General features: G+C 45.1%; 3 protein-coding genes across 3 annotated transcripts in view; 2 read left to right on the plus strand and 1 right to left on the minus strand.

Annotated features, from left to right (window-relative positions):
• The window catches only part of dact1 (dishevelled-binding antagonist of beta-catenin 1), a gene marked incomplete at both ends in the record, with an annotated part of 6,300 nt that extends 4,212 nt beyond the window's left edge, over positions 1-2,088 (minus strand). The window contains 3 exon segments of the mRNA XM_079225828.1: positions 415-522; positions 672-798; positions 1,906-2,088. Coding sequence (XP_079081954.1) covers positions 415-522; positions 672-798; positions 1,906-2,088 — 418 coding nt within the window.
• A 31,673-nt stretch (positions 2,089-33,761) lies between these two features.
• Positions 33,762-60,076, plus strand: kiaa0586 (KIAA0586 ortholog; the record flags this gene model as incomplete). The annotated part of the gene is made up of 29 exons (XM_079225939.1): positions 33,762-33,966; positions 34,151-34,188; positions 34,376-34,442; positions 34,740-34,809; positions 35,756-35,891; positions 36,017-36,116; positions 36,453-36,561; positions 43,384-43,471; positions 43,629-44,239; positions 44,527-44,599; positions 44,854-45,000; positions 45,070-45,247; positions 45,317-45,469; positions 45,555-45,676; positions 45,756-45,884; positions 46,246-46,430; positions 46,588-46,712; positions 46,870-47,057; positions 47,133-47,286; positions 47,794-47,953; positions 48,030-48,253; positions 48,413-48,456; positions 50,303-50,383; positions 50,571-50,700; positions 52,880-52,968; positions 57,291-57,988; positions 58,138-58,199; positions 58,573-59,014; positions 59,890-60,076. The coding sequence occupies 29 exons, from the start codon at positions 33,762-33,764 to the stop codon at positions 60,074-60,076; spliced, it is 4,995 nt and encodes a 1,664-aa protein (XP_079082065.1).
• Positions 39,800-41,428, plus strand: irf2bpl (interferon regulatory factor 2 binding protein-like; the record flags this gene model as incomplete). The annotated part of the gene is made up of 1 exon (XM_079221265.1): positions 39,800-41,428. One exon carries the CDS (start codon positions 39,800-39,802, stop codon positions 41,426-41,428), a length of 1,629 nt encoding a protein of 542 aa, XP_079077391.1.
• Positions 60,077-60,948: the final 872 nt, after the last annotated feature.

Consider the following 60,948-nt stretch of genomic DNA (forward strand, 5'->3'; position numbering starts at 1 on the left):
TGGGCAGGTAGAAAATCTCTGTGTTTTTAGGATAATTAAATTAAGCAGCCTACTGAATATAAATTCACACCTAATGGCGCTGCCTGCATGACAGGAAAAAAACTCATGGTTCCTTTACCTACTGTTGTTCCTGGTCAGGAGAGGACACGGAAAGTTGCCTGTTATTCATTTATTTATTAAATTTGATAATTTGAGATAGTTTGTTAACAAAAATAAATATATAAGTTGAAAATATCCTATGTTTTTTATTTATATTTATTATTTTTAATTTCATAAATAATTTTGGCGATGGGTGCCTTTTTTGGAGGGTTTGAGCACCTGCTCCCCAAAATGTCTGTGCACATGCCTGCGCAGTCGTGTAGCAGTCGTGTAGTAGTCGTATAGTAGTCGTGTCGTAGTCGTGTAGTTGTGTACCTGCAGACCGAAGACGTCCATCAGCTTCAGCCGTGGAACAGAAACATTCACTGAAGACGGAGTTTGATGAGTTGGAGAGAGAGACACCGTCACTCAACTCATAGAAACCTGAAAGAGACAGACAGGAGGAGAGACAGACAAGAGGAGAGACAGACGGGAGGAGACACAGACGGGAGGAGAGACAAATATCTGTCTGTGTGCAGATGAAACACTGAAGAAGATCTTCTCTCTTTGATCAAGTCCCACCCCTCTGCTACCTGAACTGGGTCGACTGTCCGTCTCCAGCTGGTCATGTTCCGCCTCGCTGTCCAATCGCAGGTCACTAATCTGCCGGTTGAGCTCCTGAAACTGACTGAGTCCAGCGTCTCTCCTCCTCAGACAGTTCTGATGGACACAGTGAGACACCATGAGAGTCCTGATCCCAGAGGGGACTAGAACACGTCCGATCAATAGCTGATCAGTTTCAGATTGATCTCAGTAGGTCTTCCCACTGAGGAAGGTCTGCATGAGAACGCTGACATTTCTAAAAGAATAAAAGAACTGCTGTTCTTGACGATGGGATTTAAAAATAGGTTTGTGCAGGAATCACTGTTACCCTAGTGACAGGTCTCTCTGACCAATCAGATGTTTGCAGTGTTTTAACTCCTCCTTCTAGTATCAGTGTGAACCTCGACCGAGGTGGGAGCAAAAGATCTTTTACTAATGGAAAAGAACCAATCGAGTTGAGTCGAACCTCGCAGAGAAATGAGGCTTAAAAGATACTCAATTCGAACCTCAGAGCATTTCTATTGCCTCCACACAACTCTCATCGTGTAACTAATGATGCTAACAGTGCTCACAACAGTAACAGTGCTAAAAGCTCTGTGTTTGGTCTCCTGGTTCTGTCTTCTAGCTCTGTGTTTGGTCTCCTGGTTCTTTCTTCTAGCTCTGTGTTTGCTCTCCACCTCCTGGTTTCAGATGCTTGGTCTCAGAGCTGAAAGTGGATCTGCAGAGTTGCCAGCTCACAGGAATCTGCATGTGTTACTGCTGACAGAGGGGTGGGGGGGGGTCAGTGGGACGGACAGAGTCCAGAAACAGGATCCTGAAAACAGGACCGTGTCCTCACAGGAGATCAGCTGTCTGCACAAACATGTGAAACAACAGCCGGAGTCCAAATACGTCTCCAATAAAAACACGGGGAAAGAAGGACAGAAGGCCTAAAGGACAGAAGGACAGAAGGACAAAAGGACAAAAGGACAAAAGGACAGAAGGACAGAAGGACAAAGGGACAAAGGGACAAAGGGACAGAGGGACAGAGGGACAGAGGGACAAAGGGACAAAGGGACAAAGGGACAGAGGGACAGAGGGACAGAATATATTGACTAGTAATTGTCTCATATTATTCAGGCTGCTAAAAGTCAAAATAAAAGATGGCTGACCTCTGTCCTCACTGCTTACACCTGAGTCTTTCAGAGAGGTCAGAGGTCACGAGGTAGGCGGGTCAGAACCTACCAGCTGGTTCCTGAGCAGCAGGACGTTCTCCTCCAGGAGCTTCTCTTTGGAGCTCCGCTGCTCCTCCTCCTCCTCCTCCTGGAGCTCCAGCACGGCCTGGACCAGCACCTCCTGTCGCATGCGCAGGTAGTCCAGCTCCCCGAGCCCGGACACGGTGGCCTGCAGCCGCTCCCTGGAGGACATGACCTCAGGGTCTCTGCAGCATCAGGGTCTAGAGGGTCTCTGCAGGATCATTTGGTCCAGTAAAAAGTGGATCCAGACCCAGACCATCAGACTGGTCTCTGATGCTCCCGGTCCTCCTGCGGACGCACAGGGGAAATGAACTCGGTGAATCAGTCCCGGTCCAGCCGGGTCCTGGTCCAGGTGAGTCCCAGCATGCCCTGCGGCAGCAGCGGGGAGTGTGTCCGTCACAAAGGAGCAGAGCGTCGGCTTGAGCTGCTGCTGCTGCTGCTGCTGCCACTCCTCCCGCTGCTCCTCAGGACTGACCACCGAGGCCCCGCCCCCTCCACGCTGTCTGACAGGGCAAGCCGTGTGACGTCAGCGACAATGAGCACGTGCACTTCCTGTAGACACCTTCAAAATAAAATCTCCGGTTACTCTATTATTAGATACAATAAACTAATAAATGATGTGTAAAGGCTGCCACAGAAAGTTGGCTGATCTAGCTTATTTATTATAGATTATATAAAGTGAACATGTTAATGCATCAATAATTATAATAGTATAATATAATATATTATATTCTGCTGCAGTGAAATATAGTAAAAGAAAAGTACTTAAACTGTAATATAATAACGTATGTGTTCAAATTATTCTATAAATATGATACATCAAAAATATTGTATGATGAGTGATGATGAGCGAAAAATATGACGTCAAAAATATGACGTCATAAATATGACGTAAATGATACCACCGGCATAAAGATACAACTCACCATTACGCCGAATTAGTGGGAGCCCTGAGCTTGTTTCTCTGCTAGAGCCGGTCCCATCTCGGGATGGCGGGAGAAAAAGACCGACCCCCGACGTGTGTTTATGTCTAGTCTACTGACTCTACTCCTTAACTTAAACCTGTATGTGCACTCTGTAACTTCATTAAAACCCGCTTCACAAAGACAGGATGTTGAAATGGAGTCAGGGTTTCAGAGCTTTTTTGGCGATCTCAGTCTACTCTGCCTTGATTTTAATCCAGAACACCGAGTTGAAACGGACTTTCAAGTTTCATTTTTGGGGTAACGTATCACAGAACCTCCTGACATGTGTCAGCTACGCACAGACGGATGTATCCGGTCATTTTTCGAAATATCTTTTTTTTTTCGATTTGCCCGGTACCAAGGGACCCACGGACCGGTACCAGGCTGCGGTTGGGGGCCGCTGTGTTAAATGACACTTTCATGTGTTTCTATGTATTTATATTAAATACACTGCGGAATATAATATTTGTACACAGTTTTTTTATTTTTTATTCTCCAAAGCTGAATACACAGTTATACATTGCACATGCCATTTTTCACTTTCTCCCCCCAACCCCTCAACATTCCCCCAACACAGAACAAATCGCACTGCTTCAATTGTGTCAAAAATCACATTACAATATGAATAGCTCAAGTATACACAAAGGTAAAAATGGTGTAGGAGGGTATTCCAGACAAACAGAAACCAGTAATGAGTTATTGTAAGTTATTGCTATTAATTCCTACAACAGCATCAAGATAACGAAATAAAAAAATTAAATAAAACAGTCCAAGGCCACAGAAATGGTTTATGAATCTAATGAGAGAGTCTTCAATCAATCAAAGTATTGTATGATCGGACCCCAAGTAGATTCAAATTTCTCAGGCTGTCGCCGCAGCAAGAACTTGATTTTCTGCAATTTCAAAAAGAACACCAGGTCCTTTAACCACATGGAGGAACTGGGAGGGCGAGGTGACTTCCAGTCCAATAGGATTCTCCTTCGTGCCAAGAGGGTTGAGAAAGCAATTATGTGTTTGTGTTTCTTCATTAAAGTCTGACCTCCACTCCCCTGAACACCAAAGATGCACATCCAGGCATTGGGTAAAATATTTAGATTAAGGGTATAATTGACCCATGCCAAGATATTTGAATTCAGACTCACACTTGTGGAAAGGCAGTTGCATTCCTGGAGTCTTTATTGTCAAATTGTTTAAAGGGAAGCATTCACTTTTGGAGAAATTAAATTTATATCTTGAGAATGTCCCAAATTGCTTCAGGATTTCAATTAGTGCGGGGACAGGTTCCACTGGGTCCGAAATATAAACTAATAAATCATCAGCATATAGCGAGACTCTGTGCTCAGTGCTCCATCTGTGAATACCTTTAATGTTAGGAGATGCTTTAAGAGTAATGGATAATGGTTCGATAGCTAAGGCAAATAACAAGGGACTCAAGGGGCAGCCTTGGTGGGTACCTCGGTATAAATGGAAATATTCAGAGTTTGCTCTATTGGTGACGACAGAAGCGTTAGGTGAGGAGTAGAGCAGTTTTACCCATGCCACAAATTTAGGACCAACACCAAACTTTTCCAAAATCCTGAAGAGATATGGCCATTCCATTCTATCAAATGCCTTTTCTGCATCTAGAGAGATAACCATCTCTGGGATCTCACCAGACACAGGGGAGTAGATAACATTGAAAAGGCGGCGGATATTACTGCAAGAATGGTGATTCCTTATGAAGCCAGTTTGGTCTTCAGAAATTACTAAATTACTATGAATTGTTGTTTCCAGACGCATAGCTAGTGCTTTCGCCAGAATCTTATAATCTGCATTAAGGAGAGAAATTGGTCGGTAGGATCCACATTCATTTGCATCTTTCCCAGGTTTTAACAACAGAGTAATCGATGCATTTGTCAGGGTTTGTGGCAGAGTACCTCGGGTTAAAGAGTCGTTGAACATATCAAGCAAAAGAGGTAGTAGTTTATCTGAGAATTCCTTAAAAAATTCAATGGGGAAACCATCTGGCCCAGGTGCTTTGCCGCTTTGTATAGCTTTAATTGATCCCAGTATTTCGCTTGTATTCAATGATTGGTGTAGTTTCTTTTCTTGGTCGTTATCAATATTCGGGAATATAAGACCCTCAAGGAACTTTTCCATGTCTGTGTTGTTGGGTGGGCTTTCTGATGTATATAAATTAGAGTAATAATCCCTGAAGGCATCATTAATTTCAGATGGAATTACTGTCACATCATCAGATCCGTTTTTTAATTTGTGATATTTGCTAAGAGGTAGATTTAACTTTAAGTTGCTGCGCTAGTTATCTTCCTGCTTTCTCACCATGTTCGTATTGAAATCCACAAGCCTGTAGTAGTTGTTTTTCTACTTTGCCTGTCGACAGTAAGTCATACTCCTTTTGTAAATGAAATCTTTGTTTTGAAAGTTCAGGGGATGGTGTTGTTGAGTTTTGTAAATCTAGGTCCCTGATTGATTTGATGAGTTGATCTTGTTTCTCTCTACGCAATTTATTTTGCAACAATGAAAAGGCTATGATTTCCCCCCTAATGATCGCTTTAAGAGTCTCACACAGAAGAGAAGGGGATACGCCGTCTTTTTGGTTGTTCATAATAAACTCATCAATGACCCTGTTTATCAATTCACAAAATATCTTATCCCCAAGCAGAAGAGAGTTAAACCTCCATACAGGATGGGGTTTCTGTAAGAGATTAAATGATATATCTAGAATTACTGGTGCATGGTCAGACTCTACTATTGCAGAGTATTCTGTATTAGCCACTGATGGGCGGAGGGTTTTATCAATATAAAAATAATCTTTTCGGGAATAGGACTGGTGGGTATGTGAGTAGAAAGAAAAAGTCTTATCTGTGGGGTTCCGGACCCTCCAGGGATCCACACATCCAACCTGATCCATAAAAGACAACAAGGTTTTTGACATTTTTGAAGGTGGTTTTAAAGTAGGGTTTGATCTGTCCAGACTGGGATTGATTAAGCAGTTTAGATCTCCTCCGAATATTAAATTATAAGAATTTAGGGTAGGAATACTGGAGATAATTTTCTTTATGACGTCTTCATCATCCCAGTTAGGAACATATACATTAACAAGTACCACTGGTGTGTGGAAGAGTGAACCTGAAATTATAATATAACGGCCAGATATTGTTATCCTCTTCTTTATTAGTTGGAATGCTTCAGCAGTCCAACTATTGTTATCCTCTTCTTTATTAGTTGGACTGCTTAAGCAGTCCAACTACTGTTATCTACTTCATTATTAGTTGGAATGCTTCAGCAGTCCAACTATTGTTATCTACTTCTTTATTCAACTTATTATTGGTTGGAATGCTTCAACAATGAAGCATTCCAACTAATAAGTGGAATGAATGAATGAACGTCGCACAGGAGACGCTTTCTCCTGTGCGACGAAGTATCATGATAAGTGGGCGGAGTTTACCCAACATCCAGTTTGCTGATGTAATATTATAAATTCGAAACCATGATTGAACATTTGTACCCGGTCAGGTAAGTAGCGCCCCCTGCGCTCTGTAATGGAAGATTTTCCTGTATCATATCTGTTAAAAAGGAATGAAGTTTCTGAATCAAAGTTGTCTTAAGTCTGTTTATTCCTGCAGGAAGGAAAAGTCTGTCACAGCTACTGTAACACAGAATTCCAAGAAGCAACTGTCATCAGCCCATTTTATAACACCATGAGGTCTCCGCCTCCAAACCCCCCAATGACAGGAGACCAGAGTAGCTGAGTCTGTTCGAGAAACGTGAGCCCCCTCAATTCTCGTCAACAGAATTTACATTCCCTTTGTCCTGACGATCAACACCATATCTGTTTACGACCCCTCCATATACAAGTGAAGGCAGGTCACTAAGCCTCTGACCCCAGTACTTTTCCATCTCCTGCATCGGCCATTTGGTCCCTCACCTCTGAGGGTCATCTAAGGTTCAATTTAGACTCTATTAAACCCACCACATTACAACACTATATTTTCCCATTACAGCTCTCAGCTGTAATCTGTGAAAATTAAATGATTCTCTCTTTCAAGAGTGATTGCACCATGGATGTGAGTGTATGACAAATGCATACCTCCATTCCCCTTGGTCATAAGTCCCTCCATGTTAGTTTCTTAACATGTTACCAACCCAACATCTCTCTCTCTCTCTCTCTCTCTCTCTCTCTCTGTAGCCCTCTCCCTCTAACAACTCACTTATTCTCTGTCTGTCTCTCTTTCTCTCCATCCATCCCTCTCTCTCTCTGTCTTTCTCACTCTCTCCTGCTCTGTCTCTCCCCTCTCTCTCATTCTATGTCCTGTCTCTCTCCCCCCTCTGTCTCTCTCATCCCTCCCTCTCTCTTTCTTTCTTTCTCTCTCCCACTCTGTCTCTCCCCCTCTCTCTCGCTCTTTCTTTCCCCCCTCTCCCCCTCTTTTGTCTTTCTTTCTCTCTCTTCTGTTTCACTCTCTCCCGCTCTCTTTCTATACCTCTCGATCACTTTATATATCTTCTATTTCTTCCGTACACATTTTGAATCTCTTCTCCTCCTTCATATATTCAGCTACAGAAACTACTCAGCTATTACAATGTTCAGCTCCTTAAGGACACAATGGCAATTACCTTTTCATATTTATTGAATTATTAAGCTTTTCTCTGTAGCCCTCTCCCTCTAACAACTCACTTATTCTCTGTCTGTCTCTCTTTCTCTCCATCCGTCCCTCTCTCTCTCTGTCTTTCTCACTCTCTCCTGCTCTGTCTCTCCCCTCTCTCTCATTCTATGTCCTGTCTCTCTCCCCCCTCTGTCTCTCTCATCCCTCCCTCTCTCTCTCTTTCTGAAAATTAAAATGAATGTGATCCAATGGAGGAAACCTTCAAATCCTCTTCAACTTCAAAAGTTTACAGGATCTGCATACCTTCAGCTACAGACACATTTTAAACGTTCAAATGTTGACAAAACCTTCAGCTATTATTCTATAATTTCATATTTTTTATATGGCAAATGTTCTCTTTCAAGAGTGATTGCACCATGGATGTGAGTGTATGACAAATTCAAGTCCCTCCATGTTAGTTTCTTAACATGCTACCAACTCAACATCTCTCTCTCTCTCTCTCTCTCTGTTGCCCTCTCCCTCTAACAACTCACTTATTCTCTGTCTGTCTCTCTTTCTCTCCATCCATCCCTCTCTCTCTCTCTCTGTCTCTCCTTCTATGCCCTGTCTCTCTCCCCCCTCTGTGTCTCTCCATCCCTCTCTCTCTCTCTCTTTCTTTCTCTCTGCCGCTCTGTCTCTCCCCTCTCTCTCTCGCCCTTTCTTTCCCCCCTCTCTCTCTATCCTCCCTCTCTGTCTGTCTGTCTCTCTTTCCCTCCTTCTCTCCCTCTCTTTCTATACCTCTCTCGTTCTTGGTACAAAACTAACTTTTACCATTACAACTTTGTTTTGCTACAAGAAGTTTCTTTTATTTGAGTTTTAACATAGATGTAAAATAAACAAGATACTATCATATATAGTATATAGTTTTTGAACTATATGTAACTATAGTTTAAACTATATTTAACTATAGTTTAAACTATATGTAACTTTAAAGGACAATAAATGTGATCGTATTTGCAGAAAAATAACAATGTAATTACAGTGTCACTTTTGTGTTATAACATTGTTTTATTGTTATTGTTAATAAGACAGTCCAGATGGATTTGAGCCAGAGCGTCCTGCTCCTCCTCCTTCTCCTCCTGCTGCTCATCTTCCTTCTCCTCCTGCTGCTCCTCCGGCTTCTCCTCCGGCTTCTCCTCCTCATCCTCCTGTCGCTGCTGCTGGTCCTGCCGCTGCTGCTGGTCCCTCCAGACCACCCTCAGGTATGTGCATGACCAAAGTTGGATTTCATTTCTTTAATATGATTATAATTGATGCATTCATGGTATGTATTTCACAATGACAAATATGAACTATCTTTCAAATATCTTTGCAAGCTATTGTAGTGATGGAATGCAATAGTTTCATAAAATATGGTGTTTCCATTTCATACAGGAAGAAGAAGGGCCCAAAAAAGGCCCGCAACAACATTGGCCAGTGAGCGGGAGAGGGAGATCGAGGAGCGGCTCCTCGAAGCCATTTAAAGAAGCGACTGTGCCTCTCTCAGAGGAGGCACTTTTCATGAGAAGCCTGGTTCCTTCCCTGGAAAGATTGCCACCCCAGCAAAGAAATTACGTAAAATTTCAGATGCATAAATTGCTCTATGAAGCCAGCACTGTGATGCTGAATTTGGAAAATTTGGAAACATTGGAATGAAGGTCTGGGGGACAATCTTTCCAGGGAACGAACCAGCTTCAAACCTGTTCGGTTTCACTTCTTTGTTTGTTTTGTCCGTTTGACATGATTGCACCTTTTTTTCATATACTATATTATATTATATATCTATATCTATATCTATATTATTATTATATATCTATATTATTATTTATATATCTATATAGTATTATATATATCTATATTATTATTATATATCTATATTATTATTTATATATCTATATCTATATCTAATATATATATATATATCTATATTATATATATATATATATGTTCATATGTTATTATATATATTATTGTATATATGTTTATATATTATATTATATATATTATTATTAATGTTAATATTGTTGTTAATTGTGTTGAAATAAATGTATTCAATGTTACTTATTCCATGTTCTTTATTTCATTTACAAGAAAACTCTTAAACAAAGGAACCTTTCTTTAGTAATGTGTGGTTGGCTCTTAAAAGAGCCGTTTTGGGTGTGTTTGGGCACGGTGTTACACGGTGTCTTGCCATGGGATGGTTCCTTCAGCAGAGAAGAAGGATGTGAAGGCCTCCCTCACCCTGATGGCCTCTCTTGCTGAGTTATTGGCAGCAATTCTTCCCAGATCTGGCAGTGGCTCCACCTCTCCAACCGGTATGGTCGCTGCAGTTCGGGCTGTCCTCCGCAGGAAGTTATGCAGGACACATGTAGCCTTCACACACTTCTCCGCAACTTCTGGTTGGAGCTCAATGGCACGCTTGTACATCGTCCACTGGGAGGAAAGGATCCCAAAGGCATTCTCCACAACCAGCTGAGCACGGGAGAGACGGTAGTTGAAGATCCGGCGTTCCCTTGCAAGGTTGCGGCCGGGGTAGGGCCTCATGAGGTTCTTCCTCAGTGGAAAGGCTTCGTCAGCAACAAAGACATGTGGCTGAAGTCCTCGGTGACTAGCTCCTGGTGGTGGCATGTCAGCAGGCAGTTGGAGGGTGCCAGATTGCAGTGCTTGGCCAAAAGCTGAGTTGGCCAGACTCCCACCATCACTGGTTCTGCCGTAGCCCCCAAAATCGATCAGCCGGAAACAATACTGCGCATCAACGACTGCCAGGAGGACCATTGAGAAGGCTCCCTTATAATTAAAGAACTGGGATCCTGAATTGGCAGGGGCTCTGAGGACCACGTGCTTTCCATCCAATGCTCCACAGCAGAGAGGAAAATTCCATCGCTCCTCAAACCCCACAGCGATTGACCTCCAGTCCTCTGTGGTGGGCACAGCCATGAACTCCTCCACAAGGCAGTCCCAAATAGCTGTGGCAACATCTGGGACAATGCTAGAGACCGTGGAGACTCCAACACGGAAGCTGTAGGCGATGGTCCTAAATGAGTCCCCAGTAGCAAGATATCTGCAGCAAAAGAAAACATTGCATTTAATGTTATTAATGATTCTGTTATAATGTTATTAATGATACTACAGGTGCTAATAGTAGTTTTTGATTGATATGGCTTCAGATGCTATCATGAATGATAAACATAAATGCTGGTGAGTTCACATAAGTTATATAGTATGTAGATACATATGTACATAAACAAACATATGGCTGCCATATCTGTATATAATATGGATTGCGTTAATTTGAGTATTGTTGGAGACCAGATTGATGGATCCAAACTTCATTAAGAACACACAAAATTAAAAAGGGGCTTTCTTAACGTCGTGTGGACGGACCAGACAAAGCATGAATATATTTTATGAAACTGCCACTCACCGAAGACAGATGGACAGGCGCTCCGCAGCCGAGATTGAGCGCCTGTAGTTGGTGTCCAACCGAGAGATCCTGACACCGATCCGAGCCAACAGGTCATCAAACTGGCTAACGTTTAGCCTGAAGTAGCCCTGAAAGCGGCGGTCATCCAGACGCAGTTCCTGGAGGAGTCGATGAAATTCACCGAGCTGTGTACGTTTACGGATGGTGTTGTGAACCCAAACACAACGGGGTTTGGGGTTCCGACGTTTGTGGTCTTTCCACAACAAGTACAACGCAGCAACAGTTTTTACTCCTTCCATGGTCGATAACGGAAATGAAGAAGGATATTCGCGGCGGAAAGGGAAGCCCCGCCCCCTTTCCGCCGCGATGGTTGCGAAAAACGAAACCACACCTGCGGCGCGATAAAGGCGAAAAAGCGTTGCGAATTTTCGCAACTGTTTTGGTGTGAACACGGCATAAGAGATGCCCTTTATTGAACATTGAAAATAAAGTGATGAAAGGGCCATCATGTTTGTCCATGTATCTTTGCGGTTAATTTGGATATTTGCTTAAAAAAATGGAAAGTAAAGTAAAAAGTAGTGAAGTTACTTTTCAAATACAGTAACTAGTAAAGTAATCTAGTTACAATTTTCAGAAGTAACTAGTAACTTGTAACTAGTTACTTTTTCTGAGTAACTACCCCAACACTGGACACGATGGCAATGACCTTTTCATATTTCTGACTTTTCCAATTTTTGAATTATTAAGCTTTTTATGAAAATGAATGGGATCCAATGGAGGACATCTTCAAATCCTCTTAAACTTCAAAAGCTTACAGGTTCTGCATACATTCACTACAGACACCTTTTAAAAAGCTATTATTCTGTAATTTCATATTTTTTATATTCAGCTATATTTTCAAATATTTAAGCTTCAGCTTTTTGCATTCCAACGCATTTTCAGCAGGAAATGCAATTTCTAGTTACATTTGACATGGGTCTACCTTGTGCTTACAGTTAAAGGTTAGTTTTGACATGGGGGCAGTGCGCTTGCCGTACAACTTTGAACTATCTATTACACTAAAACCACAACATCTTGAACATAAAACACCATTCCTATGCTGGACTCCCTTATCTTGGTACTTTCAGTAAGGCATTCCTTAATTTATCCTAACTGGGAGATTCTCCCAACACATTAAATTAGTGTGCAAGACCAACTTTGTGACATCACAATAAGGAATAATAAAGTATAATTACCCACAACAAGTATATGTTGAAACATATCAGACCTTAAGCTTGTACTAGGGGGTGGTGCGTATTTTAGAAAGCAAAAGAAGAGTGGCTCTCACCTAAACAATAACAGTAGCGGGGATACAGTAACCATATCACCAACCGGTGAGTCACTGAAAAATAGAAATAAAATAAAATAGTCCGCATATCAGGAGGAGAGCCACATACATATAACCACCCCCATGTACCTGTTTATATGACCGTGATCATGACTTCATTAGCCGGCTACTCGCCAGTCGTAGAAGGCTTTTGCTTCTGCCGTGGTGTCGAAGTAGACGGTTTCTCCGTCAAAGGTTTTGGCAAGAGAAGCGCTCATGTCCTGGTACACTCTCAAAATCACATTGCGGAACTTTAATTTGTGTTTCATGACCCATCTTAATATGTTGTCCTTATCAGAGTAGTTGTGAAAGCACACAATAAAAGACCTGGACTTGTTGGACCCTCGTTCTGGTACCAGTCCAGTGTTACCGATTAACTGGTTTTTGAATTAACTGGTTTATGTTTGCGTGCGTGAGGCAGATGTGTCGTAGGAGTGGCCTCTCAGGACCCATGTTGACTAAGTAGGAAATGCACATTTCGACTGCATAGCCTCTCTGTCACATTCTTCTTAGTGTATCTTTTTAAAGACTATAAACGGAACAGTTTACTGTAAAATGCCCTACCTGTCCGTGAGGCTGTGCGCGGACAAGAGTGAACGAAACAGTGACTCTGTTGATGCCTGTTCAATATGCTACTAACGTCAATAAAAACTAGATAAAACGCTCTTGTTGTCCGTCTAATATGTAAGTCATACATCGTTATCAGACGTCAAGTCGATATGAGACGAGTTTACTCTTCATGCAGTGTGTAAGTGAAACGTGCAGACGTGTTTCCACCCAGATATATCGCTACTGTCAGCTGTGGGAAACTGTGATCTGCTCAGATTAACTTGTGACAACACTGTGTGCTGTCTCACATCATGTGCTGTCTCACATCAGATCTCACGAGACGTTGTCTCTCGTTAGATATCGTGAGAACACAAAAGCATTAAGCACTATTAGGATTAAATTGCCTAATTTGTAAAAGTTCAGGTTTTATTATTGTGAAGTATTTTCTAATGCGAACATGATATCCTTTGGACGTTTACACAGTACCAACTCACGATAGCTCAGTGGCAGTTCAGGGGACACTAAGGGGGTAAGGGATGTACACGTTCAGTGGTTCAATTCTTGCCTGGAATCGCAACATTGTTTTTATTTTATTTTTGTCGACAGTCAACAAGTGATATTTTCGTAATGAAGATGGATACCGTTTCGTGTCAATGCTGTCGTAAATCCTAAAGGAATGCGTTAGCAAACCGCTCCATCATAATGTTTCAAGAAACACGCTAACTCCTGTGTGTAGTGTTCTATGTCCGCTATCCTTATCGTAAAACAATGAGTTAACAGTCATGTTTAATCTGGATGAATGCTGCTGCACAGGGTATGATACTGTTATGGTGATAGCGGTGCATGTTGAAAGGAATCCTACTCGCCAGGATATTCCTCGAGTGTTCAAGAATTGACCGAACAGGTTATATTACAGTTAAGGTTATTTATTTAGCAATTACACACATACATGAAATGCATACCTAATACAAGGCCTTGGACTCTGCTCCCCTGCTGTCTACCGTTAATCGGTCAGCATGTCTCAGGATGAGTGAGCCTCGAACTCTGAGAGCAAAGGGTATTTATCCTCTTTCTGTCTAACTTCCTTCTTATCCGACTCCAAAGATTTTACAAATACGTTAAAGGGGGAGCGGTCCATAAGTACATTGGCCAATGAAATGTCACCAGGATGAGTTGCTCTGTCTGTAACCATGGTAACCGTCATAACAAAGAAGCAGAAAGCGGAACCCCGTTCATCAGGCAGGAACCAGATAAGGTGCCACGTATAAGGCCGTTAAGGCTAAAAGCAAGCTTATAGGGTTCAACTCAGGCAACATGTACATATAAGGCAGCATCGGCCTCTGTCTGACTGGGTCGGGAAAGGTCAAGTGCCATTGGTCTGTCTGTGGAACCGAAACCACAGAGTGGGAAGTTGGAGTTGTGCGGTTTCTCAGCCCAGACACATACACTCTTTTGCATGAAGCAAGCTTATCTCATAGACGGATTATTCAGTTAAACTATATAAATCATTAAATTCTCTTCAATGTCCGTAGTCTTTAATATAAAACATTAGCGATGTGAGACAGCACACAGTGTTGTCACAAGTTAATCTGAGCAGATCACAGTTTCCCACAGCTGACAGTAGCGATATATCTGGGTGGAAACACGTCTGCACATTTCACTTACACACTGCATGAAGAGTAAACTCGTCTCATATCGACTTGACGTCTGATAACGATGTATGACTTACATATTAGACGGGCAACAAGAGCGTTTTATCTAGTTTTTGGTCCGTGTACGTTTTGTTCGTTTGTTTTTTCGTTCATTCGAATATACGGAATTACGGAAATACCATGGTTTCTTCGTTTTCTGTTTCAAACCAAAAACGGGAAAACGGAAAAACCACTTCCGTTTTTTCGTTTCTGGCGTCTGAATCCAAAAACGAGAAAACGAGAAAACCAAACTCGGAATACAAGCCGATTCTTTACATGTCAAAATAAAAGCCTGTATAAAATATTCTTATTTACTGTCTTCTATGGTGCAAATACGTAGAAGGGTAATGTTAGAAGAACATTAATGTTAGAAGAACATTAATTAATTAATATAAATAAATAAACCTGGACATGTTAGCAACAGTAGTGACCACAGGCAGTTTCATATGCATGTATATATTATGTACACACCACGAATCAACTTTTCAATTAATCGTTGCATTGTTTAATGCAACACAGTTCGTCATATAGTTTAATCAAAATAATGTATGCGTGTGTAGAGTTGTTGCTGTAAGCATCATATCTATATTTCCACCTCATTGTGCCGTTTCTTGAGTGAACACAGAGCAGAGCCTCTGAGGAAACCAGAGTCCAGGTTCACCTTTCTACCAGTAGATGGCATTATACGTGTATTTCAGGTATTTACTTGTTATATTTGTGTAATTTTAGAACCAAACATTCCTACATGGAAAAGTGAGCATGTGTTGACCACGAGGCAATGAATAATGACAGTTGTAAAATAAAGAGACAGTTGGTTTATTCTTATTAAACGGACCCTGTCGCCGGAGACAAGAAGTAACATGCAAACAGGATGCAAGACTAAGATGACTAACACCTCGAATATTACACCATCGAAAGAAAGAAACACAGCGGGGAGCTTGTCTGTGGGGGAGGGGTGGAAGTGAGCAGATCATTGAGAAACATGATGAAAACTCAAATACATGTTTTACTTTTTACACCGTGTTTTAAGCCTTTATAACATATAATAATGACAAATACTTGCCAGATTTTGAAAGTTATTTCTCCTGAAAAGGAGCAAAATAATTTTGCCAAAAGGACATTTTTTTACATGTTTATTGATAAATAAGACAAAAAGGACCAGGCGGACTGTCATCATTACAGATCTAAAAGGGTTGCAGCCTTCAGTGGACCTCTCTTGCACCAGCTGTGCTTCACATTTGACCTTCATTACTACATCATCACTGTTACTGTCATCAACATCAAACCTGTCATTCATTGTATGTGTACACACTTAAAGCTGATTCTTATTCTATAAATAACAATATATTAATTGAGGTAGTTTGCTGTTCCTGTAAAACTGAGCAACAGGGCCATTGGGTTCCCCAGGTTACATGTCGGTCACTAACACATTTACATCATCAGGTCATGACCTTGTGTAGCTCAGAGCAGCAGGTCATGACCTTGTTTAGCTCAAAGCAGCAGTTCACATGTACTTCTATCTGATCCAATGACATCTGCTGTCACGCCGGAGCACTAATGAAAGAACCCAAATGCACGACCCGAGGCAGAGAGTAAAGTTCACAAGAATTCCTTTATTGATAAAGGTAATATTGCAACAGGATAGAGTCTCTGGAGAAGGACCGCCGAAGGTTCTCCCGATGTAACTGGGGAGGGACTGAGGCCGGTCGGCAAGGCTCTGACCCGCTGTGGTGAGAGCAGCTGTCTCACTCAGGGGTGAGTAGAATCGCCAACGTAAACAGTCCAGGGTCATTCACAGGAAGGCAGTCAAACTCGGCAGAGGTACAGGCAGGGATCGGGCTTACTCGGAAACGAAGGGACGTCGGAATCAGAACAGGATATCAGGCAGGAAAAACGCTGGTAAGTTGACTCACAGGTGAAGAAAAACGAACTGGCAACGAGACAAGTGAAGCACAGAGTATATATACACACTGGGAGGGGAGTTAACGAGACACAGGTGAAACACATCAGGGCAGGGAGAGGTAATCACACATGAGGAAGTAAAGACAGCAGACATGACACAGGAGGATGATTTCAAAGTAAAACAGGAAGTGACAAGACAACAAAATAAAAGCACTACCGTCTAGTGACGGTTGTGACAGTACCCCTCCCCTTACGGCCGGCACCTGACGGCCCAGGGCCATCAGGATGGGACTGGTTGAATTCGTGGATGAGGGAAGGGTCAAGGATGTGCGAGGCGGGCACCCAGGAACGTTCCTCAGGTCCATAACCTTCCCAGTCCACCAGGTATTGAAACCCGCGGCCACGTCGGCGAGAGGACAGGAGCTTGCGGACGGTATAAACAGGACCCCCATCCACAAGTCGGGGGGGAGGCGGGGGCTGGGCAGTGGGCACCAACGAGCTCTCCTTAGCGGGTTTGATCTGGCTGACGTGGAAAGCTGGGTGCACTCTCATGGTCCTGGGGAGTTTCAGATGCACAGTGACAGGATTAATGATTTTAGAGATGGGAAAAGGACCAACGAACCTGGGTGCCAGTTTTCTGCTCTCCATATGTAGGGGAAGGTTGCGGGTGGACAGCCAGACACGTTGGCCGTTCTGGTACTCTGGAGCAGGAGTGCGGCGGCGATCAGCGGCCTTCTTGTAACGCTCCGAACTGATGAGAAGGGAGCGCCTGGCCCGACTCCAGGTGCGTTTGCACCGCTGAATAAGGGCTAGAGCAGAGGGGACAGCAACCTCCTTTTCCAAGGACGGGAAGGCGGGGGGCTGGTACCCGAACACCACATGAAACGGAGATAAACCAGAAGATGAGCAGGGTAAAGAATTGTGTGCATACTCCACCCACACTGGCTGCTGACTCCAGGCGGCGGGGTTCTGGGTGACCAGACAGCGTAGTGTGGTCTCCATCTCCTGGTTGAGGCGTTCAGTCTGTCCATTGGACTGCGGATGGAAGCCGGAGGACAGGGAGACGGAGGCACCGATGAGGGAGCAGAAGGCCTTCCAGAATAGAGCAGTGAACTGGGGACCTCGATCAGAAACCACATCAACAGGGAAACCATGAATGCGGAAAACATTAGACAGGAGTGCCTCAGCAGTCTCCTTAGCAGACGGAAGCTTAGGCAAAGCAATGAAGTGAACCATTTTGGAGAACCTGTCTACCACCGTTAAGACGGTGGTGTTACCTGCAGAGGGAGGCAGTCCAGTGACGAAGTCCAGGGAGATGTGTGACCAGGGTCTCAGGGGGACCGGCAGAGGGTGAAGCTGACCCACAGGAGGCTTGTGGGACTCCATGGCGGGCCACCAGAAACGCTGTTGGGACATAAATAAGGTCCGTCGGACCACGGGTGACATGCCAATCGTGAAGCGTGGGCCCACTGGATGACTTGAGAGTGGAGGTGAGGTGGAACAAACAACCGATTGGGAGGGACGCCGTCCGGCGGTTGACAGGTCTGAAGAGCCTGGATGACCTGTTCCTCCACCCTCCACTTGAAAGCCCCAACCACACAGGCTGCAGGCAGGATAGGTTCAGGCACGGCAACAGGACCCTCTGAGGACGGAACTCGGGACAGAGCATCAGGCTTGCCATTCTTCGACCCTGGTCTATAGGAGAGAGCAAAGTCAAAACGGGTAAAGAACAGGGCCCACCTTGCCTGCCGGGAATTCAGCCTCTTTGCGGTCCGAAGATACTCCAGATTCTTGTGGTCGGTCCAGACAAGAAAAGGTAGCTCCGCCCCCTCCAGCCATTGACGCCATTCCTCCAGAGCCACCTTGATGGCCAACAACTCCCGGTTCCCGATGTCGTAATTCTGTTCCGCCGCAGAAAGTTTCCTCGATAGGAAAGCGCAGGGGTGCAGCTTATCGTCGGTAGAGGACCGTTGGGACAGAACGGCCCCAACCCCGACATCCGAGGCGTCCACCTCAACTATGAACTGGAGCGTAGGATCAGGAACAGAGAGAATGGGAGCGGTGGTGAAGGACACTTTAAGGCGTTGGAAGGCCCCTTCAGCCTTATCACACCACCTGAAGGGGAACTTAGGAGAGGTGAGGTTATGCAGGGGTGAAGCGACAGCACTGAAGTTACGGATGAACTTGCGGTAGAAATTGGCGAACCCTAAAAACCGCTGCACCTCCTTGCGGGAGTTAGGGGTAGGCCAACTTCTGACGGCACTGACCTTGTCGGGGTCCATCTGAATGTTGTCCTCCGAAATGATGAAGCCCAGGAAGGAAACCGAAGGCTGGTGAAACTCACATTTCTCTGCTTTGACAAACAGCTGATTCTCCAGGAGGCACTGAAGTACCTGACGGACATGCTGAATGTGGGAGGACTCATCAGGAGAAAAGATGAGGATATCGTCCAGATACACAAAAACAAAACTGTTCAGCATGTCACGTAACACATCGTTGACGAGAGCCTGAAACACAGCAGGGGCATTGGTTAATCCAAACGGCATTACTAAGTACTCGTAATGTCCACTGGGGGTGTTGAAGGCAGTCTTCCACTCATCTCCCTCCCTGATCCTCACGAGATGATATGCGTTGCGGAGATCCAGCTTGGAGAAAACCTTGGCACCATGAATCAGCTCGAAGGCAGAGGACATGAGAGGAAGAGGGTACCTATTGCGGACCGTGATGTCGTTGAGACCCCTGTAGTCGATGCAAGGGCGGAGGGATTTATCTTTCTTTTCTACAAAGAAAAATCCAGCGCCAGCAGGAGAGGAGGACGGGCGGATGAGACCGGCAGCCAGGGATTCCTCCACATAGCTCCTCATGGCAGCAGTTTCTGGAACAGACAGTGAAAATAGTCTCCCCCGGGGAGGATGGGTGCCGGGACGGAGCTCAATCGCACAGTCATATTGTCTATGAGGAGGAAGTGCAGAGGCACGGGCTTTGTTAAAAACTTGCTTTAGGTCGTGATAACAAAGAGGTACTTTGTCCAGTGCGGGGAAGGTGTCCAGAGAGCCGGATAGCTGGGAGGTGCAGACCGGAGCTAGGCAGAGATCAGGAGGTCCTGGAGCCGAAATGGGTGCCACCCTGGCCCCACAGGAACGTGCACATCGGGGACCCCAGGCGAGGATTCTCCCAGTACTCCAGTCCACATGCGGGTTGTGCAGCTTAAGCCATGGGAGACCTAGGAGCAGGGGATGCGAGGGTGAGTAAAACAGGTGAAAAGATAGTGTTTCAGTGTGCTTGTCCGGGAACAGGAGGGTGACCGGTTGGGACCGGTGAGTGACCCTGCAAATGAGGCGGCCATCCAAGGCACGAGCCTCCAGGGGGCGTTGAAGACGGAAGGCCGAGTCTCTTGGCGAGAGCATAGTCCATGAGATCCGCATCGGAACCGGAGTCCACCAGAACCGGTTGCTGGAGCGAGGCAGAGGAAGAGCGAAGAAGAACCAGGGGTTGTAGGCGAGCGGGATTGGACAGGGTGCGGCTCACCAGTGCCCTCTCCTTCACTGGTGAGCCCTGGCTTTTACTGGGCAGGAGGAGATGATATGTCCCTGCTGACCACAGTAGAGGCAGAGACCCTCCGTCATGCGCCGCCGGCGTTCTTCCGGGGTGAGTTTGGTGCGACCAATCTGCATGGGTTCCTCTCCCTCCGTGGCTCGGGCATCGACATGGTGAGTAACAGCTCTGGGGAACTCTACAGGTGGTGCAGAAAAGCGAACAGCTGAGTCTTCCGGATTCCACTGCGGCATCTGGTCGGAGATCCTGATGGCAGAGGCAATGGCTCCATCCAGCGACTGCTGCTCCTCCCGTAGGGCGATCTCCCTGCCGATGGACCGATTGAGTCCGCTCTGGAAGGCGGTAAGTAGAGCCAGGTCATTCCAGCCGGAGTCCACAGCTAGGGAGCGGAACTCGCTGGCAAATTCCCTTACTGACTTCTTCCCCTGCCGGAGCTTAAGCAATCGTTGACCCGCCTGTTGTCCCCGGATGGGATGGTCATAAATCCTCCTTAATTCTGTGGCAAACAGTTCAAAAGAGAGGACCGGCGGAGCTTGCTGCTCATATAGGGCATTAAAGTAACTTAAAGGAGGACCATCCAACAGGTTAGCTATGTAAGCTATCTTGGCTGACTCATCACGGAACCGGGAAGGCTGGGCCAGAAACACCAGACGTACCTGGGTAATGAAATTTCGGCAAGTGTCTGGGTTACCGCTGTACTTGGTGGGTGAGGGGATGTGAGGCTCGGAGGTGGATCCACCCGGCAGCGCCGGGGAAGCAGCAACAGGCGGGGGAGCTGGCAGAGAAGCGCCGCGACTTAGCTCAGCGAGCTGTGTCGAAATCTGGGCCACGTTGTCGATGAGATAATTTCAACATGTGTTCGTGGCTGCCCAAACACTGAGCCTGGCCGGAGATCTCCTCCTTCATGCGGTCGAGGTCGGCTGGGTTCATGATAGGCCAGTTCGTCCTGTCACGCCAGAGCACTAATGAAAGAACCCAAATGCACGACCCGAGGCAGAGAGTAAAGTTCACAAGAATTCCTTTATTGATAAAGGTAATATTGCAACAGGATAGAGTCTCTGGAGAAGGACCGCCGAAGGTTCTCCCGATGTAACTGGGGAGGGACTGAGGCCGGTCGGCAAGGCTCTGACCCGCTGTGGTGAGAGCAGCTGTCTCACTCAGGGGTGAGTAGAATCGCCAACGTAAACAGTCCAGGGTCATTCACAGGAAGGCAGTCAAACTCGGCAGAGGTACAGGCAGGGATCGGGCTTACTCGGAAACGAAGGGACGTCGGAATCAGAACAGGATAGCAGGCAGGAAAAACGCTGGTAAGTTGACTCACAGGTGAAGAAAAACGAACTGGCAACGAGACAAGTGAAGCACAGAGTATATATACACACTGGGAGGGGAGTTAACGAGACACAGGTGAAACCCATCAGGGCAGGGAGAAGTAATCACACATGAGGAAGTAAAGACAGCAGACATGACACAGGAGGATGATTTCAAAGTAAAACAGGAAGTGACAAGACAACAAAATAAAAGCACTACCGTCTAGTGACAGTTGTGACATCTGCACACTTCTAGATTAGCAAAGAAAGACACTTTTTGGTATTTTCTAATTCTGTATATCAAGCACAAGTTATATACTCCCCTAAAAGCGTAGAAACCTTCAGAATTAGCGGTGGCATTGCGATTACATTACTGTATTTGACTTGTATAGCTGTATCTCAAGTCTTCTGATTCTTCTATCTGCAGTTAATCTGCTCACATGATTTACATCATCAAAGTTTTGACTTACAAGAGCTGTTCCAAATCACAGCACTCGTCTGTCCACAAATGATTGTCATCAGTAAAGTGTCCATGGTCGGAGAGAGGACTAACTCCATTCTCAGTTTGAGTAGATTTCCTTTTCTATAAACTGTCACACGTCATAAAAACTATTGTTGAGGTATTCGCCGTAGAAGGCAGATTTGAAGGTCTTTTGAGGGATATTAACTTTTTACATTTTGTCTTTTCTTTTACTTATTTTGACTTTATCGATTTCTATAAACCTTTGTTCTTCTTATTGCAAAAAATAAATAAAACTGGTCTATGTTTTGTACATTCTGACAAAGGTCCAGTCTATCTCATCTCAGAGTGCCTTTGTAGTCTCGTAAAGGTCAGAGAGATCTTCCCCTGGATAGGCTGACAGTTCTATAGTGTACTCTGGCTTTATGTGACCTTTGACCTTTTGTGATGATAGGTCAAATTAATCAAATTTACAACAAAAGAGGAAACTAATATTGTATTTCAAGATGATGTCTCTCTGTCACTAGAGATAACCCGTTGAAACATTCCTATCTCCCACAAAAAATACATTCCAATGTCACTAAACTGCAATCTCTACTACATTTCAGGGACATGTTTTTTTCCTCTCAGATTACAGTCACAGTTTTCAACAGTTTTAAACAGCCCACCTCCCAAAGCAGGCTTCTGCATACCAGTGTTATTGGATGGGAACTTCATTATTATAAGACAGTGCCATGCTGGTTTGTCCAACATGCTAAAGAACTGGTAATCTGTTGCATTGGATCCCAACCCAAGTCCAGCCTGACGGTCTGCATCCCCCTACAGCTCCAGAGGTCACTCTGAGGTCACAAGACAGGCACCATGGTAGCAAAGAAGTAAATATAACCAATTCATCTGGTTTGTGCTCTTGTACGATTTAGTCAAACTTTTTGTATCTCAATGGCATTTGGACCACAGTATTTGACCAACATTAGCCTAGATCATAGGAAACCTTCAGGGCCTGATTGTATAGAGACCCTTACTTTTTGAAATTGGCTGCTGATTATGTTGCAGAGCCACGTCCATATATTTTTAATGTGACAATGAAAAATAACGAAATACCAATGAATTGGAAATCTGCCTTTGTTCTCCCAGAAGTTCTTGTACAGCAATGCCATTTTATCAACCAACCAGTCAGGCTTTAGGAAAAAACATAGCACTATTACAGCTGCACTGAAAGTGGTAAATTACATTTGTGTTGCTCTTGACAAGAAGCAACACTGTGCGTCACTGTTTATTGATCTGTCCAAAGCATTTGACACAGTTGACCATGATGTTTTAAGGCTGAGGCTCCTCAACTCAGGGCTCTCAGAGCAAGCAGTCGCTTGGTTCTCAGTGCATCAAATATGAGGGCCTATCCTCTAATATTGCTACCGTCTGTAAAGGTGTGCCACAAGGATCTGTATTAAGTCCACTTTTATTTACTATTTATATAAATAATGTGGGCCAAAATGTGGTGAAAAGGAAGTGAAATAGAGGTTGTTGACTCTTGATTGATGACTCACTTTTCAGCCACATATACAGGTGAAAAAGTTGAGGTTAAAACTGGGTTGTTATTTTTTAAATAAGCTGTGTTTTTCAAATAATGTAAAAAAAAGTGTTATTTTAGTTATGTCCACTTACTTCTTCTCTTTAACTCAAAGAGCTCTGACAAGTTTTATATTTGAACTTAACTGTTCAAGTTAAAAGTTAAACTTACAATAATTAGTTTTTTAGATTTGCTAGTGTTAATTGAACTTGGCTCTTTAAGTTATCAGTAAAAAAAAAAAGGAGAGACAGAAAAAGGTGGGAGTGAGGGTTTAAAAAAGCAAATGCTGTCATGTTTGTGTTTTAGGTAAACTGTCTTTTTTAAACCATGGTCAGGTTGAAGCCTGGCCATAATCTACTGGTTAAACACTGCAGATAAATCATATACTCAAATTCCAATGAAAATATAGGCATTTTGTAGTAAACAAGAAAGGACTATTTCCACCGGCGGTGGGATTATATTAACCTGACAACCTCCAGTGAATCGAGGCGGAGCAATTCACCGTTTCTGTCCACCTGCAACAAGTAGAGCCAACGGACCAGAGCGCTGAGGATTCTTTTCGCTTTGCTTGGGCGCATGAAGGTGAGTTTAAATTATGACGAAGTATTTTTCTTAATTAATAGCATGTGTAACGTTAGTAATGTAACACAGTTATGTAACGTAAAGGCATCCTTTTCCGGACGCGTTTTAGCGAAAATTCCGATAAAATGCCACTTAAAATATTGATAAAAATGATCGTATCACGTTTTCAGCTGATTGAATGGTGTTATGTTAAGCTTTAACTTCTAACCTTCCGAACGAAATATTGTTTTAATTTTTAGAGTCAGTTTTGACTTTACTAGAGCCAGTAAAAGGACGCTCGTCCTCTCTCGTCCTCGTTCTCTCTCTCTCGTCCTCGTCCTCTCTCGTCCTCTCTCGTCCTCTCTCTCTCGTCCTCGTCCTCTCTCGTCCTCGTCCTCTCTCTCTTGTCCTCTCTTGTCCTCTCTCTTCCTCTCTCTCTCTCTCTCTCTCTCTCGTCCTCTCTCTCTCTCTCTCACGTCCTCGCTCTCTCACGTCCTCGTCCTCTCTCCCTCGTCCTCGTCCTCTCTCCCTCGTCCTCTCTCCCTCGTCCTCTCTCTCGTCTCCTCGTTCTGACTCGGTTCTATCTTTTCAGGCAGGAACATAAATCACACAAGAGAGAAATTTACTCAACAATATTACATTTTGGTGAACCTGATATATAACCGATGTTTGGCATCTGCAAATACACATTAATTTTGGCAGTCAGGAATTAAATTCAAAATTTGTTTTAAAGGTCTTAATAATGTTGATGAATTATATAAATTGCCAGATTACCATGTATAGACACATTTATAGACATATGTATATATTTACCTTTTAAACTATTGCAGATTTACAATTTCTATATCCATCTTTTCTTTTTTCTTGATCCTCCTGTAAAAGAAAACACTCACACAGACACATGTTACCTACCTTTCTTTTCTTTCAAGTCTTTTGCTTATTCTCTTTTCCTGCTTCTATTCTCCTTGCGGTCTTTCTTTTCTGTCTCTCTTGTCTCCTCGCTCTGTCTCTCTTGTCTCCTCGCTCTGGCTCTCTTGTCTCCTCGCTCTGGCTCTCTTGTCTCTCCTCGCTCTGGCTCTCTTGTCTCTCCTCGCTCTCTTGTCTCCTCGCTCTGGCTCTCTTGTCTCTCCTCGCTCTGGCTCTCTTGACTCTCCTCGCTCTGGCTCTCTTGTCTCTCCTCGCTCTCTTCTCTCCTCGCTCTGGCTCTCTTGTCTCTCCTCGCTCTGGCTCTCTTGTCTCTCCTCGCTCTCTTGTCTCTCCTCGCTCTGGCTCTCTTGTCTCTCCTCGCTCTGGCTCTCTTGTCTCTCCTCGCTCTCTTGTCTCTCCTCGCTCTCTTGTCCTCGCTCGCTGTCTCTCTCTCTTGTCTCCTCCTTCTGACTCGGTTCTATCTTTTCAGGCTGGAACATAAATCACACGAGAGAAATTTACTCAACAATATTACATTTTGGTGAAACTTATATATAACCTAGCACTGTATTATATTGGAGGTGTATCTACACAAACACTATTTCTAATTATAAGAGCCACTGCTGACTTTCAACAAATGTACAGACAGTCTCTTTCTCTCTCACTCTCAAACACACACCAACATTATTTGCATCATGTATTAGTAAGACAGGGCTCTCAAGTGTCACGCATTGGGCGTGACACGGTCTTAAGTCACGCCCTCCCGCCACACATCGTATTTCTCACGCTGAAAAAAAACTCTAGGCTATTTAATGTGCTGCAGCGCGCAAACATGACCTGGTCGCGCTGCCCTCACCATGGAGGAATCAAGCACGTCTCCCCCGAATCCCCTGCCAATCAATAAAAAGAGATGGGCGACACGAATAGCCAATCAGAAAAATCAGGCTTATGAAAAACAAGAAACACATTTGGTTATGTCTGCCTTTATGTTTCAGATCTACAAACAAACAGCTGCCTACCTTACAGCGCTCTGATTATTTGTTCGTTTTTCCCGCTGTCGCAACTTTTTTTTCAGACATCAAACATGTTTGTCTGCCCCCTCCCTTCCTTCCCTCAACTACAGATCACGTCACACATGATGGTGCATTTTCACTGGCTAGACAAAGTAGCTTAAAGCTAGCGTTAAAATACACTCATATGCGTAGATTCTTTGATATGTATAAAGTAATACTACTTACACTTTTCTGGCGATCGGCGGTGAAAATGCCGGCAAAAAGACCGGAAACTGCGTCACTTCGGCTACGTCCGGAAAAGGCTAAAGGAGCTAACGGCGTCCGGGAAAGGATCTAGTGACGTTAACTAGGTCGTGCTTTTCAATGGTCTGGAAAGGCTAACTTTGTGGCTTTAATGTTTAGCTAGCTTAACAATGTCCTTTTAATAGTTTTACCCATGAACTTCTTCTAAAACAAATGGTTGACCTATTGTGTAAGCTATAAGCTATTGGTTCATTGTGTGTGTGTGTGTGTGTGTGTGTGTGTGTGTGTGTGTGTGTGTGTGTGTGCGTGTGCGTGCGTGTGTGTGTTTGCGCCCACACAGCAGAACGGGCACAGAGATGATGACAGGGATTTGGGGAAATAGTTTTCTCCTGTTGTAGATTAAAAACATTAATTTAAAATCCCCTTTGCTATGTTTTACACAGTTACACGGAGCGTCCAAGTGTAATGTAAACTATTGAATATTACGTTTGAGCTAACCCAATAAACTGACTGGAAGTGTATTTGAAACTGAGATGTGTAATACTTGCTTTATACTTTCATTTGTAAACTAGAGGATTTTTGCTTCAAAATTGCTTGATCCCTGTTTTTGTTTTAAATATTTAGAAATGTAAAAGATTGATCATTTAAGCATAGAGTATATTTATATAAAATAAAAATATTAGATGTGGGTTTTATTTTTCTGAAACACACATTTTCACCTATCTTGCAATTCATTTGATTTTTCTGTTTACAGATGTCATCAAGAATGTCCAGTACGTGATGTGGAAATGTAAATTTTGTGCATTCTCCTCTAACAGACATGCAGAATAATCCAGCATTATGGACATCATCGGTGGTGTTTAGGCCTTGTCTGTGCTCAAGTTAGCATCATACCTTTGGTATTGCATTCATCTCTCTTGTCTGTTTTTGTAGGATACGAACCAGAACCGAAGAACAGCTGCCCTGCTTGGTCTCCATGCTACTATCTTTCAGAGGATTCCTCCGACATAATCCGGATGTGTGATCATGTAAGACACTGTATTTACACATTTACTCCACTCCATTGTTGTAATGCGACTGTTGCGCACTTAGACACACGAGATCCAGGCGTGCTTGGATTTTAAGAATTGCTTTACTGACAGCACTGAAAGTGCAGAAACACACTCTGATCAGCCACACACTGAATACTGCAGACTATTTTAGTCCACTAATAAATCAAACATTTTCTTATACATACACATATCATCTTAGATTATCACTCTAACAAAACACTCTGATCAGCTCCACACTACATACGGCAGACTATTCTAGTCTCTACTGAATGGCGTGAGCGTAGCTTTTTCCCTCGCTTTCTTACCAAAGGACCCCTGAGCTGACCCAAGTGCCTGCCTGAACTTTAATCCTCGTAACCAACATTAACCTCTCAAATCATTCAAACCTCCCGTGCAGATAAACAAACAGATGCCAGGCGAACAAACAAAACAATTAACAATCAATCAAAATTATAAACAAATGAGAACATGGGGGGAGGTCAATGTCCAGTTCTTGTTATCAGAGCAATGTTAATGTGGGCCCCACACAACAATGTAACACGTTTTGTGTTCATTAGCTTTATTACCCAACCCACACATTTTCATAGAGATTTTGTATAATTGCAAAATACCTTTTCAATGGAGTCTGTAGAGGCTCAAACCTTAACCCATTTAAATATTCGAGCCACTAGGGGGATGAATAGGAGAACAAGTTCTGACGCGTATTCTGCCACAAACAATTCCATTGTCCATTCCAGCACTGTCTCTTTTCCATACATTTAATCCGTGACACCATGGCATAAAGTCATCATCATCATACATTAGTCACACCACAAGCTTTCACAAAACAGGATACAACACTTGATCTTGGCTGAAAGGCACGAGAAGCTGTCTCAACCATGGTCGAAAACTATTTCGCTTCCCATCCACACACACCTGTTCCCATCACCTGGCACTCACCTATATGCTCTTTTTACTGAATCCCCATTACCACCCAGTGATTCCCTCAAACAATAAACCCCATTTTGGCTTCAACAGAGTCTCCTTAACCTTTTTTTATTTTAGGGATTTTGAACAAGGACTCTCTAAACATTAAACTAGTATTATTTTGGAGATGTCAGTTAAGATGTGAATGTCTTTCTATGTCTTCAGGTTCATGGAAAAACCTTGGATGAATGCAGGTTGGACTGTTGATGGGACACAAAGGCGTTCTGAAGGCTCAGAGACGTGCCCACAGGCTTCATGTTGATGGCACAATCTACTGCCTTGACCTGGAGTAACCCGTAATATAAACGGCACCTTTGAGTTCCTTCATGAACGTTAAACAGGACCGGTGCTCAGCAAGAATCCATGGGCTCAGATAAATGGTAAATGTACTGTACTTCTGTTTCTCTCTTCTAGTCTTCCGACCACTCAGCTGGGGATCGAACCGCCGATCCTCTGATTGAAGGACGTCCCTGTTACCACTGATCCACAGTTGCTCAAGATTATAATAATAGATATAGCCATCCATCCATTATCAGCCGCTTATCCGGGATCGGGTCGCGGTGGCAGCAGGTTCAGCAGGCCGACCCAGGCTTCCCTCTCACCCGCAACACTTTCCAGCTCATTCTGGGGGATCCCGAGGCGTTCCAAGGCCAGCCGGGAGATATAATCCCTCCAGCGTGTCCTCGGTCTTCCCCGGGGTCTCCTACCAGTTGGACGTGCCTGGAAAACCTCTAATGGGAGGCGTCCAGGAGGCATCCTGACTAGATGCCCGAACCACCTCAGCTGACTCCTTCCGACACGAAGGAGCAGCGACTCGACTCCAAGCTCCCTCCTGATGTCCGAGCTCCTTACCCTATCTCTAAGGGTGAGCCCGGCCACCCTGCGGAGGAAGCTCATTTCGGCCGCTTGTATTCGAGATCTCGTTCTTTCGGTCACGACCCAGAGTTCGTGACCATAGGTGAGGGTTGGAACATAGACCGACCAGTAAATGGAGAGCTTCGCCTTCCGGCTCAGCTCCCCCTTCACCAGGACGGACCGGTACAGCGCCTGTTTTATTGCTGCAGCCGCACCGATCCGTCTGTCGATCTCCCGCTCCACCTTACCCTCACTCGTGAACAAGACCCCGAGATACTTGAACTCCTTTGCTTGGGGTAGGCAGTTTGTCCCCACCTGGAGGGAGCAATCCACCGGTTTCCGGCAGAGCACCATGGCCTCAGATTTGGAGGCGCTAACTCTCATCCCTGCCGCTTCACACTCGGCTGCAAAACGCCCCAGTGAATGCTGGAGGTCACAATCCGAGGAGGCACCGGTACCCGTCAGCTGCTTCAGGAGACCCCTGGGCCAGCCAGGCCCGAAAGGCCTCCTTCTTCAGTTTGACGGCTTCCCTCACCCCCGGTGTCCACCACCGGGTTCTCGGGTTGCCGCCACGACAGGCACCGATGACCTTCTGGCCACAGCTCCGAGCAGCCGCGTCCACAATAGAGGCTTTGAACATGGTCCACTCGGGTTCCATGTCCCCAGCCTCCCTCGGGATTTGTGAGAAGTTCTTCCGGAGGTGGGAGTTGAAGACCTCCCGGACAGGGTCCTCCGGCAGACGTTCCCAGTTCACCCTCACTACACGTTTGGGCTTGCCAGGTCTTTCTAGCCGACTCCCCCGCCATCTGATCCAACTCACCACCAGGTGGTGATCAGTTGACAGCTCTGCTCCTCTCTTCACCCGAGTGTCCAAGACATACGGCCGCAGATCAGATGATACGACTACAAAGTCGATCATTGATCTCCGGCCTAAGGTGTTCTGGTACCAGGTACACTTATGAGCCACCTTATGCTCGAACATGGTGTTCGTTATGGACAAACTGTGGCTAGCACAGAAGTCCAACAACAAAACACCATTCGGGTTCAGATCGGGCAAGCCGTTCCTCCCAATCACGCCCCGCCAGGTTTCTCTGTCATTGCCCACGTGAGCGTTGAAGTCTCCCAGGAGAACTATGGAGTCGGCAGGCGGCGCCCTTTCCAGGACCCCTCCCACCGACTCCAAGAAGGCCGGATACTCGGAACTGCTGTTCGGTGCATAAGCACAAACAACAGTCAGAGCTTTACTCCCTGCAACCCGTAGGCGCAGGGAGGCGACTCTCTCGTTCTCCGGGGAAAACTCCAACATAGCGGCGCTCAGCCGGGGGCTCGTGAGTATCCCCACTCCCGCCCGGCGCCTCTCACCCTGGGCAACTCCAGAAAAGGACAAAGTCCAACCCTTCTCCAGGAGCTTGGTTCCAGAGCCCATGCTGTGCGTGGAGGTGAGCCCAACTAAATCTAGCTGGTACCGCTCCACCTCCTGCACCAGCTCCGGCTCTTTCCCCGCTAGCGAGGTGACGTTCCACGTCCCTAGAGCTAGTCTATGCTGCCGGCGATCGGCTCGCCCAGGTCTCCTGCCTGGCCCGCCGCCCGGTCTGCATAGCACCCGACCCCGATAATTCTCCCCGCGGGTGGTGGGTCCACGGGGTGACTGCTGCTCCATGTTGTTTCTTCGGGCTGAGCCCGACCGGGCCCCATGGGCGAAAGCCCGGCCACCAGACGCTCGCCGACAAGCTCCCCTCCTGGGTCTGGCTCCGGGAGGGTGCCCCGGTTTCCCTTGTCCGGGCGAGGTAGCTTTAGTCCGTGGGCTGCAATTCATCAGGGTTTTTTGAATCGCTCTTAGTCTGGGCTCTCCCCCGAGACCTGTTTGCCTTGGGAGACCCTACCAGGGGCTGACGCCCCGGACAACATAGCTCCAAGGATCACTGAGCCACTCAAACTCCTCCACCACGTTAAGGTGGCGATTCATTGGAGGAGTAAAGTAAATCTCAAACACATCTCAAAGTCAACCTTGGTTGAGAAATATAAAAGGGAAAACCGTAGACAAACTCTTCTAACGTGTAGATTGGTTGTTTTAACACGTAAAACCTTTTGTGAGGCTGTTAGAATTATGTTTAAAAAATGTTATAAAAATGAAAGCTTTATTATATTGTTTTATGAAGTTCTCAGTATCCCACATTTTGCCTATGCACAGCCACACGACCTCATCTCATCTGTCTCTAATTCTATTATTCACCTTTTTTTTAAGTATCCAATTCAGTCATGCGTCTCCATTTTTTGGAGCGTTTACAATGTTCTTGTTCATATTGAAAATGTATGACCCTTTGTATCCATCTCTAATTTGTCAGAGTACAACCACACCTCCTGTCTGTCAGATTGCCTCCACTTGTATGTGTGAACAATGTTTAGGAAAACTGTGCACAGATTTCAGTTTAAATCATTTGAGTGTCTTGTCCTTCAGTGAAAAGGTCATGTTTTTTCTATATATATTTTCCATTTGGGTGTGTTGAGATGTACTTGTAGCGAATGTTTCAGTCTGTGTATATTTTCTTCAAATAAATCTTATATCTTTTGAACAGAAGTAAGAATTATTGGTAATTTATTTTTTATAAAACAAGCACACTTTCAATTATCAGTCAAAATAACGTTTATATGCAAGTTGAAACAAATTTGGAATGCAAGTCCTCTTAACTTGAAATGGCAAGTTGTACACACATGGTAAAGTTATTTTAACTTGTAACTGTGTTACATAAAAGCTCAAGTGTGCGTTTGTTTGACTAGCTAAGGAAAATTTTCTTGAACTGATAATGTAAAAATATATTTTCTCATCTTGGCCCTTTGACCCCTTCTGTACCATTCAATGCAGGATTTAAGTGTGACAAATCAATCAGCGAGGTAGGTCAATTATATAGGTGTTTAATAAGAATAAACCAACTGTCTCTTTATTTTCCAATGGTCATCATTTATTGCCTCATGAGCAACACATGCTGTTCCATGTAGGAATGTTTGGTTCTAAAATGACACAAATATAACAAGTAAATACATGATGTATACAACTATGCTGCAAAGTAACCATGAACATTCAATATCAGAGGAAATAAACGTCATTAAATACATCTGTATCAATAACCTAAGGGTTAATTAACAAAGACACAAGTAAATGTAACTTCATGTATACACGTATACTGCCACCTGCTGGTAGAAAGGTGAACCTGCACTCTGGTCTCCTCAGAGGCTCTGTTCTGTGTTCACTCACGGAAATGGCACAATGAGGTGGAAATATAGATATGATGCTTACAGCAACAACTCTACACACATACATTATTTTGATTAAACTATATTACGAACTGTGTTGCATTAAACAATGCAACGATTAATTGAAAAGTAGATTCATGCTGTGTACGTAATATATACATGCATATTAAACTGCCTGTAGTCACTACTGTTGCTAACATATCCAGGTTTATTTATTTATCTTGATTAATTAATGTTCTTCTAACATTAATGTTCTTCTAACATTACCCTTCTACGTGTTTGCATCATAGAAGACAGTAAATAAGAATATTTTATACAGGCTTTTATTTTGACATGAAAAGAATCGGCTCGTATTCCGAGTTTGGTTTTCTCGTTTTCTCGTTTTTGGATTCAGACGCCAGAAACGAGAAACGGAAGTGGTTTTCCGTTTTCCCGTTTTTGGTTTGAAACAGAAAACGAAGAAACCATAGTATTTCCGTAATTCCGTATATTCGAATGAACGAAAAAACAAACGAACAAAACGTACACGGACCGTACACGGACCCAGTTGCGTTGCCCGGCGGAAATGTCGCACCTTCGCAACCTGTAGCGTCTGTACATTAATCTCATTCGAGATGAGCCAGTTCTGCGCAGAATCGATCGCCGGCGATCGGCTCGCAATGCATGCTGGTTAGATTTGTGTCCGATTTGCGCTGACGTCATGCACACGTGATCAACGATACTCTCACGAGATCAAGCCGGCCGTTGATTTCAGAGTCAGGCGCCGCAGTAGCTCTCCACGGACTGCGTGGCCCAGTGCATGATGGGAAACGCCTGTCGCCACATCAGAGAGCTGATTGGCTCTTAGATCTGACAGTAAACACCACGTGTTGGAGAAAATCCTTATTTTATGTGTAGTTTTAATACTTAACCCTCGATTATTGACTATTCGTCTCATGTTTAATCTAAAAAAACATCTTGTGTGGTTGATAATACAAAATCTTATTTTCATAACACATATCTAAACCAGTAGTAATGTATTTCACAGGCAGACATAAAAATACCAAAGGATGCAGCTACACACACATTTCTACATAAATATATATTTATAAACACATATAATAAATCTAAACGTGATCTGTAAACTACAAGTAAACAAAAGTTCGGAAATAACAGGAAGTACTTTCTTCTGTGACTTCCTGTGTATACTTTGAGGGCAGCTGAAAACTGTCCGACTTGATTGCAGTTGTTTGTCAACGCCTCCTGCTGCGGCCGCCTGCTCTCGTCTGGATTCCAGGCGAGGCGCAGCTCTAACGAACGAGCCTATAGACGTTGTTTTCTGTGTCTGGATCCATCCTTATTTTTAAATATCTCCGAAGCGGAAATCGGAAGTGCGTTGCTCTGTTGTCAGCAACAGTTGCTCTGTTGTCAGTAACAGTTGCTATTTGTCGCTTTTCTCCGTTTTTCTGTTTCTGATAGAACGTTAAATTTAAAACACTGACGTCACTTGCCCGCCGGAACGTCGGTCTCTCTCAACCGGAACCCTTCTGACCCGGATGTAGTCGGAGCTGGCCGTTTGAAAGCGGAGCAGCTCGTTCATAGAAACCAGGATGTGGTTCCAGTCCAGTCCGGACGAGTTCAGGCCGGACCAGTCCTCCTGCTCCTCGGACACCGGCGACGTTTTGATCCGGTCCACTCGGGTTCTTCCAGGACCCGGACCAGGAACAGGACCCGGACCTGTATCTGTCCAGATAACCGTCCAGAAGCTGCGGTACCCTCCCGGTCAGGACCCGGACCCGGCTGCTCCTCAGCCCGGTATTGATCCACTCATGCTTGATGACGTCATAGTATTGAATAAATTAAATACTTTATAACGAAGCTTTACATGAACAATGATAATAATACATTTTATATACTTTTACTGTGTGTGTGTGTGTGTGTGTGTGTGTGTGTGTGTGTGTGTGTGTGTGTGTGTGTGTGCGCGCGCGTGCGCACGCAGACAGACCACCCAAAGAGAACAGAGAGCTCAAAAGAAGAGTGAGTTCTTCTTCTCACTTTTTTTTTCTTATTCCTCTCCTTTTTCTTCTTCTCCTGTCGTCAATAATCAACTGTAGTTTAACTTGTGAACTTCCTGTTTTCTGTTTGTATCTTCACCTTTATTGAAACACATTTCAACTCTACAGTTTATGGTTATTAATCAAATATCATATATGTCCTCCAGCAGCTTCCAGCAGCAGAATCCAGTCAAGACAGGAAGCTCTCTGCTGGGACCCCCGGGGCACGGCCTTCTGGTGAGAGACCAGCTTCAATAACCAGTCAATAACCTGTCAATAACAGCCAGTCAATAACCTGTCAATAACCTGCTAATAACAGTCAGTCAATAACCTGTCAATAAATCAATAATCTGTCAATAAATCAATCATCCATCAATTATCCATCAACAGTTAATCCGTCAATAATGAGGACAACACGCTGAACAGAATATTTATTGATTTCCTTCCACAGTTCCGTGTGATCAGCTGATATTAAACATGAATATGATCACCTTGTGTTATTGATTATTGAGCACCTGATGACATCTTCCTCAGGTCGCGACCTGCTGACCTCCCGGTTTGACGCTGGAGGCCGAGAACTCGTCCTTGCAGCTCTGAGCCGCCGGTGAGTTTGTTTATAGATTAGGATATTGATCGTTGTCATGGGAACCAGTTGCAGCTGTCCGTCGCTCAGGAACATAGCGGCTGCAGTCGAATAGTCAAAAAATTACCTCCTAACGTCTAACCCTAAGCACTTTTCCTTGACCTCTGTAAAAACGTCACAGGGTCAAGGAAAGATGGGAAGGAGAATTCATTCCCATTAGGAAGACAACCACAGTGTTTAGAGAATCCGACTCCACTTTCACTAAGCAACGCAGTTATGACGCGACGACAGGCGCATCTTAGTGACATCAGTCTGTCTCCAGCGGTGAAACTACAATGTTCTGACTACAATAAAGCGCATCTTAAATACTTCGTCCGTCTTCTCACAGTGTTGCTTCATGCACGGTTTAAACAACATGGTGCATAGTATTACTTTATTAACGAGGTTGGAATAGAAATGAACGAAGGAGTATGAAAGTGAAACCAACGTATTTTTCACACAGGGTACAAAGCTACTAAACTCTTTGTTCAGTTTCAAACATGCTGAATTAAATACGTTATCACACTAACGATGTGTCATATATGTGTGTCTTGTATCTCTTTATGTTGTTATGGTTTATATGCAGATTATAATCTCATAAAAAATATGCAGACAACAGTTTATGAAACACCACACAACTCGTGTTGACTTAATCAGAAACATGACTCAGACTCGAGAGCTCGTCCAGTTTAACTCTCATTAAAGCTTCTGTAACTGAAGTCAAATAAAAAAAAAAAAAGAGTGAGGGCTGAAGCTGCAGTTCAACACCAGAGAGAGAATATAAAATACGTCAGTTTGATCACTTTACAGCAGTTTGATCACTTTACAGCAGTTTTCAGCAACGTAACGTTTGTAGTTTGCCAGCAGGTTTAACTGATTATTGAAAGTATTTACTCCGAAAACCTCCTGACTTCCTGTCTATCCTCAGGTCTCACAGCGCCCCCCACAGGAGGGAGGTCAAAGTGCAGGTGTTGGACCCGGTGCCCTTCAGGACCAACTCCCAGAATGCAACAGGGGTGTCCTCTGGTTGCCTTGGAGACGCAGACGCTGCTCCTCTCATCGAGGTGTGTGGGTGTGTGTGTGTGTGTGTGTGTGTGTGTGTGTGTGTGTGTGTGTGTGTGTGTGTGTGTGTGTGTGTCTCACCTGCTCTAACTCTGACTGCTCATTGGCTGTCCTCTCCTCGAATCAGAGCCATCAGGCCCTCAGGACGGTGACAGGCCACGCCCCTGTGACCTCTGACCTCACAGCTTCAGCTCCCCGTCTGCAGGTCTCTCACCTGGAGACTTCAGGTAGATTTGACTGTGTAGTTAATATAGTTAAATACATTTAATTGTGTTTAAATATAGTTAAATACATTTAAATGTGTTTCAATACATTAATGTATTTAACTGTATTTTGCCGTTTGTTATTGACAAATTATGAAATTTTACAATTAACTAATTAAGAGACTTCAGGTGAACTCCTCCATGTTTCTGTGCTTCGGATATCTGAACCAGAAGCTTCATCATCCTTATTTGTGTGTGTGTATATATATATATATATATATATATATATATATATATATATATATATATATTAATAGTAGTATATGTATAAATTACCTTTGACCTCTTTTTCGCCATCAGCTGGTGTCCATAGCAACCAGCAGCCAAGCAGAGCTGACTCCATCACCACGGAGACCAGCCCAGTTGCTATGGCAACACCCCACAGTGGCCGATGGCCAGAGCAAACCAGGTGAGGGGGAGTTACCAAGGTTACCAGACCTCTGCATCACTATAATGGGATGTAGCATGCTCCCCGTGTTTCCCCAGCAACACAGACGGTCTCCAGATATATCTGTCCCACAATGCATCAGTGTGTGTGTGACACACGTTAAACCACTGCCGGTGTAGATCACTCCATCTGTCCCACAATGCATCAGTGTGGCGGCTCACCCGTCGTCCTCACAGTGAAACCTGCCTAGCAACACACTCCGTCTCTGCATTTATAACAATAACAACAGCAATATATAACACTTATAATAATATTATAACTACTAGAGAAATAAAAGATCTGATTTAATAAAGTGACTTCATAGTAATATGATACAGAAAGATGGATTATTTATTTATATACTATTACTTTATTATTATTCATTTGTCACAAAGAACATGACCTACAATATACAATAAAAATGTGAATATATTTAATGTTGTGAGGTGGAGAATGTATTTATGCAATATAATACTACAGTATAATACTACTCTGACACTATAATATAAACATATATAAATAGTACTCTATGATACTGTAATATAAACAAATGTAAATACCACTCTATGATACTGATAAATAAACACATGTAAATACTACTCTATGATACTGTAATATAAACATTTGTAAATACAACTATATGATACTGAAATATAAACATATATAAATACCACTCTGATACTGTAATATACACATATGTAAATACCACTCTATGATACTGTAATATAAACATATATAAATAATACTTTAATTTTATATAGCGCTTTTCTAAATACTCAAAGACACTTTACATAGCAGGGGTTAGCAGGTGCAGGGGTTAGCAGGGTATAACATATATAAATACTACTCTGTGATACTATAAACATATATAAATACTATGTTATGATACTATTACATATATAAATACTATGTTATGATACTATGACATATATAAATAATATTATATGATGCTATAAACATATACAAATACTACTCTATGATACTATAAACATATATAAATACTACTCTATGATACTATAACATATATATATACTACTCTATGATACTATAACATATATATATAAGATCATCCTTTATTAGTCCCACTAAATTGCAGGATTACAGCAGCATTGCACACAAGAGACACATAGTAAATGAAAAAAAAACAAGTAATATATATCCAGTTTGTTGTTCAAGTGAACACCCAGGTTCTTAGTACTAAGATTTAACAATCTCAATGTCCAGTCCCTGTATGTTCACTGGTACCAGAGGAGAGCGTTTACCCTGGCAGAAGTCCAGCACCAGCTCCTTGGTCTTGCTAGAGTTTATCTGGAGGCGGTTCCGCTGGCACCATCTTAAAAAGTCTTGGTTCAGTTCTCTGTATTCCCTGTCATCGTCGTCATCATCATCGAAAAACATGACTCTCACAGTGCTTCCAGCCTTTTCCAGGTGTGAGAGATCTGTAGCAGGAAGATGACGGCGTCATCCACCTCGCTGCCAAACTTGTAGGCAAACTGAAGTGGGTACAGGGATGAGCTCACCAGGGGGTGGAGATGGACAAGGACCAGCCTCTCAAAGGTCTTCATCAGGTGGGATGTTAACGCCACCGGCCTGTAGCTGTTGAGGTTCTTGGGCCGCGGCTTCTTTGGTACTGGTACCACGCAGGATGTCTTCCATAGCTGTGGTACTTTCACCAGCCTCAAGCTCAAGTTGAAGATGTGCTCCGCTACCCCGCACAGCTGGTCTGCGCAGGATTTGAGGACCCTTGAGCTGATGCCGCCTAGACCTTTGGCCTTTCTCACCTTGATCCTCCTCAGTTTCTTCCTCACCTGGTTAAGGGGTTGGGGCGCTTTGAGGTGTTGGAGTGGGGGTGGGTTGCTGGTCATAGAGTGCTGTGTATGAGAGGTGAGGAGGGGAGCCAAGTGCTGTGGAAAGGTGGAGGGGGAGTAATCCACAGGGGGTGCAGATGATGGAGGTTGCAGCAGCAGGGAGGTCTGGGTGGGGGAGGGGTGGATGGCTGGTCAAATCTGTAAATAAATAAATTCACCCCCTTTTCGTCACCCCCAGGCTGTTGGTTGGGCCCCTTGAACCGAGAAATTGCCTTGAGGCCCTTCCACTGATGGTGTTATTTTGCTGCAGTTGGTCCTCCACCTTCGTCCTGTACACATCTTTCCTTCCTTTTTCATCCTCAGCTCCCTCTGCACAGTCCTCTGCTCCTCCTTGTTTCCAGATCTAAAGACCCTCTTCTTCTCTTTGAGGAGGGCCTTTTATCTCTGGAGAGATCCAGAGTTTGCCGTTTGAGAAACACTGTACAGTCCTGGTGGGTACGGTGTTCTCAACACAGAAGTTGATGTAGTCCGTGATGCAGTCGGTGAGACCGTCGATGTCTTCCCCTTGGGCATCACTGAATACCTCCCACACAGTTGTCTCAAAACAGTCCTTCAGAGCCTCCTCGGCTCCATCGGTCCATCGTCTAACTGTGCGGGTCACAGCTGGCTGCTTCTGTGCAAGAGTTAGGGGTGGAGGTGCACCAGGTTGTGATCAGATCTGCCCAGGGGAAGGAGAGGTGATGATAAGTATATCTCCTTGGTGTTGGCATAGAGAAGATCCAGTGTTTTATTGTCTCTGGTGTGGCATGTGACGTACTGGGTGAATGTGGGCAGAGTGGAGGACGGAGGGGCATGATTAAAGTCACCAGAGAGATGGAAGAGGGCATTGGGGTTTTGTGTCAACAGCCTGCTAATTACTACTCTATGAATCAGAATCAGAACCATTTATTGCCTAGTATGTTTACATATACAAGGAATTTGTCCTGGCGGGAGGTGCACAACATTTCATGATACCATAATATATATAAATACTACTCTATGATACTATAACATATAAATATTACCAGCTGGTATTCACTGAAGAGCAGAAAGGGTCACGAGGTTTGAGTCACATTACTTTCTTTTGTTCCGAGTTAATTTACCTGCAGCTGTCATGCTGTTCGCTTCATGACGTTACAGTCTGAGGGGAGGTGACGACGACGACGTCACTTACACTACCAGGTGGCATTCCTTTGAGGGTGATGGCAGCCCCCCTCCCCTCTGCAGCACGCGCAGCCTCCTCTGCAGCACGCGCAGCTCCAGCAGGAACAATAAGCCGCGAGGAGAGTCCGTGTGCGCGCGCTCCTCTCGGTCGCTCTCCGTCTGATCGCGCGCGCTCCCGGAGGAGCAGCAGGAGAGCGGGCAGCGACACCATGTCCTCCCCGCAGCGCGCCGCGTCCCGCAGGCAGGCGTGCTACCTGTGCGACCTGCCCCGCATGCCCTGGGCCCTGATCTGGGACTTCACCGAGCCGGTGTGCCGGGGCTGCGTCAACTACGAGGGCGCGGACCGGGTCGAGCTCGTCATGGAGACGGCGCGCCACCTGAAGCGGGCTCACGGCTTCCAGGAGGCGTGGTCCGCGGGGAAGAGCCCGGCGGGGCCGCAGCACCAGGCGGACGGACCGGGGAGATCTCAGCAGCCCTGGCCGGACCGGTACTCGGACAGCCGGGCTCGGTTCGACTACAGCGGGACCAGCAGCAGCCGGATGCCCAAAGGGTTCAAGCCAGACGACGGGCCGCCCGAGCTGAACCGGCAGAGCCCGAACTCCCGGGCCCGGAACCACGGGGCGCCGCTACCGGCACCGGGACAGCCGAACGGACCCGCCCCGCCGGAACCCGGAGGCAAGCGGCCCGCCACGGTGTCCAGCTCGGACCCGGAGCGGGAGGTGAAGGAGAAGCGGAGCGGGGAGGCCCTGTCCGAGCTGAGCGACAGCCTCCGGAACCGACAGGACGACTGGACCGGCAAGCCGCAGCCGGTGCGGGACACGCTGCTGGTCCTGTCCGGCTGCACCCCGTTCGATGTGCGCTTTAAGAAGGACCACGCGCTGCGGGGCCGGGTCTTCGCCTTCGACGTGGTATCCAAACCGGGTCTGGAGCACGAGCTGAGGATCTTCATCGAGTACCCGAGCGGCTCCGGGCTCGTGTTCTCCAGCGCCTCGGGGGTTGCTAAGCAGATGTACCAGGACTGCATGAAGGACTTCGGCCGGGGTCTGTCCTCCGGGTTCAAGTACCTGGAGTACGAGCGGCAGCACGGCTCCGGGGACTGGCGCCTGCTGGGGGACCTGCTCCCGGAGCCCTTGCGCGCCTTCAGGGAGGCGGTGTGCGGGGACCTGCTCCCGGAGCCGCACACCGAAGGCGGCTGCCCGCTGCCGCCCGGCCGGGCTCTGGCGTCCGGCAGCGGGAGCTCCAGGGCTGGCGTGAAGAAGAGGAGGGCGTCCCCGGAGCCGGACTCCCCGGAGGACCCGCAGTGGATCAGCGGCCAGACCGAAGCCCCCCTGCAGAACGGACAGTCCCCGATGGCGGACACGCTCGGGATCGCGCATTCCCCCAGCAAGGACCGGGACTCGGTCCACTCCACCACGTCGTCCTCCAGACACGCCACCGGCAGCAGCCCGGTGTCCCTGCCGGCCTCCGCGTCCGGCCAGAGGCGCCTCCTCTCGTCCCGCAACGGAGACCTCCTCGGCGTGGACCCGGTGGTGCACGCGCAGCACGTTCCCGCCGACTCCCCCACCACGGCCAACAGCAGCGGGCCTCTGTGCTGCACCATCTGCCGCGAGCGGCTGGAAGACACGCACTTCGTGCAGTGTCCCTCGGCCCCGAGCCACAAGTTCTGCTTCCCGTGCTCCCGTGACAGCATCAAGGCGCAGGGCGCCGGGGAGGTGTTCTGCCCGAGCGGGGAGCAGTGCCCGCTGCGGGGAGCCAGCGTGCCCTGGGCCTTCATGCAGGGAGAGATAGCCACCATCCTGGCGGGGGACGTGCACGTGAAGAAGGAGAGGGACCCATGAGGAGGGGGGGAGGAGGAGGAGGAGGAGGTCTGTCAGTGGACAGACACTTTTAAAGTTGTGTGTGTGTGCGTGTGTGTGTGTGTGTGTGTGTGTGTGTGTGTGTGTGTGAGCAGCTGCAGGTACATTTTACACTTTAAATCCTCAATTCAGACAAACAACAGTTTTTAGTATTCATATTTTACTTATATAAATCATTTTAACCATAAAATCATATTTCACAGGTTCTTGTCTGGGGCTTTTCTTCAAGATGTTGAACTATAGATGTAAACAGACTTGTGAATATATATTACATATATATGGTGTATTATATATGTGATAATATATCATATTATCACATGTATAATATACCATATATATGTGATTTTATATTATCATATATATGATAATATTAATTATATATCATATTATCCTATATATGTGATATTTTATATATGATAATATATTATCATATATAAACAAACGTTTTCCTGAGAAGTGATCATGAATCGGATAATAATAACTGGTGAATATTAAAGTGTAGCCTTGAGGTAATGATGACATCACCACTGTCCACTGACAGCCTGAAGGGGGAGGAGCTATATAATCTACATGAGTGGGCGTGTCCGTGTGGTGGAGGTGTAAACTGACAGACAGGTTCAGAGAGTGAGACAGCTCTCACACTTCATCTCCTTCATTAATCACCTGTTTGTAAAACGATTTTTATTTTTTTATACACGTTTTTTTTAGAATCTTTTTTTGCCTTTTTTAGTTGTTTTTTTAAATGTAGTTTTTTTTTGTGATTTGTTTAAAGTAATTTAAAATGTTTAATTTCCTTACTGCAATAAGGTATGTTCCGTGTCGGAGGAGATCGGGCGCAGCAACATGTGTTATTCTTCTTCCGTGAACAGATTGTAACGTGCCTTCAGCTCAGTCGTTGTAATAAACCGTTGGTATGAACCTCTTCTCTTTCTTCTCTCAACCAGGATGCATTCTGGGTAAATGACACTTGTTGACGGACAGATCTTTTGTTCTCTTCCTGGATTACAGATCTGAGATCAGTCCTTCTGCTTTAATTTCTGTTGCTACAAACTCCTCCCCCACGTTTATCTGTTGTCCTTCTGGAATTTGCGATGTTTATTACTATATGTAGAGTTTACGTTAAAGTCTAGAGTGTACGTTAAAGTCTAGAGTTTACATTAAGAGTTTACGTTAGTCTAGAGTTTACTTTAAAGTCTAGAGTTTACAATAAGAGTTTACATTAAAGTCTAGACTCTAGACTTTAAAGTAAACTCTAGACTCTCGAGTTTACTTTAAGACTTTACATTAGTCTAGAGTTTACGTTAAAGTCTAGAGTTTAAGTCTAGAGTTTACATTAAAGTCTCGAGATTACGTTAAAGTCTAGAGTTTACGTTAAGAGTTCACGTTAAAGTTTAGAGTTTACTTTAAAGTCTAGACTCTAGACTTTAAAGTAAACTCTAGACTCTAGAGTTTACTTTAAGACTTTACATTAAAGTCTCGAGATTACGTTAAAGTCTAGAGTTTACGTTAAGTTTGTTAAAGTCTAGAGTTTACCAGATTACTATTAGTAGTAGAGGTAGTAGTAGTAGTAGTATCTGTAGTACTTTTTCTAGTAGAACTATTAGTAGTAGCAATAGTAGATGTAGTAGTATTATCTGTAGTACTATTTCTAATAGTAGTTTGTAGTGTGTGTGTATGTGTGTGTGTGAGAATCAATGAATCAGATTTATTCAGTTTGTCAGTGTCTGTATTACTCTATGATCTATACTATATACTAAACAGTGATACACTATATATATATATATATATATATATATATATATATATATATATATATACATATAATAATTCAAACTTTTATAGCACAAACGTTTTATAGTACACAAAGATGCTTTACATATGTATGTATGTATGTATGTATGTATATATAGCTGGCCTCTTCCTGTCTCACTGACAAGAGCTAACTCGTCTCCTCTTCGGCCAATCAGTCAGGGGGCGGTGAGGAGAACCAATGAGATGCTGAGGGAGACCAAGCTGCTGCTGATGGTGAGTTAGTGGAGAACGTAGAACACAGTACAACATAGAACATAGTAGAACACAGTAGATTACAGTAGAACATATAGCATAGTAGAACATAGCCATAGAACACAGTAGAACATCGTAAAGGAGCTTCCTGTCTGAATCACTTTCTGTTGTCAAACAGCCAGAAGACTCTCTGAAGACCACCACATCTGGACCAGAACACCACCAGTCTCAACAATCCCAGTCTCAACAATCCCAGTCTCAACAATCCAGGTCCCAACAATCCCAGTCCCAACAATACAGGTCCCAACAATCCCAGTCTCAACAATCCAAGTCCCAATCCCCTCAATCCAAGTCTCAACAATCCCAGTACCAACAATCCAGGTCCCAACAATCCCAGTACCAACAATCCAAGTCCCAATCCCCTCAATCCAAGTCCCAATCCCCTCAATCCAAGTCCCAGTCCCAGTCCCAACAATCCCAGTCCCAACAATCCCAGTACCAACAATCCAGGTCCCAACAATCCCAGTACCAACAATCCAGGTCCCAACCATCCCAGTCCCCTCAATCCAAGTCCCAGACCCCTCAATCCAAGTCCCAGTTTTCGCAGCAGTTCCAGTCTGTGGTGGTCCAGGGGAGGCCTGGGCTTTCGTCTACGTTGGAGGAGGCGGGTCAGGTTCTCCGTCAAGTTCGAAGACAGAAAAAGGTTCTGGAGGAGAACCTGGAGGCTCTGCTGAGAGCCCAAACCAGAGAGGTTCTGCACTGCCAGCTGGACGCACTGGCTGCTAACAGGTAGCTAATGCTAGCTTACTGTCTGCTAACAGGTAGCTAATGCTAGCTGTATCTCCTTCATGGTAGCTTATATGAAAAGGCTAATGGGTAGTTAAACTGTTGCTAACTAGCTTAGTTCCTGCTAACAGACACATGTTTTCTCGAAGCTAGCTAGTTGTAACTTAGGTCTGCTAACTGGTAGCTAACGTTGATTAAATGCTAACAGGAAGCTAACAGTTTCCATTGGAGGTAGAAGAACAGATTTGAAATGTGTAAAGTACAATTTTTGTGTCCTCTGTCCTTTGCAGAGACTTGATGGAGGAGGTTCGGATCAAGAAGACGGTGGACGCCTGGATCAGCACTTTCACCAAAGACATTGAGGTGAGGACCAACATGGATGACCATCCTGCACCAATGAAAACGCTTGTCTGTTAAACAGCTTCTTATTGTTCATGTTTCGGACGAGGACGTCGTATAAAAAGAATCCACGTAGTGAGGAGGTCTGAGTGGATCCGTCTCATTAACAAGGGCGACGATCTCACCTACTTACTAAAGGTGTCACATGAAGTCTACTTCTTCTTGATCTTCTACATCATCATCCTCTTCTTCATTTGTTTCCTCCTCTTCCTCCACAGGCTGAGATGTCCTCAGAGGAGGCTGCGATGACATCACAGCAGAGGGCTGCTGGGAGCTCCGCCCCCACAGGTCGGGGGCGGTCAGTAGTGAGCGCGCTCAGAGCAACAGGAAGTGAGGCTGCGTTCGGGAGAGGAAGCAGAGGACTGGTCAGTCCGTCTCTCTGATCCATCGATCTGATTGGTTAGCTCGCTGACTCACTGCTGTGATGTTTCCAGGTGCAGAGGGCGGAGCCTGACTCGGCCACAGGTGAGTCGTACCTCGCTCGTCTGTACGGCAGAGCTCCGTACGAGGGTCTGAGGCGAACACTGAACAAGAGTCCATACCTGCGCTTCAGCTCACCTGCCGCCCCGCCCAGCAGGAAGCCCCGTCCCCAGCTAGTGGAGAGCGTCACAGGTGGGCCTGTTGTTGTTGATAAAGTTTCATTGAGTCAAACAGAGTTTAGAGCTCACGCGTCGCCACCAGGTGTGAAGGTGGAGTCCCGTAAGACTCAGACGTCACCTGGACGACCTCAGCGTCATGACATCATCAGCTCCTCCTACCTGACCTATGGTGACCCCGCTGACCTCACGGTGACCCCCGGAGCCAGACGCTCTGTTGCCATGGCAATCCCGTTGGGTCAGTAAACAAACAAACATCCTCGTTTGTATTTGAGTTTTATTTAGAAGTACTATGTAAAGTAATAAACTTGTTGTTTCTCCAGGTCGCCCCAGGACGGACTCGTCTGCCATGTGTCTCGCAGAGCGGCAACAGGAAGTGACATCACCGCCCGCAGCTGCTCACACATGTAGCATGGACAACGGAGCGCCGGAGCTACAGACACAGGTGATGTAGTCCCATGATGCATCACCGTATCGCACACTGACACAAAGGTCAAAGGTCACTGACAGGAGTTTTGTGACAGATGGTGGAGCAGCTGGATTCCCCTCGTCCTTCTCCTCCTCCTCCTCCTGTTGACATCATTGAGAGTAAGAGTGAAGAAGAGGACGTCTTCCCTGGAACTGAATTCTTGTCTGTCGCTGATGTTGTTCAGGTAACCTTCATCTTCCTCCTCCCCTCTTCCTCCTCCTTTTCCTCCTCTTCCTCCTCCTGTGTCTTTACAGTTTCAGTCCCACAGCTCCTCCTGCTGGACACAAACTGAACTCCTCCTCTTCCTCCTCTCTCCTCCTCATTCTCACCTCTACTAGATAATTATTTGGGTCAATAGCAGTAACTTTGTTTCAGATCAATTACTAAATAAATAAATATAGTTAATTAGAAAATATGTTTTCAGTGATTTGAGTCAAACATTTTGTTTGTTTGTTGTGGAATGAAAGATGATTCAGTCGTCACATTGATCCAGATCAGATGAAGGAGATAACAGAACTAATCAACGTATTGATTCTCTTCAGCAGGAAGAGCTGAGCTTTGAGGTTGAGGAGGAGGTGCAGCTGGATGGAGGTCCTTCTCCTCCTCCGGTCCTGTATCAGGGTCCAGTCTTTCCTCCACAGACCAGACCTGCCCTCCCTACCCAGGAACAGGCCTCCGTCCTGGACCTCAACCTGCAGAGAGACTTCCTCGAGAACCGGCTGGTGGAATGGTGAGGAACCGGTCTGAACCGGACTGAACAGATCTAAACGGGTCTGAACAGGTCTGAGCTGGTCTGAATCGGTCATATCCGGTCTGAACCAAACTGAGCTGGTCTGAAATGGTCTACACTGGTTTGATCTGGACTGGTCTGTCTTTGTTGTGTCCAGGGTGGAGCAGCAGCTGATGTCCCAGATGATCTCAGAGATGTACCGCCCCCCTCCCCCTGACCCCGCCCAGAATGACTCCGCTGACCAATCAGCGTCCAAGGAGCAGAGCACCACCTCAGACATCGGTGAGCTGAGAGCAGAGTTCTCATATTGGTGCTCATTCATTGGTCTGACGGCATTTCACTCACCACATGACCATATTGTCTGTAATTTAGTCTCATGAGGTGATGATATGTGTTCTGGTTGTGTGTTCTGACGGTGTTGTTGTTGTCGTGGGTTGAGTGGAAGCAGCAGGAGGTGGAGGTCTGCAGCTCTTTGTGGACTCCAACATGTCAGTGGACTCGGCTCTGATCCGGGAGCTGGTTAGTGAGGTTCTGACAGAGCAAGTCGCCCTGCTGCTGGGACAGAGGGACTCACTGGAACCAGGACCAGTACCAGGACCGGAACCAGGTCCAGGATCCACTCAGGAGGTACAGAATCTTCAGTGTTCAGTCTGTCTTTGTGTTCTGATCACAAACTGAAGCCTGCTGTGGATTCTATTCCAGGACAAACTGGTATCACTGGTTCCTACACCAGTACCTCCGCCTCCGCCCCGCCCCACTACGCCCAGCAAAGAGACCACGCCCCTGACCACGCCCCCTCCCTCTGAACCAACCAGCCTGCTGAACGATGAGTCTCTTCGGCCAATCACAGCTCCAGGTCCGACACAGCAGCAGTGTTTCTGTTGTCAAACTGGAAGTCATCGTCACTGCTTCCTCCATAAACAGCCAATCAGATCCTTCTATGGTTTTTTGAATTATCATTATAAGATGTAGCTGTACTTGTACTTGTGTAGGTGTACTTGTACTTGTGTAGGTGTACTTGTACTTATGTAGCTGTACTTGTGTACTTGTACTTCTGTCGCTGTACCTGTGTACTTGTACTTCTGTAGCTGTACTTGTGTATGTACTTGTACTTCTGTAGCTGTACTTGTGTACGTACTTGTACTTCTGTAGCTGTACTTGTGCACTTGTACTTCTGTAGCTGTACTTGTATAGCTTTCCTTTTGTACTTGTACGTCTGTAGCTGTACTTGTGTACTCTTACTTCTGGAGCTGTACTTTTATACTTGTACTTCTGTAGCTGTACCTGTATACTTGTACTTCTGTAGCTGACGATGATGGTTAGATGATGCGTTGTCTCTCTCTGTCTATGACGATGACCTCAGAGCCTGTAGCCACGCCCATCTCAAGCCCAGAGCCCGCCCCCTCTACAGGAAGTCCTTCTGCTGTCCATCAAGCCCCTCCCCCTCTGACTTGGGGCGACGTTGAGCTGCCATTGGACGAGGAGAGACCAGAGGAGCAGCTGGACACGCGCTCCCAGCTGCTGTATGTAAACAGGGACCAGTGTCCAGGTGCATTGTGGGTGATGTAGGACATCCAGATATCAGTCTCTCTCCTGCAGGGTGATGTCAGTAGCAGAGGAGGAGCCTCTTTTCCCCTCCCCTGCTCCCTCCCCGTCTCCGCCTAGTCCTGGTCCTGGTCCCGGTCCTGGTCCTGAACCCAGACCAGCGTCCCTCTCCAGCTCCCCAGAGGACTCCAGCAGCACTACAGTGACAGCAGGGACTGAAGCAGCACTGAAGCAGATGTCAGAGGGAGAACTGATCAACCAGCTGGCTGCCATGACAGGTACCTTCATCTTCTTCCTCTTCATTATCCTGCCACAATTCTCTCTGTTCTCAACTTTTAAACTAAACCGAGAAAGTTTCAACAAAGAGTTCACTCAAATGTCTCTGTCTGTCTGTCTGTCTGTCTGTCTCTCACTCACTCACTCACTCACTCAATCAGAGGTCTTCAGTTTCTCCAGTTCTCTCCAGGAACTCCAGGAAATGGTGAGATCATGTTTCTAATGACTTAGTACTACAGTTATAGTAGTAATATTAGTAATACTACTACAGTTATAGTAGTAATACTAGTAATCCTACAGTCATAGTTATAGTAGTAATACTAGAATTATAGTAATAATATAGTAGTAATACTAGAATGATAGTAATAATACTAGTTATAGTAGTAATACTACAGTTATAGTAAAGATACTACAGTTATAGTAGTAATACTCAGTGGCGGGCCGTGCATTTTATACCGCTGAAAAACCTAATCACCTCATTATGACACCACAGCTACCGGTTATTATTTGTTTCGTGTAAACACATGAAGCTCTAGCGTAAGTTCAGACAGGCAGATCACCGTCAGAAGAGTCATAGAGTTTAACAGCTGGGCGCATGATTTAAATAAGACTGCAGATGTAAAAAATAAAAAAGTAACGCAACCAGCATTTCACTCACCACATGACCATAATCCTCTGTGCGAAAGGCGTCATCAGTAAATTCACCAGCAAGGTAGCTTTTAGGTTCTAGGTAGAAGCTAGAAGTTCGTGCCCCACTGACCAATCACAGTGCATGTTAATGGTCACGCTGGGCCACTGACCAATCATTTACATCCACGCCATTTTGCAGGCCCTGCACGTCAAAGAATCCGCCCAGCTTGTCAAACTAAAGATCTGATTTGTTGAAATCCATGACAATCAATCACAACGTCCACTCTCTGTGTACTTTAATCTGAAAAGGCCATCTTAAACTGCTTTGCTGACATAGACACAGGAGAGAAAAAATCTGATTGGATGAAAGCTTCTTTCTTAAAACAAGCTGCAGTGTTGCAGACTGAAGGCTGCAGGCAGTGCAACAGAGGAAGACAGGAGCTGTGCAATGAGAAAATAAGCTAATGGGGAAAAATAATTATAATATATCTAGTGTATTTGTGAAAACAATTAAATTATAAAATAGCTATAACTTTATGATTTTGTTTAAGCCAGTGAAGGCTTAGAAGACCCCGACGACCCACCACTGGTAATACTACAGTTATAGTATAAATACTACAATTATAGTAGAATACTATAATTATAGTAGTAATAATACAGTTGTAGTAGTAATACTAGTAATACTACAGTTCAGTGGCGGGCCGTGCATTTCCTACCTAGGCCTGCTGTCTGGTATCGTATACATAAATACGCGCATGACGGCATGCTGTTCGGCCCGCACCGGGTGAGATGCAACCCGGGTCTGGGAGGACAGGAGGTGCAAGTGTTACAGAGTCCACAGAGAAAGTCTATGCAGCTGCTTCTTCTTCTACAACTTCAAGTATCGGATCGCAACCAACTTGACTAGGTGCAAACCGTCGGCGCCACCTAATATACCGGAGTGTGTGTGCAGGGTGCTTTCCTGTCTCTGTTAGGAATCACAGTATAGAACCCCGTCGCTGGCCGTCACCATGTGTTTAACTGGCGGAGAGAGAGAAATAGAGATGAGATCTGATTGGATAAAGAGCGCTAAGGAGCGCGCTTGAGGTAGACCAGCTCACTGGCCAGACCAGAAGCAGACAGACAGGCATGAGAAACAGACAGGAGACAGGAGCTGGACAATGAGAAAATAAGCTAATAGGGAAAAATAATTATGATACATGTAGTGTATTTGTGAAAAACTATTACTTTATAAAATAGCTATAACTTTGAATTATTATAAAATAAATTACAAAAAAATAAAAATTAGAAAATAGCTATAACTTTGTGATTCTGTTTGGGCCAGCAGAGAAAGCTTAGCAGGCCCTGACGGCCCACCACTGCTACAGTTGTAGTAGTATTAGTACTCCGAAGTGAAGTATTTCTTGTCGTCACTCCTCCAGGACTTTGACCCCCTTAGTGAAGGACAGGTCAAAGGTCACGACTTCAAGACCAAGAAGGAGCAGAGAGACACACAGCCAGAGGTACACAGACACATACACTGACACACAATGACACACACACACACTGAGACACACACAGACACGCACACACACTGAGACACAGACAAACACACACACACTGACAGGTCGCAAGGAGCAGAGAGAGGAGCAGAGAGACACACAGCCAGAGGTACACACACACGCTGACACACACACAATGTGTCCTCAGGGCTCCTGGAGGAGGGATCAGGAGGATCAGGATCGGGAGGATCAGGAGGAGGGGAGCGTGGGGGAGTGGAGGACTACAACAACCCTGCAGGATCAGACCTGGTCACCTGGACAGACAAGTCAGGGTGCAGGTATGACTGCCTGTAGACACAGCTGAGGGATTAACATCATGACGCCTTCATTTCCCCTTCTGTTGTCTGCTGTGATGTTAACAGGTTTCTGTCTGTTCTTAATCTGTTCTTAGCCTGCTTAGTCTCTTTTTAGTCTGTTCTTAGTATCTTCTTAGTCTCTTTTTAGTCTCTTAGTCTCTTCTTAGTCTGTGCTTAGTCTCTTTTTAGTCTGTTCTTAGGCTGCTCTTAGTCTCTTTTTAGTCTGTTCTTAGTGTAGTGCCCACGTTGCCTATTCAACCCTAAGGCACTACTTGGCTGCTTGCTTGGTTATTATTCCTGACGCGTTTCAGTAATGACAATGTCCAGTTGTAACGTCCATCATGTTTATTCTTGCAAACCATAAATAACTAGAAAATGCATTTCCTGCTGAAAATTCATTGAAATGCTAAAAGCTGAAGCTTAAAGCTTAAATATTTGAAAATATAGCTGAAAACACCGGAATATAGCTGAAAATAGCTGAACATAGCTGAATATAGCTGAAAATAGCTGAAAAGATAAACTACCTGCTGAAAAGTGTTGAAGCCCAAAAGCGTTGAACTGAACTGCTGAACATCCTTAATGTTTAAATCGAAAAGTTGGAGCAAAACTGCAACATCTAAATAATCCAAGAAAAAATTAAAAGTAGTAGTTGCAGTAGTAGAAATAACAGTAGCATGAGTGAAAGCAGTAGTTGTAGTAGTAGTAGTAGAAATAACAATGGTATGAGTAAAAGTAGTGGTAGTAGTCACAGTAGTAGTAGTTATAGTAGTAGTAGTAGAAATAACAGTAGTATGAGTTGAAGTAGTAGTAGTAGTAGTAGTAGTAGTAGTTGAAATAATGGTAGTATGAGTAGAGGTGGTAGTAGTAGTTGAAGTAACAGTAGTAGTAGTAGAAGTGGTAGTTGAAATAACACAGAGCTACCAACTCTCACGGTTTCGCCGCGTGACACACGCTTTTGCATGTTTTCACACGCACTCACGCCACACAACCAATTTCTCGCGTCAAAAAAAAATCTGATTTAGGGCCGAGGCGCGCGTTCCAGGTGCGCGTTCGTTCCAGGCGCGTTCTAACCAGCTTCTGATCTCCTTCTATTACCTCATTTTTTGTTATTTTCCATTGTTTTGCTTTAAAAGGCTACTGTTTAAGCACTTTAAGCACTTTATTTGTTGCACTTTTTTGTTTGATAATGAAAAATATTTTTCCCTAACTAATCTTGTAATTTTTTGCTGAACATAAATCATTAAGTGCTCTTAAGAATACAATTATTAACAATATAGGTTAGGTTTCAGTTAAGAATTAGTTGAATACCATTTTAATCAAAATGTCAATCAACCTACCTTGGTCAAATCTTAAACACAGGTCTATTAATTAGGCTATATTTGGTACATAGACAGTCATTGAGGCACAGCAATAGTTTTCTGGTTGAATGTTCAGCTCAAGTCTAGAAGGCCCTACAAGGCATGAGCAGATGAACATGAATCAGAATAAGTTTAGGTATTGCACATCTTTAGTAGCTTGACGATGTAATACTTTAGTCAGAATATGAGTCTGATACTGCTCCATTGGGCTGTGATTATGGGGCGTTTCAATCAAACCAGGAAAAAAAATGCCTCTTCGTTCAATTGGATAGACCTACATCCAATCAGAGTAACGTAGTCATCATCGGGGCCAGCTGATAAATTAAACCTTTACCGAATCCCGTAGGAAGGACGGCAAAAACATCTTTTCGATCGACAAATGCCTTGATCGCGTTTCTCTGTTCCTCTTTCAAAATTAATGCGCTGTCGATGTCTTCTAAAACATCTCTATCTACAGATCTCAGCTCTCCTGCGGCAGCCATGTTTGTTGAAAGCGAATTCAACGCAAGCGCTCTTTGGTGACGTGGTTGATTACGTTACTGTCACCTGTCCGTCATCGTATAAAGCCCGCTCTGACAATTTGATTGGTCCGAACAATTTTTGATTTTGGATCATTTCTCCCCAACGGAGCAGTGCCAGACTGAACTTCCAGACGTCAAATGTTGTGGGCGGGGTTAAGTTCGGCTGGTACAAGGCTACATCTTTAGCATACCACCCAAAAATCCACTAGAATGCATGAAATAACATCTACTTAAACCAAAATGTCCTGGGGGTGGACCATCAGCTATGTCTTTGCTTCACAGAATGTAACCAATGTTGTCCATCTGCAGAAGGCCGCCCCTATCAACGACTTTGGGCCCCACAAACCACCAGGATGCAGGGTAAAACATGGGTACAACGCCAAATTAATTCCAATTTCCTGATATTTGAGCCACCAACGTGTGTGGCTGCGTGCGACAAAAAGGTTTTTTGAAAAGTTGGCAGCTCTGAATAACAGTAGTATGAGTAGAAGTAGTAGTAGTTGAAGTAACAGTAGTAGTAGTAGAAGTAGTAGTTGAAATAACAGTAGTATGAGTAGAAGTAGTAGTAGAAATAACAGTAGTATGAGTAGAAGTAGTAGTAGTTGAAGTAACAGTAGTAGTAAAAGTAGTAGAAGTAGTAGTTGAAATAACGGTAGAAGTAGTAGTTGAAATAACGGTAGTAGTAGTTGAAGTAACAGTAGTAGTAGTAGAAGTAGTAGTTGAAATAACGGTTGTATGAGTAGAAGTAGTAGTAGTAGAAGTAGTAGTTGAAATAACAGTAGTATGAGTAGAAGTAGTAGTAGTTGAAGTAACAGTAGTAGAAGTAGTAGTAGTTGAAATAACAGTATTATGAGTAGTAGTAGTTGAAGTAACAGTAATAGTAGTAAAAGTAGTAGAAGTAGTAGTTGAAATAACAGTAGTATGAGTAGAAGTAGTAGTAGTAGTTGAAAAAACAGTAGTATGAGTTGAATTAGTAGTAGTTGAAATAACAGTAGTATGAGTAGAAGTAGTAGTAGTAGTCAGTGGCGGCTGGTGATTTTTTTTCTTTTTGGGGGAGCGCAGTTGGGCGGCGGCGCGGTTTGAATAGCACTCCACAATGAGAAGAAAAGAGGTTTTGAGTAGAATATTCTAAAAAACAAAGCTTTATTTTAAGAAAACACAGTACTCAACACTGTCCAATAACAACTATCAACAAACTGTAACTTTGGGCATGAGAGGTTCAGAGCAGAATGGTTTAAGAAACATTGGGTTGGGTTTCAGAGGTTTACAGAATAAAAGAGGTGCCCACACCCTTACATGAAAGAGGTTTAGAGCAGAATAGATTCAGAAAGAGAGACATCACATTTTACATTGGGTGTTTCACAGAGTAGGCCCCACTACTTGTAAAGACATTTAAACTGGGGGCTCTGCAGTAAGGTGGCACTGATGAGGTGGTCTTTGAAGGCAAAGCGTTCCCTGGTGTGTCCAAGTATGGTGTCACAAACCTACAGATAAATATATAGAGAGAGACAGAGACAGATAAGTTGTGGGGAAATATCTACTACAAACAGGCTTCATACTACAGACAAAAGCCAAACATCAGAGTTGACAAAAAACTATGTTTTGTGTGTCTTTATGGCTCATCAACATAGACAAAAGGCCAGGAGCTACCTTGATGCTCTAGCCTGGAGCTATGACACACACACACACACACACACACACACACACACACACACACACACACACACACACACACACACACACACACACACACACACACACACACAGTTGAATTGGTATTTTAGATAAAGTTATAGTCCGATATGATATCCACCCAAATCTAACAATGTCCAACATGTGTTCTGCTGTGGGAAAGATAACACATTAAACTCTAACACAGGCATCTGCTGATTTTGACAATCACCTCTGCAGCAATCCTTCCAAGCTCATCTTCCTTCATAGCCCGGCGCTTCCTCTGCTGCTCAGAGCCACTGCTTTGCTCCAGTCTGAGCATCCAGCTAACCAGCTCCGGTTAGCATATAGGCTTGAGGAGAAGCTCCGGGTGTACGTCCTCAGTGCTTTGCTGCTGAATTTTTAAATCCGGGCGTTCGGGTCCCAACTCTTTCAGCCTCTTCTTGTCAACATCTGATCGTCGGTTGAAAGGTGTTTCGCTTAGAGATACCACAGAGTTTTCAGTCGCCATACTAACATAATCAAAGTCTCTGCTAGCTATGTTGCTCGCGTAGATACGTGGGAGCTGTATGAGATGTGAGGGAATGATAAAGGTCTCTGATTCGACGAATAGTCCAATCACGTTGCAATAAGAAACAATGTCATTGGCTAGGGCGCACATTTGTGCGCCCGAAGATTCGCGTTTCATCCGCCAATGAGAACGACGATATATTATATTTGGTCACATTTAACTTAAGTGGTTGTTGACAGGGGCTTACGGTCTCACACACACATTTAGAGCATCAACACGGTATATTTCTTATTTCAATTATTTGGTATATAGTATATAATGTTTTTTGACAGTATATATTATTTATTTTTGTTCTTTTTTTTTTTTTTTTTAATCGCAAAATTTTAAGAGGGGCGGCGCCCTCGCGCCCTGTATTGACGCACCGCCACTGGTAGTAGTATTCATAGCAGTAGCAGTAGTAGTAGTCATATTAATAGATGTAGTAGTAATTAGTAATAGTTATAGCAGTAGTAGTATTAGTAGCAGGAGTAGCAGTAGTAGTTGTTGGAGTAGCAGTACTAGTAATAGTCCAAATATTAGCAGCAGTAGTCAAAGTATTAGTAAGCGCATTAGGTATTTAATACAAAAATCCTCATTTGAGCTTTATGTTAAGATACAGTTAATTCATGGGGCTTTTATTTTGAAAGGGAAGACAGAGAAACAGACGACAGACAGACAGACAGACAGGAGGCTGAATATCTTCATGAATATCTCCAAGTCACAGATGTGAAGTGCAGATTGTGTACAAAACCATCTGTTAAACCCCATATTTCGAGGCAAAAACATGCTCCAATCACCATTATAGTACATTCAACAGAGAGGAGAGAAGGAGAAGTTCGCGCTCACACGCAACAGTAATAACACGTTCACGCGCGCGCACGTACACACACGCACATAGACACACAGTCAGTGAGCTTAGTCTAACAAAGCTAACTTCATGCTAGCAATCAAATTCACTTCCTCTCCACCAACAGACTGCACCTGCTTTCTCTCTGTGTGTGTGTGTGTGTGTGTGTGTGTGTGTGTGTGTGTGTGTGTGTGTGTGTGTGTGTGTGTGTGTGTGTGTGTGTGTGTGTGTGTGTGAGAAGCGGCAGTGATTAGTTAACTTGAAGCACCTGTGTCATAAGTGAGCTACTGAGTTGTATGATCCCCATAGACTCCGGTGCATTCTTTTTTTTCATAAAAATCTATCTCAATAACTTCAAAGGCAAGATGCCAAAATAAGGCATTATATTTTCTGAGAGATAATTGCGAACGCGTCGATGTTGTTTGTGTCAAACCAAAGTCTGCAGGACATCAATCCCCCGGGTCCAGAGGAAGAGGAGCCAAGCACAGCAGGGCCCCTTGAGCCCAGCCTACCTCAGCTCGCAACTGAAACAAAGATCCCAGGGCGAAAGCCACTTATCAATGGCCTAAATCCTGTGAGAAAAAGGAGTGGGAAGCAATCAACACAGACATCAGCAAACTCTTTGAACAAATGAGGGGAACTGCAATTAAAAAGCTGGAGAAGATGGGAGAGCTGATCTATAGCTATGGTACTGAGCGTTTTGGAATCACAGAGAAAGGGAAAAAACATCAACCATCCCAACAAAGTCCAGGAGACAGCAGGAGATTGAGCAACTGGTCAAGGAGAGAAGACAGCTGAAGAAGCGGTGGAGGAAAGCCCCAGAGGAGGAGAAGCAGGGAATAAACCTGCTGCAGGCAGTAATCAAGAACAGGCTGGCAACTTTGAGGAGAGCTGAGAATCTTAGGAGGAGGCGGAAAAGGAAGGAGCATGCAAGATCGAGCTTCTTCAAAGACCCCTTCAAGTTTGTAAAGAGTCTTTTCACGAAAGAGAAGAGCGGCAAACTCATAACAACAAGGAAAGATCTTGAAGCTCATCTGAAAAGAATCCACACTGATCGCCACCAGTGTGAACAGATCTCCCTTCCACCGGATGTGCCACCAATACATCCCCCAGAACACCAGCTAGACGTATGTCCTCTAAAGTGGAGTGAAGTGGAAAGAACTGTTCGTCGAGCAAGAGCTGCATCCTCTCCTGGGCCCAACGGAGCCCCTTACCGGCTTTATAAAAACGCACCAGATGTGTTACGTTTTCTCTGGAGGCTAATGAAGGTGGTGTGGCAGAAACAAACAATACCAACAGCTTGGCGAAGGGCCGGTGGCGTCCTAATCCCTAAGGAGAAGGACGCTGCTGACATCAGCCAGTTTCGCCACATCAGTCTCTTAAACGTTGAAGGCAAGATCTTCTTCAGCGTAGTAGCTCACAGGCTGGCTGTGTACCTAGACAGAAACAAATACATCGAGACAACAGTGCAGAAAGCAGGGATTCCAGGCTTTTCTGGTTGCTTGGTGCATACAAACATGATATGGCATCAAATCCAGGCTGCCAAAAAGGAGGGAAGAGATCTCCATGTTGTGTTCTCGGACCTCGCAAACGCCTTTGGTTCTGTTCCTCATAGTCTCTTGTAGACTGCGTTTGACCTGTTCAGCATCCCACAGGCTATCACCACTCTCATCAAATCCTATTTCCAGGACGTCCAGCTATGCCTCACAACTGAGGAGTACACCACAGCATGGCAGCGTTTGGATATAGGGATCATGGCAGGATGCACCATCTCTCCTCTGACTTTCACCATGGCAATGGAGGTCATCATCCGAGCCTCCCGATGGGTAGTAGGAGGTCAGCAGCTCAAAGCTGGTCTTCGTCTCCCTCCCATCAGAGCGCACATGGATGACATGACCACACTTACAACAACCATGCCATGCACAAGACGACTGTTGAAAAAGCTCCAGGAGAACATTGAGTGGGCCCGGATGAAGATAAAGCCAAGCAAGTCCAGGAGCATATCAGTTATCAAGGGCAAGCTGTCAGAGCAGCGCTTTTTCATCGGCGAAGAACCCATTCCAACAGTGTCAGAGAAGCCAGTGAAGAGTTTGGGGCGCTGGTACGATGCTAACCTCAAGGACAAAGATCAAGTGGACCAACTTAGGCAGGACACAATCTGCGGCCTAGAGAGTATCGACAAGTCCCTACTTCCTGGCAGGTTAAAGCTCTGGTGCCTTCAATTCGGTCTCCTACCCCGGCTGATGTGGCCTCTTACCATCTATGAGGTCCCTATCTCAAAGGTTGAAAAACTGGAGAGGTTGATCAGCTCGTTTGCCAGAAGGTAGCTGGGTCTTCCCAGGTGTTTCAGCAACATAGGGCTGTATGGAAGAGGCATTCTGGAGCTGCCTGTGTCCAGTCTTACAGAGGAATTCAAGTTTTCCAAAGTAAGGCTGGAAATGACACTAACAGAATCCCGTGACCCATGTGTAGCCCAAACAGCTCCTACTCTGGCGACCGGGAGGAAATGGAATGCAAGCGCAGCTACGGGGCAGGCAAAGGCAGATCTAAGGCATTGTGACATCGTTGGCCTTGTGCAACAGGGGAGAGGAGGCTTTGGCCTCGGAGAGAGCAGACCATCTTGGTACAAGGCAGCTTCATCTCAGCGCAGAGGTCTGGTCGTTGAGGAGGTGCGCCGGCAAGAGTAGGCAACAAGGTGCGCAAAGGCTGTCTCCCAATCGAAACAGGGACGGTGGATGAGGTGGGAGGGAGTTGAGAGAAGGAAGGTCTCTTGGAAGGAGCTGTGGAGTATGGAAGCATTTCACACCAGCTTCATCTTACGAGCAACGTAAGATGTCTTGCCATCTCCCAGTAACCTTCACCAATGGTACGGAGAAGACCCAACATGCCCACTCTGCCCGTCTCCAGCAAACGTTAAACACATTCTGGTTGGCTGTAAGACAAGCCTGACTCAAGGCCGTTACACCTGGCAGCACAACCAAGTGCTGAAGTGCCTTGCAGCTACGCTGGAGACCAGACGAACGACCATCAATGCCTTACCTCCATCATCCTACCATCATCATCATCGTCCTACATCTGCGAGAGGCTTTGTCTGTGAAGGGGCAAAGCCATCCAAGACCAAGGCCAGTACAACATCAGACTTCGGTCAGCTCGGAGGAGCGCGAGACTGGAGGCTCGTGGTGGATCTGAGTCCAAGGCTCTACTTTCCACCAGAGATCGCCACTACAAACCTACAAAGAACAGACCTCGTGCTCTGGTCCTCCTCAACCAAGAAGGTGTACATCGTGGAGCTGACTGTGCCCTGGGAGGAAGCTGTAGAGGAGGCCTACGAACGAAAGAGCCTCATGCCGTGTTTACACCAAAACAGTTGCGAAATATTCGTGCGTCCAGATTACATGTTAAGTCAATGCACAGCCGCGTTAGGTTGCGAAAAAGCGAATTTTTCGCCGGGCGTCGCGATAGAAGCGAAACGGCGTCGCAACGCCACTTTTTCGCTGCCGTTCAAATATTTCAACTCCAGCGAATAATTCGCATGACGCGGAGTTGCGAAAGCCAATCAGCGTTGAGATGCTCCGCCCGGCATCACCGCCGTTACTGAATCAAACTGCTGGTCCGCTGAAGGAGCGCTGGAAACGGCTTCATTATTCAGACACTCGTCCTGGAGGAGTCGGAGCTGTGTGCGACTACGGATACTATTATGAACCCAGACACGGGGGCGGTTGATGTCCCGACGTGTGTGGGACTTCCTCAACAAGTATAAAGCAGAACTAGAGGTTATTTCAATGCTGAATGGCGGAAATAGTAAATGCTTTCACAAACACGGAGATAGAAGCTCCGCCCGGCATCACCGCCGTTACTGAATCAAACTGCTGGTCCGCTGAAGGAGCGCTGGAAGCGGCTTCATTCAGACACTCGTCCTGGAGGAGTCGGAGCTGTGTGTGACTACGGATAATGTTATGAACCCAGACACGGGGGCGGTTGATGTTCCGACGTGTGTGGGACTTCCTCAACAAGTATAAAGCAGAACTAGAGGTTATTTCAATGCTGAATGGCGGAAATAGTAAATCCTTTCAAGACACAGAGATAAGCCCCGCCCCCTTTCCTCAGCGATGGTTGCGAAAAAACGGATCAACCACATAGAGCGAATTTTTCACCTGCGGCGCGATATAGGCGAAGTGGCGTTGCGAAAATTCGCAACTGTTTTGGTGTGAACACGGCATTAAGTATGCTGAGCTGGCAGCTGATACTGAGCAACGTGGCTGGAAAGCCAAAGTTTGCCCAGTGGAAGTCGGCTGCAGAGGCTTCGTGGGTAAAACAACTACCAGGCTACTTAAGGATTTGGGAATTCGAGGCCAAGCCATCAAAGCCCTCTCAAGCGCTGCTGAATGGGCAAGCCGGTGGCTGTGGGTGAAGAGGAGAGACGCCACCTGGGCCCCAAAATAGCATCTGTGGCGCAGAAGGGTTGAAGCAGAGGGGGGCACATCTGGGACGCCAGGTGTAGCCGATGAGCCCTCTGGAGGTGTTGTGGGCCTATCATCGAAACACCGGAGAAGGAGGGTACCCACCTGATGACTCCAATGAGGCTTTAACCCTTTTGTCCCACAGACAGTACCATGACTCTTCTGCGTCAACCCACTTTACATCTCAGGAGTGCAAATCAACCAGGGATTGTAAAACCTAGTCCTAAAAACAGAACTGTGGGTCTCTAGGTTACACAATGTGTCTCTAGTTGCAATTTCTAAATCAGGTACAATCGTCACAGAGAAACATTTTTGAGGGAGATTTAACATGGCGCTGTATGTAGGAAGGAGGAGGACTCCCTCTCACATATCGTCTGATTTAAACACGTCTGAATCTGTTGGATTCAAATCGAGATGGAGATGGCAAAAAGTAAATACTTTTTTGGCGAAATCTTCAAGGTTCTGTCCCCTCTAGCTGTGACATCACCACTCTGAGCTGCGCCATACACACCCATGTTAAAGTCAGAAAAGTTGCTAAAAAAGCATAAAACGAAAACGGTGACAGTTAAAAAACTATAAAAGATATCAGAAATCTGATATTATAGAATAATAGCTGAAGGTTTTGTCAACATTTTAAAAGTTTAAATGGTGTCTTTAGCTGAACGTATGCAGAACCTGTAAGCTTTTGAAGTTGAAGAGGATTTGAAGATTTTCCCCATCCGCTCCGTCATTTTAATTTTCATAAAAAGCTTTATAATTTGAAAATGTGACAAGTCAGAAATATGAAAGGTCATAGCCATCATGTCCTTAAGTAGCTGGATAT

This window comes from Taurulus bubalis, assembly GCF_910589615.1.
Source record: "Taurulus bubalis genome assembly, chromosome: 1".
In the NCBI taxonomy this organism is placed as follows: Eukaryota; Metazoa; Chordata; class Actinopteri; order Perciformes; family Cottidae; genus Taurulus; species Taurulus bubalis.